This window comes from Chionomys nivalis, chromosome 7 (assembly GCF_950005125.1).
Source record: "Chionomys nivalis chromosome 7, mChiNiv1.1, whole genome shotgun sequence".
NCBI classification, from domain to species: Eukaryota; Metazoa; Chordata; class Mammalia; order Rodentia; family Cricetidae; genus Chionomys; species Chionomys nivalis.
In genome coordinates, this window is record NC_080092.1 from 36,806,588 (window position 1) to 36,868,839 (window position 62,252).

The following is a 62,252-nucleotide window of genomic DNA, read 5'->3' on the forward strand; positions in this document are numbered from 1 at the left end:
CAACCACATGGTGGCTCATAACCATCTGTAATGGAGTCTGGTACCCTCTTCTGGCCTTCAGGCATACACACAGACAGAATATTGTATACATAATAAATAAATATTAAAAAAAAATTCACACCATCTTGTTGGGCACTGGTGGTGCATATCTTTAATCCCAGCACTGTGAAGGCAGAGGCAGGCGGATCCCTACAGAGCAAGTTCCAGGACAGCCAGGGTTACACAGAGAAACCACATCTGGAAAAACCAAAAACCAAACAAACAACAAAAATCCTCGACATTTTCCCTCTGGAGTGCTGAGTGAGCCCTACCTGACAGGTTATTTCCAGGAGAATAGTTAGTGTCACTGGTCTGAGAGGCGAGGCTGAGTGCCACTTTCTAATAGGGTTTTCTCTAGCTTCTCTAATTCGTTGTCAAAAAGTTTAATCTACTTATTTCTTGCAACAGGGTTTCACATAATCCCAGCCTAGCTTTGAACCCTTGAACCTCTGGTCTCCTGGCTTATGCAGTGGATAGAACTCGGGGCTTCAAGCATGCTGGGTGAACATCTGTCAAGTGAGCTGCATCCCAAACCCGCTCTCCTCACTTTTTTACAGAGCTAGCTGCAGTGAGTTTCTACTAAAGTGATTCCTACTAGGGCCAGTGCTATGGCTCAGTGGGTAGAAGTGTTTGCTGCCAAGTCTGACAGCCTGAGTTTGGTGCTTGGGGCCCACGTGACGAGAGCTGTCCTCCGGCCTTTACACGTGCAGTGCAATGTGATCACTGCCCACAAATGATAATTACTTTTAAACATTTAAAATGATTCTTACTAGCACAGCATCTGGTCCAGATTTCTTAAGTGCTGGCTTGGGATTCAAACCCCCATGCATGCTAGGCAACACAACCAGAAGGCACATCCAGGGTTTCCTCAGACACATACTTTTCAGTGACATAACCATGACCAGAGTCCAGTGTCCTGTTCACCCTTTGGTGAACATTTTTCCACGTAATTCAAAATAGAAAAATACCGGAAGAATGAATGACTGCATGGACCTCGGCTTGTCCACAGCTTCTCGTCTAATGTGCATGGAGTCGCCTCTTGCAATCTGAGGCAATGACAGGGGCAGTTTGTGTCGCTTGTGCACTACCTAGATGCCTGCAGGAGCCTCCTCTCCTTCTGCCTCTCTCCTGCTAAGCCAGGCCTCGGTGCCAGGACAGAGTCCAGTCCTCTTGCCTTAGTGACCAGATTCTGAAGGCCATTTCAGGCCCAGGCCCCCGCTACATCTTATCTTCGTCACTTCCCAAGAGCTCTCTAATTTAAACCTCCCACAAGCAACTCCTCCTCTTCCCTGGGAACTGAGCCTTTTCGCTTTTCTGTTGCAAAAATAAAAGATGAAAGTAGGGAAAATCTCTATAAGGCTGTGTGTGGCTGGAAGCTTACAATCCTCCAGAGTGTGCTTCCATCACCAGCAGGAGCTGGTTTTCTCTTAGAGCAGGCACAGGGGTGCACGCCACTAACCTCGACACCCAGGTTGGGAAGGTGAAGACAGGAGGATCAGAAGGTTTAGGGCAGCCTTGGCATATAGTGAGCTTGAGGCTAACCTGAGATATATGAGACCCTGTCTCAAATTATTTCAAAATTTCAACTTATATGCTTCAAAATAGCATTGGCTCTAGAGTTATTTTATGCTTACTTTTATCTTTAACTCTGTTCATGTGTGTGCTCACACATGTGACTACAGGTGCCCAGAGGGTGGAGAAAAGGGTGTCATGTCCCCTGGAGCCAGTCATTGGGATCTGGGTTTGGGGAACTGAACTTGAATTCTGCAACATGCAAAAGGAGCACATGATTTTAACCACTGAGTCACCTCTCCAGCCCCACTTAATATTTTGTTTGAGATACGGTTTTTCTACATAGCCCTGGCTGTCCTGGAACTCAATTATCTAGACCAGGCTGGCCTTGAACTCATAGAGATCCTCCTGCCTCTGACTCCCAAGTGCTGGGATTAAAGGCATGCGTCACCACTGCCCAGCCCCCACTTATATCTCTGTAAGATAGTAAAGCTGGAGGCTGGAGAGATGGCTCAGCAGTTGAGAACACTGTTGCATCTTCCAGAGTACCTGACTCAGCTCCCAGCACCCAATTCAGTCTGGTTATGATCATATGTAACTCAGCTCCAGGAGATCTTATACCTCTGGCCTTCACAGTCACCTACACTCACACACAGATATCCATATACAAGCATACGCATACCTACACATAAAAATGAATCTAAAAAAGACAGTAAAACCACATCATATTGTGTATTTATTGTATCTTACAGACCATGCTCTAATAAAGTATTTCATTATTGTTGAGACAGGGTCCCACACATCACGGGCTAGCCTCGAACCTGCTGTGAAGCTGAGGATGACCTTAACCTTCTCATCTTCATGTCTCCATCCCACCAAGTGCTGAGAACCATATACTTGGGTTATCCAGTGCTGGGGACAGAACTCGGGGCTTCAGAAAGCACACTAAGCAAGCATTTAGATATAACTGAATCATATCCCTAGTTCTAGAATTAACTCTGAAATTCCTAGAGCAGTATGGGACTCTCCAGGTGTCCTCGGGTTGCCTGACAAAGGCAGGCACAAAATCTTTCTATGAACATGTTAGCCCATACCTCCACAGAGAATCACCAATCCCCACCCTATTTCATCTGTTATTTTTCTTGCAGTACCGGAGGTTGAATCCCAGACCTTGGGCATACTGTACAAGTGCCGTACCACTGACCTATAGCCCCAGCCCTTCACAATTCCAGCTCAAGATATGCATGTGTGGGTCAGTGAGATAGCTCAGTAGAAAAAAAGGTGCTTGCTGCCAAACCTAATGACCTGAGTTCAATTCCAAGAGAACCAACTCCCGACATTATTCTCTGACTTCCACGTGTGTCATGGCATGTGCACATACGCAATCACAGGTGCACAGACAAGAGCACACACACATTACAATTTGGCTCTGAAATGTCCCCTGAAGGTTCGTGTTTTAAGTGTTTTATCCCTGGTTTACAGGGCTCTTTTGAAGTGTGTAGAACCTTTAGGAGGTGGCATCTGATTGGCACAGTAAGGAGTTATTTTAACGTTAGGCTCACCCACCCACTCCCTGCCAGGCTTAGCCAAGTGCTGCCTGTCTGATGCCACGTTCTGCTGAGGCACCACCCCTAAGGTGGACTGACGTCATGAAGTAACACAAACCCTTCCATGAGTAGCTCTTCAGCTATTCTACCACAGCCGAGCAAGAGCAGCCATCACAAAAAATCTCAATCTTCCTGAGCCAAGAGGAGATGGACAATCTAGGGATTTGATAAAATAAGGCAAAAAGCAAATGTGTTCCAGACTAGCCAGGGCTACATAGACAGACCTTGTCTCAGAAAAGAAAACAAAACAACAAAAAGCCCTGTCCCTGTCAACACTTGATATTGTCAGTTATCCTAATATCTTGGCCATCCTAATAGACACGTAACAGTATGTCACTGATATTTTAACTTTCAGCTGAACAATCTTTCATGCTGTATCTGTCATCTGCCTGTCATAAAAAGGATGACTGTGTGTGCACTGTGCAATTATGTAGCATGAGTATTTACGTCAGGGAACAACTTGCAGAATTTGGATCTCTTGTTCCATCATGTGGGTTCCAGGAGGAAACAGGTCGCCAGGCTTGCAAGGCAAGTTACCACCACCCGCTGCACAATCTTGACAGCTTCTATGCATCTTTTTAGATGAAGCACCTGCTTAAATGTTTACTTTTAAAATTGGGTTGAGGGGTTGGAAAGATGGCTCACTGGCTAAGAGCATGGGCTAAGAGCATGGGCTGCTGTGCCAGAGGACTTGTGGTTCAGTTCCCAGCACCCACATGACAACTCACAACCATCTGTAACTCCAGTTCTAAGGGATCTGACAATCTTTTCTTGTCTCTGTGGGCGCCAGACATGCAAGTGGTGAACGGACATACAAGTAAGTAAAAAACCCATATACACAAAATAATTTTTTAATTGAGATGCTTGCTTCATGATTCCTTTATTTTTATTGTGTGCGTGTATTGTTTGTTGGTTTGAGTTTGTGCATGTGAATGCAGTACCTTGGAGGCCAGTAGAGGGCACTGGATCCCCTGGAGGTGGAGTGACCACTGTGTGCTACCTGACATGGGTGCTGGGATCTGAACTCAGGTCCTGGGGAAGAGGAGCAAGAGTCCTTGACCTCTGAGCCATCTCAGCCCCTGCTTGCTTTCTTACACTCAGTTCTTCCAGTCTGATGAACTTTTTACATACGTGACAACATATATTCTTTCACTCATTAATTATTTAGAGACAGGGTTTATTTGTGTAGCTTTGGCTGTCCTGGAACTAGCTCTTTACATGAAGCTGGCCTCAAACTCAGAGAAATTCTCTTTTTGCCTCCTGAGGGCTGGGATTAAAGATGTGTGCCACCACCGCTCTGCTAACATTTATTCTTTATATAATGAGAATTATCAGATATATAACACATATTATCTCAACTACAATTTTTCACTCAATTTTCTTTTCTTTTTTTTTTTTTTTTTTGAGACAGGGTTTCTCTGTGTAACAGCCCTGACTGTCCTGGGACTTGCTTTGTAGACCAGGCTGGCCTTGAACTCACAAAGATTCACCTGCCTCTGCCTCCAGAATGCTGAGATTAAAGGCGTGCTCCACCATTGCCCAGTGGGGAAAAAACATTTTTTTTTCCAAGACAGGGTTTCTCTGGGGAACGATCTTAGCTGTCCTGGAACTCACTTTGTAGACCAAGTTGGCCTTGAACCCAGTAAAAACTTTATGATAAAGTCCAATTATTATTACTATTACTTATTTGGCAACACTCAGAATCAAATTATGTAAAGCACTGGGGAGGCAGAGGCAGGTGGGTCATTGAGTTCAAGGCTAGGACTACACAGTGAGATCCTATCTCAAAAGAGAAAAAGAGAGAGAGAGAGAGAGAGAGAGAGAGAGAGAGAGAGAGAGAGAGAATACCCATCTATAGCATTTCACAATAACGTCCAACTGTGATCCAAATACAGTTAACTCTACAAGGACCAAGTAGTCTGAGAGAGTGCCATCACTTCCTCAAAATGTTGGATGTCTTTATTCTATAGTGACCCAAAGTGATTTTAATATTTCATCCATCTATCTTCAGAAGACTATTTAAAATGTCTTTATAGGGGTTGGAAAGATGGCTTAGTGGTTAAGAGCACTTGCTGCTCTTCTAGAGGACTCAAGTTCAATTCCCAGGACCCACATAAAAGCGCATGACTATCTACAACTCCAGTCCCAGGGGATCCAATACCCTCTCCTAACCTCTGCAGATACTGCATGCTTAAGGTGTTTAGACATTTACACAGGCAAGGAAAAAACTGTCTTTATAAGAACACAGAGAAGCAAGCCACATTATTTTATCTGCGGAAATAACCGCAAGACTTTGGAAAACAATGGTTACTTTCAGTAGAGAGCTGGCAGAAAGTGTTCTTTTTTTTTTATCAACTTAATATTTTAGAAATTAAACATCAATTTAATGTAGTGTTTTATATTTTGCAGTACTGTTTCCCAGGGGATGAAAAGTCACCAACTTGGTAAAGTGCCTCATTGGCAAATAGCTTTGGTAAGACCAAAACACCTACCAAAGGGGAAAGAAAGAGTCCCACCTCCCCAGACATCCGGTCGCCAGGTCAGGCTGCCTGATGGTGAGGAGGGAGGCACATCTATGTCCTCAGAACACTGCAGTGCTCTGCAGCCCTCAGCTTGTTGCTCATTCGCAACATGCTACTTCAGAGAGAAACATCGCATGTCCAGGACTTTGGCTAGGTATATATTTAAAGTCAGAGGGAGCAGAGACAGGTTTTGTCCTGGAAGCTTTACTGCTTCTGAATTGGCGCATCACAGTACGGAACGTTTTCTGTTAGAAGATCTTTCCTGGGGACCAGCTCTACAAGGAACACAGAGAGACGAGTGGTTAAGATGATTACAACGGCAGTTATTATCTATCCTCAAAACAGACCTAAGTGCCCACATGCCCACTTCCCCCACAGTTCCAACTGTAAACTGTCTGATTTAGGAACCATGAAAAGAACTCTTCTAGAGACATTTTATTTCAGTTGATGTCTGAGGTGAAATCTTTGACTCTAAATGAAGGCATTTAATAAGATCCTTATTCATGTTACATAAAACACACAGCCGAGTCCATCATTTTACTAAACATGACTAATTAAACAACTGAACAGAATTAAACTAAAAATACATTCTTGACCATCTGTCAATTGCTTATTAAAAATGTCACCTAGGAATGGTTTTTTTTTTTTTTTGTTTTGTTTTTCGAGACAGGGTTTCTCTGTGGTTTTGGAGCCTATCCTGGAACTAGCTCTTGTAGACCAGGCTGGTCTCGAACTCACAGAGATCCGCCTGCCTCTGCCTCCCGAGTGCTGGGATTAAAGGCGTGCGCCACCACCGCCCGGCTAGGAATGGTTTTTGAGGGAGGGTCTCATATAGCTCAGGCTAGCCTTGAATTCCCCGACGTGACTGAGGCTAACCTTGAACTACTGATCCTCCAGCCTCCACCTCCCAATGAAGGGATTAGAGGTTATCAGGCCTTGCTTGGCTACTTAGAAATTTTTATAGAAAGCAAGATATCACTCTCACAATTTAGACAGTCCTCATCTACAAAACAGTGGTTCCCCTCCCCTTTCATAATTTCCCCTCTCTTTTCCTCCGTTCCTTTTTGTTTTGGTGTTGGGAACCAAACCCAGGCCCTCATGCATTGCTAAACTTGTATCCTACCACTGAGCTACATCCTGACCCTCAGCAATGGCTCCTAACTGAGGCAGTCTTCAGACAGGTCGCTTAGGGGATGCCACTAGAAACTTACTGGGCAGGAGCCAAGGATGCTAACTGCAATGCGAGAGGCAGAATGACACAGTGCCCCACTGAGACACACTGCTAAACAACCAACAACTGCTGGCTCCTACGGAAGACAACTTGATAAAATAAAACTGTTAAGATAGAAAATTCATGGGCCTGGAGATTACTCAGTGGTTAATGTCCCTGCTATGATAATGTGAGGACCAGAGTTCAGATTGCCTGGAAAACTAGCCACATCAAGGAATTGTGTGTTTAACTCAGAAATCCTGCTTCAATGAACAGAAAGACTGATTGAAGACAATTCCCAACATCGGGTATCAGAAGGGGTCCATAGGCAGATATACCCACATGCATGTAAAAACATTTGTGTGGGGCTGGAAAGATGGCTCACAGGTTAAGAACACTGGCTGCTCTTCCAAAGGATCCAAAGGTCCTGAGTTCAATTCCCAGCAACCACATGGTGGCTCACAACCATCTGTAGTGAGATCTGATTTTCTCTTCTGACTTACAGGCATACATGCAGGCAGAACACTGTATATATAATAAATCATTTAAAAAAAACATTTGTGTGTATGTTCAACACACACAATACACATGAAAAATGGAAAAAGGAAAAAAAGCAACTGCCAAGAGATACTGGTGCATGCCGAGGCAAAGGCAATGAGAACTGCATTCAAGGCCAGCTTCAGGACAAAACATGACCACATTGGTCTGAGCTACAGTGAGACCCTGTCTTAAAGGACCTGGGTTTAATACTCAGCACTGAAAGCCAAAAATAAATAAATAAATAAATTTAATTAGATTTCCCTTTGGAGAAGAACAGAACCCAGGTACATCATCCTTGTACTGCCCAGTGTGGTGGATCACACCTGTAACCTGAACTGTTGGGAGGCTAAGACAGGAGGATCACCATGAATTTGAGGACAGTTTGAGCTACAGAATGAGTTCCGGACCCATATAACTGAAGACTAAAATCTGTCTCAACAAAAGCAGAACCAGAGCCGGGCGGTGGTGGCGCACGCCTTTAATTCCAGCACTCGGGAGGCAGAGGCAGGCAGATCTCTGTGAGTTCGAGGCCAGCCTAGTCTACAAAGGGAGTTCCAGGGCAGGCTCTAAAGATACAGAGAAACCCTGTCTCGAAAAAAACCAAAAAAAAAAACAAAAGCAGAACCAGGGATGTGGCTCAGTAGAATGCCTATCTACATGCATGAGGCCCTTGCGTTGTACCCTGTAGTTTTTTTTTTTTTTTTTTTTTTTTTTTGGTTTTTCGAGACAGGGTTTCTCTGTGGTTTTGGAGCCTGTCCTGGAACTAGCTCTGTAGACCAGGCTGGTCTCGAACTCACAGAGATCCGCCTGCCTCTGCCTCCCAAGTGCTGGGATTAAAGCCGTGCGCCACCACCACCCGGCTGTACCCTGTAGTGTTACACACTTATAATCTTGACTCTCAGGAGGTAGAGAAGGAGAATCAGAAGTCACGACGACCTTCGGCTATGCAGGAAATTTGAGGTCAGTCTGGGACACAGGAGATTCTGTGTCAAAAAAGAGGGAACAAATGTTCCCCAACAGCCACTCTCAAAACTGCCCACATTAGATGCAGTGTGAAACCTCAGTGGCATCCCAGACCACAGGGATGCTAGAAAGGACCTTGTTAGGACAAAAGAAAAAAATGTAAACCAGAGTATTGCATTAATGCTAATACCCTAGTTCTGATAATTAAACTGTGGTTAAGAAATGTTCTTTAAGGGGACTGGGCTCACACCTTCATTCCCAACACTCAGAGACAGACGAAGGTGGATCTCTAAGTTCAAGGCCAGCCTGGTCTACACAGCAAGTTCCTAATAGCCAGAGCTAAATAGTGAGATCCTATCTTAAAAAACAAACAAACAAAAATAATAAAAAGAAATGCATATTAAAGTTGTTTTTTTTTTTTTTTTTTTTGGTTTTTCGAGACAAGGTTTCTCTGTGGTTTTGGAGCCTGTCCTGGAACTAGCTCTTGTAGACCAGGCTGGTCTCGAACTCAATATTAAAGTATTTTTGAAGATTGATTTTTACTCACGTGCACGAATGGGTATCTGTGTGTATGCGCATGTGTATATGTGCCCCAGGAGGCCAGAAGAGTAGGTCAGATTCCCTGGGCGCTAAAGTGACGAGTGACCGTGAACCACCAATGTGGATGATAGGAAAGGAACATCAGTTCCCTGGAAAACCAGTATGGGTTCTGAACGGCTGAGTCATCTCTCCAACCCCACACTGAATTACTTTAAAGAAATTGTTGAGGGCTGGAGAGATGGCTCAGTGGTTCAGAGCACTGGCTGGTCTTCCAGAGGACCTGAGTTCAATTCCCAGCAACCACATGGCGGCTCACAGCCATCTATAAAACTGATGACCTCTTCTGGCCTGCAAACATACATGAAGACAGAGCACTCATACCAGAGAGAGAGAGAAATTATTGGTATGTTATAACCCTGTAATCTTAGCACTTGAGAAGCGGGTGCAGGAGGAGCATGAGTTAAGTTCAGCCTGTACTACTTGAGACCCTGATTAAATTTAAAAAAAAAAAAAAAAAAAAAGAGCAACAAATAAACTCTAACTGCACCTAGAAAACTCCATCTAAAAGTCAACCAAAATTTGCACTTGAGAGAGTTGACACGATGCCCCAGAGAACAAGAGCACTTGCCACCAAGCCTGACAGTCTGAACTGGATCCCTGGGCCCACACTGTGGAGGGAAAGCTATCATCTGATCTCCATTGCACACCATGACACAGGCGACAAACACCCTGCCACACCGTAAGTTAAATAATAAAACAATGGGTCATATGATAAATCCAGCTTATAAAACGAGAAAGCCTCTGCTTATTTCTGACCTGTAATTATTCTTAACCAGTTCTTTGGTGCTCTATCCAAGAAAGTAATAGTGTTGGTTTTAAGCTAAATAACAGTGGCAATAATTTATTTCACTTATCAAACATATGTGCCTATTTTACGCTAGGTATCACATCAAAAAATGAGATGAAGGTAAACATGAAAATTTCTTTGGCAAGCCAGGCAGTGGTGGCACACACTTGGAAGGTAGAGGCAGCAGACCTCTGTGAGTTGGAGACCAGCCTGGTTTACAGGCAAAATCTAGGACAGCCAGAGCTACAGAATAAGAGATCCTATCTCCAAAAAAAAAAAAAAAGGAAAATAAAAAGGTTGTTTTTTTTTTTTTTTTACTTCAAAGTGGTTCATAATCTATTGGAAAAGATAAATAGTCACATAATAACATAAGGCTTCACAAATGTCTTTTATAGAGAAAATGCAAGAATTCGAGACTATTACATTGAAGAATAAATTACTAAACCCATCAACACTACTTTGGATTATGTTCAGCTTTGAATAAGCAGAAATCTACCAGTGGTTTAGTAAGATTCAGTTTTCTTCCACTATGAACACAGCAGGCCTGAGCTAGTGCAAGTCCTTGGTGCTGCTAAGAACCCAGGACTGCCTTCCCTCCCTGTCAGAACAGCAGTCTGCCTTCCCTCCACTACCACCACGCCTGCACTGCAGGCAGGAAGAACAAAGGGCAGGAGGGGAACCCCACCCAGCCCATTCCTTTTCAACAAAACAATAGCTTCAGTGGAAACAACACTCAGTAGATAGATGCATATAAAAGATGCCAGACAGTCTGGGAAAGAACGCTACAACCTTCCTCATGGCCCCTCTCTGGATGGGCAACACGGACATACACATTCACGGAACACTCCGGTTACGACCGGTCCCCAAAGACCCAGTGCTGGCCTGCTGTGCCCACTGGGTCCATCTGTGGCTCACATGGTAGGCGCCTACCCCACTTTAGTTGGAAACAAATGGAAATAAATGAAGGGATGAAAAATAAATTAAAAAAAAAAAAAAAACACCATTTAAAGCCAGGCAGTAGTGGCACATGCCTTTAATCCCAGCACTCGGGAGGCAGAGGCAGGAGGATCTCTGTGAGTTCGAGGCCAGCCTGGTCTACAAGAGCTAGTTCCAGGACAGGAACCAAAGCTACAGAGAAATCCTGTCTTGAAAAATAAACAGACAAAAACAAACAAACAAAGAAAGAAAAATAAATACACGAGACTGGGAATCCACGGCAGTGCTTGGGCCACAGAAAACCTAAATCCTAGGGACAGGAAAAGGCAAACTTCCTAATTTGGCAATGAGCTAATCCTCGGTCTGACAATCTGGCAGTACCAAATTCTATTTTCAAGAGACTCAAAGCCCTGCTCCGATGCACTCTACAACACAGATGCCAGATGTAGCCTCCGAGCCACTTCCTGTTTGGGGAGATGGAGATCTTGGGGAAGATAGCCTCTCTTGGGAGCTTCAAAAGCTTTCACAGTCCACTTCCTGTTAATCTGAGTTCAGGAGAGCAGGAATGGCTTTCAGAGCTGAAGTAAACTCCACAAGCCTGGGTTTCTTAGCAATATAATCCTCAAAAACTATAAACTTCAAGTCTGTTTCCAGTTGTTTCCACAAACAAGAAGCCACAGGCAAGTTATCTTACCCAACTTTAAGCAATAAAGACAGTCATTCTTCTTTGGTAATCTGCCTCACTCACTAGCCTTAAAGTGAGTACTTCTTATAGCAAGGAAAAGCAACACGACGAGCTCCCATGAGTAAGGAGGAAAGAGGCCTGGGAGCAAACTCAGGTTACATTTCAGAAGCCCCTTTACATCTGTCTTACATGGGACAGTGGGACCAGTGACCTTGCAGCTCCTCAAGGCTCTCCTCAGAACACAGGCTTAAATAAAGAATACCCCTTAGCAAAGTGAGACTCATCCATCCCTGTTTGTGAATGGACCAATTTCATCTGCAAGCATTCTTTCTCAGCATTTTGCTGAAAGCAAAAGAACCTACCCAGCATGTACTGACATTTGGGCTGTTTCTTTTATTGCTGAAGTCCAGATCTGTTTGTGCCCCATTAGTCACTGACCTTATGATTTACCACTATAAAGGTCACCAGATAAGCCAGGCGGTAGTGGCACATGCCTTTAATCCCAGACAGAGGCAGGCAGACCTCTGTGAGTTTGACGTCAACCTGGTCTACAGAGTGAGTTCACTAAAGAGACTGAGGTAGGAGGGTCACAGCGAGTTTGAGGCCAGCCTGGGCTACAGAGTGAGATCTTGTCTCCAAAAAAAATTTTTATTTTAAATTTAAATATATATATATATATATATATACACGCACATACATACACAAATACATATACAAATATGCATAATGGATAGCCTAGTTCACAATAGTGTGGCAGGAACATTTGGACATTAATAATGTATAGGATATTAAGATAGTTTAAAGTTATAAAAATGTTACTAAATATATCAGGCACATAAACAGCAATATGCTGAGATGGAAGTTTACACTTTGGTCATGTTCTTTTTTCTTTCTTTTTTTTTGAGACAGGGTTTCCCTGTGTACAGTCCTAGGTGTCCTGGAACTAGCTCTTGTAGACCAGGCTGGCCTCGAACTCTCAGGCATTCACCAGCCTCTGCCTCCTGAGTGCTGGGATTAAAGGCGTGTGCCACCACCACCCAGCAGTCACTGTCTTTCTAAGAACCTGTCCCTTCCAGTGTTTGGCCTTGGGGATCCTCTAACATACAGAAAGTGCTTTGGGGGAACACTAAACTACCAATCTTTTACAAAGAGTGCACAGTTTCGTAAGGACAAGAACCAGATTTGTCCTACCCATTGTTCCACATAAATCCCAATGCCTATCACAATAAGGGCTGAGTCACATTAAACTGTCTTAGAAAAACAATCAATGTTTGACAAATGTACAGGATCAAAGGGCAGAAGTTTAGGGCTGGGGAGATGAGTGAGTTGATAAAATGTGTTCTGTGTAAGCACCGGACCTGAGTTTGGATCCCGAGCACCCGTGCAGAAACACACACCCATGATCTCAGAGCTAGAGAGGTGGACACAGGAAGATCTCTGGGTATGATAAGCGAGCCAATGTAGCCAAAGCAGTGAGTTTTAGGTTCAGTGAGAGACCTTGTCTTTAACAATTAGGTGAACAGCAATCCAGGACACCTGACATCAACTTCTGGCTTCCATATACACATGTGCACACACACAAATATGCACACATTGACACATACACATATACAAAAAGGCAGAAATTAAAAAAAAAAAAAAGACATCTGAGCTGGGCATAGTGGAACACACCTTTAATCCCAGCATGCAGGAGACAGAGGCAGGCAGATCTATATGAGTTCGAGGCCAGCCTGGTTTACAAGAGCGAGTTCCAGGACAGACTCCAAAGCTACAGAGGAACCCTGTTCTCAAAAGAACATGATGGTCCATGCTGAACCTCTTCTCACCCAATGAGCTGAAAGACAGCCAACAGCTCACTTTCCGTGTGACGACACTTAGCACTTTCACATACTTTACCACCAAAGGGCCGTGGATGCAACTGCTCCAACCAGGAAGTAGCTCAAACCCAGACAAAGGAACTAACAAAGCAAACACTGATGCGGGGAACGTGAAGCTCTCGGAGCATGAACTATCACTGCTATGGAACAGACCCACAGCTCAGCAAACTGACATGATAACGGAAGTGCCACTCAGGCCCTGGGACCCAGCACACAGACAGCAACATCAACCAAAATGAGAACAAAGACCTAATCCATCAAAGTCCATAGTTTTGGAAAAGTCCCTAAATGACGTGTGTCAATCCAGGATGTGATTTTTGTGCTTAAAACCCCTGGGAAAGGCTAGGGACTGCACTTGGGACCTGAACACCTAGTGTTGTCACCAGTCAGCTAATAAAGACTTTTTATTGCCTTGACTCTGTGTCTGAGTGGTCTTCTCTGGTGGAAACCTCACTACAGTGCCTCACCCAGTGACCCTCTGAATGAGCACATAACTTGGGAGTCGCAGCAGGCGTAGATGACACCATTAAGGAGCTGAACGATATCTCCTCTTCCAGAAAGCACTGGTTTGAAAAGTCCAGACCTCTGCAGCCTCCAAAATACATTCCTGTCTCCAAGCCTCCAGGCTGTGGTTAAAGGTTTATCACCATGGCTACGTGAAAGAAGCAAGAAGCGTCTGACTGTGATATCAACCTTTCGTCTTCAACACTGGTGAGAGGTACGAAGAATCTCCAAAACCGGCTGCTACTGTTTCTACCTTGCCACAAAGCCAGAACTCCCATCATCGTATAAAGACTCCTTTCTACAAAGTTATTCAAGTTCTGACCACGAAGCTACAGCCATGAGGACAGCTCCGTTTATGAATCTCTGGGATTGAATTTAGATACTGATCACAGCTAAGTCATAGTGATGGCCCCTGACTAGGCCGGTGGGAAGAAGAATGCCTGTGAGATTTCACTTCAAGCAGCCTGCTCCAAAACAAAGTCACAATCTTGAATCTCATCTTAAACAATGAAGATGTGGTTAGTCATGCAGACATGCTAGAAGAAGTTGCCCTGGAAACTGACGGTTTTTCAGGAAGTGACCTAAAAAGAGAGAGAGAGAGAGAGAGAGAGAGAGAGAGAGAGAGAGAGAGAGAGATGCTAGGCCTGGCACCTTTAATCCCAACACTCAGAATACAGAGGTAGACAGATTCTCTGAATTCAAGGCCAGCCTAGTCTACAAAGCAAGTTCCAGAACAGCTAGGGCTACATAGAGAAACCTCGTCTCAAAAATAAATAAAAACAAAATAAAAAAAAAAAAAAAAAAAGGAACGTGGGCTGCTGCCCTCCTGTGTGCGTGTTTGCACGTGTGTGTGTGTGTGTGTGTGTGTGGCGGGGAGAGGAAATATACTAATTCTATACCAGGAGAAATTCAAGAATAAGAATAAGGTGCAACAGTAGTCCCGCACCCCAAAGGAATCAGAACGTTTTAAGTCGTGTTTGTTCAGAGTAAGAGTAAAGATCCTAGTGACCTAGTTTGCTGTGGAAGCTTATCTGTGAGAGGACCACGTGCTCTTAAAATACACAAAGCCAGCAAGGTGGTGGTGATGCATGCCTTTAATCCCAGCACTCAGGAGGCAGGTGGGATCTCTGTGAGTTCCAGCCTGGTAGACAAGAGCTAGTTCCAGGATAGGCAACAAAGCTACACAGAAACCCTGTCTTGGAAAAAAATAAGAAACAAAACAAAACAAAAAAACACAAAGCCATTCAATGTCATCCTGGTCTACAGAGAGTTCCAGAACAGCCAGGGCTACAAAAACAACAAACAAACAAAAAACAAAAACAAAGTCAACTTTAGTAGAAAACCAAAAACTACTGTAGTGGTTTGAAAGAAAATGGCCCCCAAAGGGAGTGGCACTATTAGGAAGTGTGGTTTTATTGGGGTAGATAATGCCCCTGTTGTGTGTCACTGTGGAGGTGGGCTCTGAAGTCTCATATATACTCAAGCTTCACTCAGTGTAATACTTAGACCATTTCCTATTGCTTGTTCTCCAGCACCATGTCTGCCTGCATGCTGCCATGCCCCACAGCAATAATGGACTAAACCTCTGAACTGTAAGCAAGTCACCCCAATTAAATGTTTTCATTTATAAGAGTTGCCATGATCAACTGGGCAGTGGTGCACACCTTTTATCCCAGCACTCGGGAGGCAAGGCAGGTGGATCTCTGTGAGCTCGAGGCCAGAATGGTCTACACAGCAAATTTCTCCATAGCCACTGAGAAACCCTGTCTCAAAAATAAAATAAAAAATAATAAAATAAAATGACTTGCTTGGTCATGGTATCTCTTCACAGCAATAGAAACCCTAACTAAGACACGACTTTTGGAACAAAGCACTGGAGAATCCCTCCATGACCTTGTCTGACACAAAATCTTCTTCAACAGGATCCAGAATTTAAAATATCTACCATAAAGTGTTGCAGAATACTTGTTTAATTTTGTAAAGATGTATTGCATTTGTTAATGTTGTGGAATATTTGTTTAACTTTGTAAAGATATGTTGCTGTTTTAGCTTGCCTGCCTAAGGCACCTGATTGGTCTAATAAAAAGCTGAATGGCCAATAGCAAGGGAGGAGGTGTAGTAGAATTTCCAGGCAGGAAGAGTAAACAGGAGGAGGAATTTAGGCTCAAGGAAAAAAGAAAAAGGAGACAACAGGGAGAGACCAGCGGTCACACAGACAGACACGGAAGAAACAGGAAAGTAGGTCCTACAGAATCAAAGAAAGGTAAAAACTCCAAGTCAAAAAGGTAAAAAGGCAGCACTTGGGAGGCAGAGGCAGGCAGATCTCTGTGAGTTCGAGACCAGCCTGGTCTACAAGAGCTAGTTCCAGGACAGGCTCCCAAACCACAGAGAATCCCTGTCTCGAAAAACCAAAAAAAAAAAAAAAAAAAAAAAAAAAAGGTAAAAAGGTAAAAAGTCATGCAGATGAATGGAAACAGATTAAATTAAGTTAAAAGAGCTAGTGGGCAAGCCTAAGCTAAGATCGAGCATTCATAATTAATAATAAGTCTCTGTGCCTTTATTTGGGAGCTGGTTGGCAGCCCAAACAAAATTCCAACTACAAGAAAGAAAATGGATCAGCTAGACTATATTAAATAAGAAAATCCTCAAAGGGAAAGACCACAAGTAGAAGATTCTTAGAATAGAAATATCCAATAAAAGATTTATATTTAGCCCTGCGCTGGTGGCGCACGCCTTTAATCCTAGCACTCGGGAGGCAGAGGCAGGCGGATCTCTGTGAGTTCGAGGCCAGCCTGGTCTACAAGAGCTAGTACCAGGACAGGAACCAAAAAAGCTACGGAGAAACCCTGTCTCGAAATATCAAAAAAAAAAAAAAAAAAAAAAAGATTTATATTTAGAACATACAAGAATTCCTTCAAGTCAAGAAAAAAGGCAAATAATCCTGTAGGAAACTAGACAGAGGCTTTAGTGGGCACTTTGTAAAGAGAATATTCAGATCTCCGCTAACCCACTGAAAGGCATTCACACTTCCTTAGTTAGCAGACACATACAAACTAAGGGGCCTATAAGATAGCTCAGTGGGTAAAAGTGCCTGTCATCAAGCCTGGCACCCCACACTCAATGCCTCGAACCCATTTGATGGGAGCTAGCCGATGACTTCCACTAGTATATATGTGTGTGCATTTGAGTGTGCAAGCACACACACACACACACAAATGTTAAAAAACAGCAACAATGGGCTAGAAAGTTAGTTCAGCAGTTAAGAGCATTGCCTACTCTTCCAAAGGTCCTGAGTTCAATTCCCAGCAACCACATGGTGGCTCACAACCATCTGTAATGAGATCTGATGCCCTCTTCTGGTCTGCAGGCATACACACAGACAGAATATTGTAAACATAGTAAATAAAAAAATTTTTAAAAAAAAAGGGGGCCTGGCGTATATTTCCATTTCCTATAATCTCAATTCTTCTAAACTAAAATAACTAATTATAGAATAAAAGGCAAAAAAATAAACAGTCTAAGTCGATAATAAATGATGTCAGAAAAAATAATAAATATAGTTACATAAAAATGGTTGTAGCCGGTATAGGTGCATCTCTTTAATCTCAGCACTCAGGAGGCAGAAGCAAGCAGATCTCTGTGAGTTCAAGGCGAGCCTGGTCTACATAATGAGTTCTAGGATAGCCAAGGCTACATAGTGAGACCCTATTTCAAAAAACAAGAACAATAAATAAAATAAAACAAAACAAAAAACAACACAAAAAGGATGTGAATACAACTACAGTTTTGCAATATATCCAGGAATTAGATCTGGCGGAGGGACTCTAGAGAGATGGCTCAGCAGTTTAGAGCACAGTTGCTTTTGTAGAGGACCTGGTTTCAGTTCTCATCAGTCATCTGATGGCTAACAACCATTTATAATTTAACTCCAGGGACTCCCAACATCCTCTTGTGACTTCCACTGATATCAGGCAAACATGGGTGCACATATATACATGCAAGCAAAACATGCACACACATAAAGTGAAATAAAAGAATCTTGGGGCTGGAGAGATGGCTCAGAGGTTAAGAGCATTGCCTGCTCTTCCAAAGGTCCTGAGTTCAATTCCCAGCAACCACATGGTGGCTCACAACCATCTGTAACGGGATCTGGTGCCCTCTTCTGGCTATCAGGCATACACACAGACAGAATATTGTATACATAATAAATAAATATTTAAAAAAAAAAAAAAGAATCTACAAACAAACTTGAAAGTAAAAAGAAAAGAGGGAGAGAGGAGATGGCTCAGCCGAGGACTTGAGTTCATTTCTGGTGTTGGTGTTAAAGAGTAATGTCCGCGTGGTGGCTGTGATCATGCCTTTAATCCCAGGGGGAGCCAGCCTAATTTACACAGCAAGTTCAAGACAGCCAGGGCTACATAGTGAAACCCTGTCTCAGAGTAAAAAAACAAAACAAAACAATAATAAACAAAATAAAGACAAACAAAGGAGCAGTAACGTTACTATTTTGAAACATCAGTCAGCAATCATATCCCTCCAATCCACTTTACTTACTCAGGGTGTTGTGGTCAGTGTGAATACCTTGAATAACAGATGTTCTTAGTAATAGTTCAACATCAGAACCCACTTTCAACATCTGTTAAGAAAATCAGACAGAGTCACCCCTGAGTGCTTCGTAGGGCTGCACTGGTTTTCAAGACAACGGTTTTACAGGTCACTTTCTGACAATGTGGCTTTTAGCTTTGTGCAACTATATCAGGTAGTACAGGAAGTGCAAACATTTCAGATGCCCTTCATTTTTATCTATCTAGCCCAAAGTTTGTTCAAACGGACTTAGAACTTTGTTATAATAGGCATTTTAAAATGTGTTGGGGACTGGGCATCGCAGAGCATGCCTTTGATCCTAGCGCTTAGGAGGCAGAGGTCAGCCTGGTCTACATAGTGAGCTCTAGGACAGCGGAACTATAGTGAGACCCCGTCTCAAAATAAAAATAAAACAAATGAAAAAGCAATTTTATCTAATTTGTTATTCACTTGTACAAATATTATTAATTATTGGAGATATTCTTTTTTTTTTTTTTTTTTTTTGGTTTTTTTTCGAGACAGGGTTTCTCTGTGGTTTTGGAGCCTGTCCTGGAACTAGCTCTTGTAGACCAGGCTGGTCTCGAACTCATAGAGATCTGCCTGCCTCTGCCTCCCGAGTGCTGGGATTAAAGGTGTGTGCCACCACCGCCCGGCTGGAGATATTCTCTTATTTGTATTTTCTCTTTTACCAATCAATTCTCCATGCCATAAGAATCCCCACAAACTTTCTTTTCTCAGTATGTAGCCCAGGCTGGCATTGGATTCGTGATTCTTCCACTTCGGCCTCTAGAGTACTACAAAGACAGGCAAACCCCACCACGCCCAGCTCTACTCTGGACTGCTTTTAATAAGGGTGCTTCCCGACCTAAAATTCCCTGTAAAGTGCTGCATCATGAGACCGCTATAGCGGCTTCTGCCATAGCTCAGCTGCCCTGGTCTTGACCAGAGCTGCTTCTATGTTCTCTTCCCAGGGGCCTTGTTATCTTTGGGGGCAGGAGACAAGCCCGAGGGGAGCCCCAGCAAACAAGTGCAGGCGTCTGTGGCTGTGGGGGCTCTCACTACCAAGGATGGCTTTCCTTCACATGACCCTCCATTCCCCCTCCTCTCTTTACCAAGGACATTTACACCAGCTCTGTTACAACTGAAACCTGTTACTGCACCTCTTCTATTTTCTCCGGACAGGTCTCACTTTTATGTTTTTTGAATTCTTCATTTATCTTTACTCTGGCCGCTAGAGAGAGAGAAATACATGTAACTTAATACCCATGATTCTTACATGTTACTACTCATTATGAATTTCTACTTCTCATATAAAGCAAAGCATAAGCAATGTGTTCCGTGCCAAGCGTGATATCACAACACCATGACAGCAACACTTAAGAGGATGAGGCAGGAGAATTTTGAGTTTGAGGCCACCTTGGGCTATAGATGGTAAGGCTTTTTTCTTTTTCCTTCTTCCTTTTTTTTTTTTTTTTTTTTTTTGACATAGCTCTGGCCATCCTGGAACTCATTATATAGACCAGGCTGGCCTGGAACTCAGAGATTCTCCAGCCTTTAAGGCCACCAAGCCTGGCTTCTTTTCAACTTTATTTGTGTACCTTCAGAACTACTAGATTCTAAGAAGTCTGAACCCAAGTATGTCTTTTGTGTAAATCTAAACATTTGTTTTGTTTTGAGCTAGGGTCTCACTGTAAAGCCCAGGCTGTTTTGAACACGTGAGCCCTCTGCCTCAGCCTCCAGAGTGCTAGAGTTACATGGATGTGCTACCACACCCAACTAAAACGCTTTATGAAGACGGGAAGAACCAGTGCAAACCGTATATGCCCGCACACACAGATGCATCAGTATGGAAGATCTGATCCCGAACACCTTGGCTAAAGAAAAAGTGAATGATGAAAGCAGAGTTGCTAGGTGTGGTAGGTAGGTGTGGTAACGCATGCCTTTAACTAAGTAGGGGGGGCGGGGAGGGCGGGGGCAAAGGCAGGAGGTGCTCTGTGAGTCTGAGGTCAGCACAGTCGACATGGCAAGTTCTAGGATGGGTAAGACTATAAAGTGGCCTGTGTGTCTCAAACAACCAAAAAAAAAAAAAAAAAAAAACAACTTTTAGGCTCACACATACCACCTACATTGCAGCAACTTAATTATTTGAAGTCCTTAGTAAATATTCAACAAATGTTGGCTAAAACAATAAAATAACCCATGTTGACAGAAAAATGGCCATGGATGTCTCCTTTGGTGCTGATCTTTCTCAGTATGTAAAGGAGTTAAGAGTCTGGTCCTATCCTAGCTGCGTGGTAGTGGCGCAGACTTTTAATCCCAGCACTCAGAAGGTACAGGCAGAGGCAGGTGGGTCTCTGTGAGTTTAAGGCCAGCCTGGTCTACAGAGCTAGTTCCAGGACAGGCTCCAAAGCCACTCAGAGAAACCCTGTCTCGAAAAACAAAAAAGAACCTTGATTCTTACCTGCCCCTTCTATAAATGATTCTATAAGGAAATTGAATTTTTATAAGTATTAAGTATTCTTCCATAGAAATAATGTGAGCCGGTCTTCACAGAAGATTAGGGAGCCACTCGGTCAGAAGAGAAGAGCAGCCAGCTAAAGAATGGGTGTGCACCAGGGGTGGTGGCACACACCTCAGGCAGGAGGATCAGGAGCTCAAGGTCACCCTCTACAAGAGCACCTTCAAAGCCAGCCTGGGATATCTAAGATTCCCAGATCACGGTGGCACCCTAGCTCAATGATGGAGTGATTTGCTTTAATGGGTGAGGTTCTAAGATCAATTCCTAGCACTGCAACACAAATAAAACAAACAACAAAAGCATGGATTTGCTCTAAAGGAATGAAAAATATATTTACCTTCTAATGCTCTCTTATCATTTTTAAAAACTTGTTGTCTGGTCCTGTGTAGTGTTCTAAAGAGTTGTAAAACCTATTAAGAAAAAGAAGAATTCAGGGCCGAGGAGATGGCTCAGGGGATAAAGCACATGCTCCGCAGTTCTGAGTTGTGAGTTCAAATCCCTGGAATCCACATAAAAACAGATATGAGAGTGCACATCTGTAACCCCTGTATGCCTGTGGCAAGATGACAGCAGAGAGACAGGATAATTCTAGGCGCTCAAGGGATTCTGGAGCTAGCCTGCCATGCAGAATCCCTGTCTCAAACAAGGTGGAAGCAAGGACCAACACCTGAGGTTTTCCTCTGACCACACACACACACACAGAGTTATACATATATCACACACATACACACACACACAAATAAATAAAAAATATAAGATTTTATGGTTAAGAAAAAAATCAAAATCAAAGTCAGGTGACAGTGGTGCATGCCTTTAATCCCAACACTCAGAGGTAGAGGCATGTGGATCTCTGAGTTGGAGGCCAGCCTGGCCTACAGAGTGAGTTCCTGGACAGCCAGGACTACTCAGAGAAACCCAGTATCAGGAAAAAAAAATCACATTTTACATAACATTTAAAATTGCTGTATTAGAAGGATTAAATAGGATTCACTTCCTATTTGTTTTCAGCATAGCTGGTAAAGCAAGAACTTGCAAAATATCTTCAGAGTTGCTATGTCTCTGTCAGTTCAAGAACAAAACAAGGTTGGGCTGTGAACAGAGAAACCCTGCTCAAAAATCCACACCCATCCACTCCCCACACAAAAAGCCAAAACCAATGGGGAACTGGAGAGATGGTGCAGTGGTCAGGAGGATGTATTGTATGTAAACTATTCTTCAGAGGACCTCAGTTTGGTTCCCAGCACCCACATTAAGTGGCTCACAACCACCTGTAACTCCTCTGGCCTCTGCAGGCATCTGCACTTGTGCATACATACCCACACACATGCACACAAACACATAATTAGAAAAAAAAAAGTAGCAGTTGGGGTTACAACTCAGTGGTATAGTGTGCAATTTAGCAAAGGTAAGGCCCTGGGCTCCCAGGCTCCATCTAGCACCAAAACATTAAAGAAAAAACTGTTATTTACAAAACTGTTAAGGTCTGTGAAACAAACAATAGTCAATGAAAGGAGGAAGGGAGGGAGGGAGGAAGAGAGAGAGGGAGAGGGGGGAAAGAAAGAAGTAAGGAAGGAAAGAAATAAAGAAAAAAAACCCACAAAACACTAATCTTCTAAGCCAAGTATGGTGGCTCATTATCTGTAAATCCAGCACTCAGGAGCGGGAGGCAGGAGAATTAACTCTTCCAAAAGACCTGGGTTCAATCCCCAGCATCCACATGACACCACACAATTCCAGGTGATCTGACACCCTCACACAGACATACGTGCAGGCAAAACATCAATGCACATTAAGATAAAAAAAATTAAAAACAAAATAAAATAGAGACCTGAATTTGGATCCCTAGAACCCCCCCAAAATACAGGGTAGATGCACACTTCCAGCCTTGAAAGGCAGAGACAGAGGATACCCAAAGCAACTGGCTCTCAAGGCTACATACTCATACTGGAGAACTCTGGGTTCTGTTGAGAGACCCTGCCTCAATAAAGAAGGTAGAAGAGCAATAGAAGTATCCATACATGCACACATGCACTCACATGTACACACATGAAATGGGAAAATATTTAAGATTTACTTATGAGCATTTTAGATTTAGGATTTTTTATTTTTTTATGCTTGGTCTGTACTTTAAGACAATCACAGGAAAGGAACAGACTTGCTATAGAACAGGGAGGAAACAACATCATGGGGATGGCTTTGAAATTGAGAAATGTGCACAGAAAGGATTTTTCTTTCCTTTCTTCCCTTCCTTCCTTCCTTTCTTTCTTTCTCCCTTTTTGTGTGTTTTTTTCTAGTCAGGGCTTTTCTTTTTTTCTTTTTTTTTTTTTAAATATTTATTTATTATGTATACAATATTCTGTCTGTGTGTATGTCTGCAGGCCAGAAGAGGGCACCAGACCTCAATCCAGATGGTTGTGAGCCACCATGTGGTTGCCGGGAATTGAACTCAGGACCTTTGGAAGAGCAGGCAATGCTCTTAACCGCTGAGCCATCTCTCCAGCCCCTAGTCAGGGCTTTTCTATGTAACAGCCTTGGCTGTCCTGGAATTCACTCTGTAGACCAGGCTGGTCTTGAACTCACAGAGATCCACCTGTCTCTGCCTCCTGAGTGCTGGGATTAAAGGTGTGCACTACCAACCAGCCAGAAAGAATTTTTCTAAAGTGCTTGACAGTAAGAGCTGATTGCCTTGCAGAGATTGTTGACAGGAATATGGATTTTTTTTTGTTGTTGTTGTTGTTGTTTTTCGAGACAGGGTTTTTCTGTAGCTTTGGAGCTTGTCCTGAACTAGCTCTTGTAGCCTCAACCTCACAGAGATCTGCCTGCCTCTGCCTCTGTCTCCCAAGAGCTGGGATTAAAGGCACCACCCACCACCCGGCCACGAATATGGCTCTTAAAGGTGCCACAGTAGACTGTGTTTAGCATGTAACGGGTTTTGGGTTCATTTCTCAGCACTACAAAATAAAAGAATAAATTAAGTGAAAAGAGACAGGCAGGCAGGCACGCACGCAAGCACGTGCACGCACATACACACACATGCACACACACACACATGACACACACACGACTAGGTGTCTAGGTACACACCTGTAGTCCCAGCATCTTAGGAAGTGGAGCATGGAAATCACTTGATCCCAAAGATCATATGAAGACCATAGTCTCAAACCAAACAGTAATCTCAGTAATTATATGTAGTACCTAAGGGACTGGGGCCACTAGTTTAAGACCATTATCCTCATAAAAAGAAAATGGGAGCTGGAGAGATGGCTCTGAGGTTAAAATCAGGGGCTGCACTTGCAGAGGACCCAGGTTCTCCCCATCACCCACATGGCAGCTGACAACCACCTTCAGCTTCAGTTCCAGGGACTCTCACGCCCTCTTCTGGCCTCTGTGAGTACCAGGCATACACATGATATACAAACATTCAGGAACACCACCCATTCAAAGAAAATACTTTTAAAAAGAAAATGCTATCTTTATTATCACAAAGCTATTGGGAGCAATATTATATTGGAGCTAATAAAATAATTACATTTTTTATTTATTATTTATGCAGTATTGGGCATGGAACCCAGGACCTTGACCACGCTAAGGGTTCTACTACTGAACTAAATACAGCCACATTCCTACAAAACAACTTTTCAAATGCAAAAAGTAGCTGAGTGTAGTGGCTCACACCTGTAATCCCAGCACTTGGCATGCAGACTGCTGAGTTGGAAGCCAGTCGGGGCTACACAGAAAGTCTGAGGCCAGACCCTCCTAATTCCCAATTAAACTTCAGGTATCTGCCTATGGTTTCTTGTGATTTCATTTTTTTCCTTTTTAAATTTTGAGACAAGACCTACATTGTCTGGGATAGCCATGAACATGAGGTTCAGCAATGCAGCCACTCCCTCTCTAGAGATTTCTGAATTCCTCTAGGTAAGTTAAATCCTAGTTTCAGCCTCACAAAACAAGCTGTGTTTTTAGTCTGAAGAACTTCCTTCGATTTTATTGTCTATAATCTTCTTACTCCTGGTTTCTTTATGAAGACAAGGGCGGTCTGTTTAGGATCAACACCCTCCTCCACTCACCATCTCTCATGGTTGTCACCCCCTCACTCACTGTCCCTCATGGCTGTCACTCTCTTCCACTCAGAGCCCCTCGGGGTCGCCCTCCTCCGCTCACCGCCGATCAGGGTTATCACCCCCTCACTCACTGTCCCTCATGGCTGTCATTCTCCACTCAGCGCCCCTCGGGGTCGCCCTCCTCCGCTCACCGCCGATCAGGGTGGTCACCCTCCTCATTCACTCTCCCTCGGGGCCGTCTCCCCTCCCTCCCACTGCTCTCATGGTCGTCACCCTCTTCCACTGACTCCTCCACTCTGCGTCCCTTCGGGTCGCCTCCCTCCCCTGCCGAGGGTCCTGATCTTCAGCCTCCCTGCACCCTCCTCCCCAGCCCTGTCACCTTGGCGGGCTGACCCATGGCTCCCCACGCCGCTGCCACCGCCTCTCAAGCCGCCCCCTCCCGGTAGCCAATCAAGGCCGGGGCGTGGCCAGAAACGCTCCGGCATAGCAACCAATCAAAGCATAGTTCCTCCTCCCTAGCTCGCCTTCTCCACAGGAAGAAGGCCAGGCGTTTGCTAAGTAGAGCCAACTATAAAATCGCGAGAAGTCGCAGAGCCAAATGACGAAAAGGAGAACGGAAGTAACCGGAAGCCATGTTTGTTAGGGTCAGAGTTCCTTCCGCTTTGCTGCACGCCTGGTTATTAGTTAATGGGTGACCTTGGCACCTGCTCGTTTTTACCTTCCGTTTTAGGGCGTGGGTCGTTTCTTGAAGTTCCTATATTTTAACGTTTCCCAGCTGTGACTGTCTCCTTGGAAACGTGTGCAAACAAAAGCCAAGCCCTAACAAACACAGCCACCACAAAGCAGAACGCTGCCTCCTGAAAGTTCTGTTTATATATTTGCTTAATTCCTCCCCCAGAAGGTGCCGCTGAGTTGCCTGCTCAAGTTCACACGCTTGATCCCAGAGACTCCTCACCCTCTGCATTACCATTAGCCTCCTTATCTTACCCTGCTCTTTGGTTTTGCTGAGGTAGAAAATCATCTATTAAAAGCTTCACAGTCGTAACCATAACATTTATATACATTTTAACTTAGAACTTAAGGCATGCTTCCTTGTTTCTATTTCACAATCGTTTGCCTTCAACACTCCTGTAGCATTTGAGGTTACTTTTAGGTAAAATTGACCGGTTATTAAAAGATTTGGGAGCTGGGTGTGGTGGTACATCTTGTAAGCCCAGCGTTTGGGAGATAATGTCAGGAGTATCAGCCTATATAAGAAACTCTGTCTCAATCAAAAAGCTAAAGAGGGCCAGGCGGTGGTGGTGCATGTCTTTAATCCCAGCATTTGGGAGGCCAGCCTGATCTACAGATTGAGTTCCAGGACAGCCAGGACTAAACAGAGAAAAATCTGTCTTGAAAAACAAAACAAACTAAAAAAGTGTGGGTGAGTTTGGTTTGGCTTTGAGACAGGGTCTCACTATAGAGCCCTGCCTGGTTTGAAGTTTGCTCTATAAATCAGGCTGGTCTCGAACTCACAGAGATCTGCCTGCCTCTGTCTCAGAGTGCTGGGATTAAAGCCATACACCACCACATTTGTAATTTTCCTCAGAAATGCCTTCTACTTTGTTTGAGACCTAGAAGTCACCAGTTAAGCTAGACTGATTGGCCTAGTCTCAAGGATCTTCTGTCTGTCAAGTTGGGAGTGTAGGCCCCAGCCCCTTACATCTATCACAGCCCCCAGGCCTGGTCTGGACTCCAAATCCCAGCAGGCCAGGTCCTGACCCTTCCCTGGGGATCGGGCTTCCCGCTGATTCCCGGTCAGTGTCCCCTGTCCCCCTCCCCCCCTTCCAGGTTCCCCCTCGGGGACACCGGAGAGCGCAGATCTCCTGTTAAACCTGGATATTTTTTAATTTGGTTTGTTTTTTTTTTTTTTTTTTTTTTTCGAGACAGGGTTTCTCTGTGGTTTTGGAGCCTGTCCTGGAACTAGCTCTTGTAGACCAGGCTGGCCTCGAACTCACAGAGATCCGCCTGCCTCTGCCTCCCAAGTGCTGGGATTAAAGGCGTGAGCCACCACCACCCGGCCAATTTGGTTTGTTTTGATTTGGCTTGATTGGGAATTTTGTGTCGACAGGGAGCTCACATTAAGAAATGTTCCTAACACTGTCTCTGCCTGCCTGGTGCTAGGATCACAAATGTGTAACAGCTTGCCTAGCAAGTCATCATGAGAACAGCAAGATCATTGTCAACTTTTAAAAACTGTTACTGATGGCTAGAGAGCTGACATAGAAGAATGCAGGCTGCGAGGGCCAGAGAGATGGCTAAGCAGTTAAGAGCACTTAGTTCTCTTCCAGAGGACCCAGGGTTCAATTTCCAGCACCCGCATGACAGCTCACAACTGTTCCAGAGGATCCAACATGACACCCTTGCACAGACATATATGCAGGTCGGGCACCAATGTACATAAAATAAGTTAAAATTTTTTTTTTAAAGTGTTGGCTGCTCTTCCAGAGAACCTGAGATCAATTCCCAACATCCATATGGCAGCTAACAATGATCTGTAAGTCCAGTACCAGGGGATCCAACACCCTCTTCTGGCCTCCAAGGACACCACATGCAAATGATATAGATATACACATTCAGGCAAACACTAATACACATAAAAATAAATAAAAATCTCAAAAAACTGTTATGGAAGTTCTAGAATTGCAGAAGAACATTTGATATAACCAATTATTAAATCAAGTGTAGTAGCTCTTGTCTTTTATCCAAGAAATAGTAAATTAGGTCATCTGTGACATTCAATTGTAGTGCCTTCTGGAGTAATCTTTTTTTTTTTTTAATTACACTTCAGTACTGTCTTTGTTAGGATTTCTATTGCTGAGATGAAATACCATGACCAAAAAGTAAGTTGGGGAGGAAAGGGTGTATTTGGTTTACACTTCCTCATCAATGTTCATCACTGAGGGAAGTCAGGACAGGAACTCTTAACAAGGCAGGATCCTGGAGGCGGGAGCTGATACAGAGACAATGGAGGGGTGCTGCTTACTGGCTTGCTTCCCATGGCTTGTCCAGCCTACCTTCTTATAGAACCCAGGCCCAGCAGCCCAGGGATGGCACCACCCACCATAGGCTGGAGCCTCCCCCACTGATCACTAAATGAGAAAATGCCTGCACTGGATCTCAAGGAGGCATCTACCTCCTCAGCTGAGGTTCCTTCCTCTAGCTTGTGTCAAGCTGGCACACACAACCACCCAGTACAAGTACTGTAGCACAGTTTCCTTTAAAAATATAGTTTTTGGCCGGGCGGTGGTGGCGCACGCCTTTAATCCCAGCACTCGGGAGGCAGAGGCAGGCGGATCTCTGTGAGTTCGAGACCAGCCTGGTCTACAAGAGCTAGTTCCAGGACAGGCTCCAAAGCCACAGAGAAACCCTGTCTCGAAAAACAAAAAACAAAAAAATATATATATAGTTTTTGTAATAATAATTTCTAGCTAGAAAGTTAACTAAAACCCCTCCTATGTTATTTGAAAATAGCATAGCTCCTGTGGCTGGAGGGAAGGCTCAGTGCTTAATAGCACTTACTGATCATGCAGAGGACTGGGGCTGAGTGCCCAGCATTTATACAGTGGCTCACAACCATCTGTAACTTCAGTTCTGGGAGATCTAGTGCCTCTTACATACACGTGGTGCCCATAAAGTCACGTAAGCATACACACATAAATATATAAATGGATAAAATTTTTTTTTTTTTTTTTTTTTTTTGGTTTTTCGAGACAGGGTTTCCCTGTGGCTTTGGAGCCTGTCCTGGAACTAGCTCTGTAGACCAGGCTGGTCTCGAACTCACAGAGATCCGCCTACCTCTGCCTCCCGAGTGCTGGGATTAAAGGCGTGCGCCACCATCGCCCGGCTGGATAAAATTTTTAAAGAAAATATAGCTCTACAGTGCCCAACCAGACTGAGCTTTCTCCTAAACAAACATATTACAGTTCCTTCAGCTATTCCACCAAAGTGAAACGAGATGGCTCAGCACTCTTTACTGCTCTGGTTATTGGGGAACATGTTCACATCTAAACAGGAAAACTGAATTGAAGAAACACCAGAATGTGAGTTCACGGAACCCTGTTGCTGGCAGGATAATGTCACCCCCCCACCCCCACGCTCCCCACAAAAGGATGCATGCACTCAGATGCCCAAAATTTCACATTGTCTTTGTTATGCCCAAATCCACAAAGTCCCCCAAAAGCCAAAAAGGAGATCGAGTCCCATATGTAAAACCAAAGAGCCTTTATTTTATGCAAGTTTGCAAACTCAGTCTCTCTGCATGTCCAACTTATTGGAATAAAAGGAGAGCCCCAAGCTCAGTTAGAGTTGGGTTTTTATAGTAGGAAAGGTGAGGGTGGGTGAGGGGTTTCTGAGGTTCAGGACCCTTGACAGGCTGACATTTGTCTAAGGGTGTCCTGGTGAGTGTGCTGGCAGGTGATCCTATCTACAGCGGTTGGAATGCTAGGCATTTCTTTTGGATGGTCTGTTCTTGGGTAGTGGTCCGGTAATCTCAGCTTGTGATTCTTCCTGCAACCAGGTATTGCTTCAGGGTAAACTACTGAGACTCCGGCTGGTGATAATGGTTGGAAGTAAAGAACTTCCTTTGGGTGGATCTGTTCATATTTAGCTTATTATGGCTGGCTCCTACAGTCTTACCTTGGAGAAATAAGGGTTTTTGGTAGAAGAATTAAATTAATATTCTGATATGGGGATCTTTTGGATATGTCTGGTGTGTCTAAAGGGTCATATTAAAAGTGGAAGAAGGGAACAGGGAGAGTTTGAAGATCCTCATCTGCTGTTTTGGAGAGGAATAAAGAGGCCACAAACGGAGGGAAGCGAATGGTCTCTGGAAGCTGGAAAAGACAAGGGAGTGGACTGCCCTCTAGAGCCTCCAGGAAGAATGCAGCCCAGCTGACAAGGAGCTCTGCTCAGTGGAAACAAATTTGACTTAGGACACCCAGAGTACCATCCATCCATCATCTAAGCCAGTATCTCTTACCTTGGCTTAGCCACCACATCTCCTCTCTCCTCACTTTCAAGGCCCTGGGTTCACCTAGCTAAATCCAAGAGCTTACCCATTTCCGGGTCCTTAATTTAATCGCGGCTGCAAAATACCCTTTACCTACTGCCATAACACGTTCATGGGATCCCTCTGGATCCCTGCTGGGACGTGGGCATATATATTCTGCTTACGTCATCTAGTTTGTGTGAAGCCAGTCAATAAGTTCAAAATGGAAGTAAACGGAGGAGAAAGAGCCAGGACGTGCTCATACCGGTGCCTATTAGTCAAGATAAATAATTTCTTTTTTTGTTTTTTGTTTTATGAAAGAATGTGATTATCTTTCTTTTTATTTAATTTTTTTATATTTTAAGATTTATTTATTATGTATACAATATTCCTTCCATTTATGTTTGTATTCCAGAAGAGGGCACCAGATCTCATTATAGATGGCTGTGAGCCATCATGTGGTTGCTGGGAATTGAACTCAGGACCTCTGGAAGAGCAGTCAGTGCTCTTAACCTCTGAGCCATCTCTCCAGCCCAAGATAAATAATTTGGATCGCATTCTGGGATAGAATGTTCTGAAATAACATCAGCTGGAGAGTGACATCACTGTTTACATTTTACAAACCTCATTGTGGCTGGGTGTGGAGGCGGGAAGGTCAAGAGTTCAAGGTCATCCTCAGTTAAATGGCAACTTCAAGTTCCCCCTGGGCTACATGAGACCCTGTCTCAACAAAACTACAGCAAAACTCAGCAGATGGCTCAGCTGGTAAAGTGCCTGCTACATAACATGAGGATTGAGTTCCAGCGCCCCAGAAGCAAACTCACTTACCTACACACTGGTCTTTCCTGGCTCTAACTGTCCATCTCTGTCAGTGACGGTTGGTGGCAGGTCGTCTTGCACTCATCCAGGCTCAACAGCTGGCATCTGTGAGTGTAAATTAAGTCGTGGTTACTTTATTTGCAAAGGGCTGGTTAGATATTTTCAGCTGTGAATCCTGTGGTCTCTGTCATCATTGGTTTGGTTTGGTTTGGTTTTTCGTGGCCGAGTTTCTCTGTGTATCTGCCCTAGTTGTCCTGGAACTCACTCTGTAGACCAGTCTGGCCTCAAACTCCCAGAGATCCGCCTGCCTCTGCCTCCCGAGTGCTGGGATTAAAGGCCCGGTCTCTGTCGCTGTTGAACTGCACTGCCATAGTTAGGTAGCAGCCACAGAAGATGGATGATGAACACGCGTGTCCTAATAATGCTGGTATGGGCAGTGGCACTGAGTTTAAGCAACATTTACAAACTATCACATATGTATAGTCTAATGGTTAAGTTCTAGAGTTCTATAGCAAAAATTGGTGAATGTAGCTTACAAGAACCTATTTTCTGTCTAATGAAAGATGACAAGAAAAGAGTTCATAACCACCAAGGCAATCAATGTAAAGATAACAGAATGTGGACTAATCTCTTTATAATTTGTATATACTATGTACACAATGTGAAAGATCAATTACTTTATAAATATGTACAACTTGTATATGTTAATTAAATTTTTAAAAAGGTTTATTTTGTGTGTATGGCTGTTTTACCTGCATGTATGCCTGTGTACCATATGTAGGAGGAGGCCAGACAAAGGCATCAGATCCTCTGGAACTAGAGTTACAGATGGTTGTCAGCCACCTTGTGGGTGCTGAAACTGAACTGGGTCCCCTTGAAGAGCAGTGTTTTGTTTTGTTTATTTTCTTTGCTTTTTTCTTTTTCTTTTCTTTTCTTTTTGTTTTTGTTTTTGTTTTTCGAGACAGGGTTTCTATCTAGCTATGGAGCCTGTCCTGGAACTAGCTCTTGTAGACCAGGCTGGCCTCAAACTCACAGAGATCCGCCTGCCTCTGCCTCCCAAGTGCTGGAATAAAGGCGTGCGCCACCACCGCCCAGTGCAGTGTTCTTCACCCCTGAGCTATCTCTCCCATCCTAATGAATTTTATATTTAGGAAGTCAGCTTAAGGCATTACACATATTTTGTCACTGTTCACTGTAGATGAATCAACACTGTATTTAATAAATATGTAACATTAATGATTCAGGGGCTGGAGAGATGGCTGAGTGATTCTGAGCTGCACTTCTAAAGGACCTGAGTTCTGTTCCCAGCACCCACACTGAATGGCATCAAGTGTACAGGCATCTGAGCCTTTGGCCTGTGATATGGGATTCCCCTCTGTATGCTGTGAATACCATTGGTTAATAAAGGATTGTCTTGGGCCTGCGTAGGGAACAGAAGGGAGAGGGGAGGAAGCTAGGCTGAATGCTGGGAGAAAGGAGGCGGAGTCAGAGAGAAGCCATGTAGCCCCAGACAGAACTTTAGTCAATAACCCACAGACACATGGAGGTACACAGATTAATAGAAATGGGTTAAATTAGTATGTAAGAGTTAGCCAATAAGAAGATAGAGCTAATGGGCCAAGTAGTGATTTAATTAATACAGTTTCTGTGTGATTATTCTGGGGCTAAGCAGCCAGGAACCAACAAGCAGCCCCCTCCTTACAACAGGCCTGTACAGGCACCTGCATTCAATTACACACTCTCCCTTTCTCTCTCATATACCTTTCTCTCTCATAATTAAAAATAATAATAATAATAATGATAATAATAATAATAATAATAAAAGATAGGCCTAGGGGTGCATGCTTTTAATCCCAGCACTTGGAAGGCAGAGTCAGGCTGATCTCTGAGTTTGAGGCCAGCCTGGCATACATGGAGGCAGAATGTTGTATACATAATAATAAATCTTTTTAAAAAACTAATGTTTATGCATAGATATGATTTACCAGTGATTGTAAAGTACAAATAATGCCTTTGATAGCAAAGAATGGGATACTCTGAGATTATCAGGAACCACTATCAATAATTTTGTCAAGCCAGGCATGCATTGCAGGCCTGCAATCCCAGCACTCTGAGGTGGATGCAGAAGGATCAGGAGTTTAAGAACATCCTTAGTTATATAGCAAGTTGGAGGCCAGTCTAGGCTATATTAGACACTGTCTCAATAATGGTGATAATAATTTTGAGAAGACAGAGTAGTCAAATGTCATACATATGTTTTCCTTTTAAAATATATTTTTATGTTTAATTATGTATATATATATATATGTATATCTGTATGTGCATATATGCACTTGTGATTGAAGATACCCTGCTAGGCAAGAGACTTCATATTCCCCTGGAATTATAGGCAGTTATGCTTGTGCTAGCCTCTGAGAGAACAATATATGTTCTTAACTACTGAGCCACCTCTTTAAGCCCCTAAAGATTCTTTTTTTTCTTATTTTTTTCTTTTAATTTATAATTTTATTAATGTTTTCTAATTTTTTTGTATCAATTGACCTTTAATGTCCAAAAGAGGCATGGATGCAGAGCATAGGGTGGCAGGGTCTCAGTCCCTGCACCAAAAATGTGAGATGAACAAAAACTAGACACTTCCAACTGGCCAATCTCAGAGGGTAGGGAGAAACACAGATCTGGACATTCGTAAGAAAATAAAACCTAAAATCAAACATTCAATCTTGTACCCAATAAAAGGTTTGAACAGGGAACTTGGTCACTACCAGTTCCCACCCTGTCCTGCCAGAATTGAAGAAAAAAACAGCTCAATACACACTAAGGGATCAGGAGGGAAGGGGCATTCTCCTGCCTTCCCTCATCCCCAAGAATGGGCTGGGGGGAGCTAGATTTTCCCCACCCTTACAGTGTCACCCCACTCAATGTTCTAAATGTTACTAATTAGAACCAGCACTTCAATTGGCAATGACGACCCCCACCCACCCCAATCATGTCAACAGCAAGGTTTCCCTTGCACCCTCTCTCAAAGGTCCTCCCACTCAGTCCTTCACCTCCTGACTCCCAGAGCTTCTTTACTGTACTTCAGACCTGTTCCAAGGAAGCCCCTAAAGATTCTTAATATGGTCACTTGGAGATGGTCACATAAGAGAACCAAGAACATGCCAGGCAGTGGTGGCGCAGGCCTTTAATCCCAGCGCTCGGGAGGCAGAGGCAGGCAGATCTCTGTGAGTTCGAGGCCAGCCTGGTCTACAAGAGCTAGTTCCAGGGCAAGCTCCAAAACTACAGAGGAACCCTGCCTCAAAAAACCGAAAGAGCCAAGAACCAAGAAGAGAATCTAGTGAGGTGTGGAAATTGAGAGTAATTGTGCAGAAGAAAACACCATCCAGAGGGGCAGTGGAGAGAAGATGTTGAAACAAGATAATGGTAGCAACGGTGGCAACTCGCGCCAACAGATCTATATGACAATTGGTAGTGTCTACAAAATTTTGGGAATGGAGGTCCTGACAGGAAGGAGATGGACTCAAAGAACCAAAGATGACAGAGTAAACACAATATGTAGAAAACACTTTTAAAGAGGAGCAAAGGGATAGAGGGGAGGAGGGTTGGAGGTGGGACCAAGGGCGGTTGGAGCATCTTTCCTGAAGCTAATTACTACTAGGAAGACAGCCCCAGAGGCTCACAAACAACTGCCACCCAGGTAGGTCTCATCGCTGCAGATTTGGACTTAATTGATCTGGAGTGTGGCCAGAGATGTTGAAAGGGCCCCCAAGTGATTTTTAGTATGTAGTTAAGATTGAGAACCAGAGCCATATACAGCAACAAAACAAAACACCTGATGCAAGACTTTATACCTCTAACCAAGACCTCAGCTAACGGAGAATTTAAATGATCAGGGGTAAGAGCATTTGCTGCTCTTGGAGAGAACCAGGTTTCAGTTCCTTTCACCCACATGGCTCCCAACCACCTTAACTCCAGTTCCAGAGAATCCCAGACACTGGATGTGGAGCACTCTCATACATACTGGCAAAATACTCATATACATAAAATAAAAATAAATCTTAAAAAAAAAAATTAAACGCTAAGGTATCTCAGCCAGCAACCGTGACGAGCACCATTTTAGTAAGAAACAAGCTGTTCTGAGACAGGGTCTCAGGTAACCCAGGCTGGCCTCAAACCCACCATGTTGCGGAGAATGAACTGAACTAACATCCTGCGGCTTCCATCTCTCTCTCGAACTCTGGGATTACGGCTGTGCAGCAGCAGGCCCGGTTTTTAGGCACTGGGTATCAAACCTAGAACTCTGAGCGCGCTTGGCAAGCACTTCACCGTTCCGAGCCTCCTCCCGAAGCTGACACATCAGACTCTCCTGCAGAGGCGCAAGGAAGGGCGTTCGCCCATTTCACGCCCCTGCTCGTCGCAGTCGGGCGCGGGCGCCAGTGCGCATGCGCAAAACGACCGGGCGCGAGCCGGCGGTCCCCGCGCGCTCCCGCGGTTCCTCTCCCCACCGTGGCCGCGGCGCGGGAAGGACAGCGAGCGGCTGCGATGGCTGACGAGATTGCCAAGGCTCAAGTGGCCCAGCCCGGTGGCGACACGATCTTCGGCAAGATCATCCGCAAAGAAATCCCCGCCAAGATCATCTTCGAGGACGACCGGGTAGGCTTGCGGCCGGGAGACACGCCGGCGTTCCCTGAGGAGCCGCGGGCCGGAGGCGACGCGCGGCCCGGCTGGCCTGGCCCTGCGCCCGCGTGGCCCTGCGGCGCGTGCCTGCGCTCGGGTTACGCGTTATCGGCCGCTTGGCTCGCCGCGTGTCGCGGCCCGGGGGAGGTGCGGCCGGTGGCCCCGGGAGGTGACGACCCGTAGGGTGACGTCCACCGGGGCCCGCGGCCGCCACTCACCTCGCCGGTGTCAATCTGGCCCGCGAGAAACCCGATCGTGCCCCCGGCGCAATCTCCGCGGTCTCCCGCGCGCCGCAGTCCCCGCACTGCCAGGTGACCGGGGATTCGCGGGCCTTCCGCTCCTCGTCTCCGCCGCAGACTTTGCTCCTGGAGAGCGGAATCAGCCCCTCAACCTTTTAAAAATACTGCTTTAGTTTTGTTGTTGTGCCTTTTTGTTTTGTTTTTAATAAATAGGCTTCAAGTACCCCAGGCTGACTCCGAACTCGCGAGTAACCAACTGGGGCTAACCTCTAACCGTCGAACCTTCCCCCTTCCCCTCCACGTCCCAGTGCTGGGATTGTAGGCGGCCCACCACGCCCTCCTGAACGAGAAAACATTTATGGTGGGGCTCAAAGGGTTGTTTCTTTTTCCCCTCTAAGAAATAAAAAATACGAGGACGCATTAACGCTACTGGTAATGTTCACATAAACTCGAAACATTTACCCCAAATTTAATTCGGTTCCTTGAGGTGAGTTTTATGTAAATTACATTTGTTGTAGACTCTAGTGTAATCCCAGCATCCAGAAGGCTGAGCCAGGACTTCCAGGGTAACTCCTTGCCTCAAAAACAAAGCAAAACACTTGAAAGAAAGAAAAAGCTGTAAACTGTGATTCCTGCAGTTGGGGAGGTAGAGGCAAGAGAATCAGTTCAAACCCAGCGTCGACTACATGGGGACGCCATCTTTTAAAAACAAACCCAAACCAAACAAGCATAGTTTGCAGTTGTTTTGATACACTGATCTTTGAAATAATGACTGAACTTCAGTCTAACTGGCTGAAGCATTCTAAATGATACAGCGTTTTTTAGCATAGATCAAGTAAAACTACTCCCTAGCCAGATAAGTATGGCTGGGTTCTGTTAGGAAGGGAGCAAGAGATTAAAAAAAAAACAAAAACCAATACCTGCCGAGTGAAAAAACAAAACAGGAAATTAGACAATCTGGAAAAGGTGGGAGGAGGAGGGGAATCAGGTTTGTTTCCCAAATACGAAAGATGGAGGCGGAGGAGATAGTTCACTGGATAAGAGTGCTTGCTCTGAAGAAATGAGAACCTGAGTTCAAATCCCCAGCCGCCGTGTAAAAAGCTGGGCATAGCTGCATGTACCTGTGACTTCACAGTTCGGAGGCAGAGACTGGCAAAGTTCTGGAGCTGCCTGGCATCTGGCCAGCCAGCCTAGTCACAAACATTAAGTTCAATAAGGGACCCTGTCTCTACTCAATAAGGTGGAAAGCAGTACAGGAGGGATGTGTATAGGTTACACACCCACATACACAAAAAAATGAAAGACATTACTAACATGCTAGGGAGGGAGGAATTTGTAGGTTTTCAGGTTGAGGAATGTGTAGCATTTTGTTGTTGTTGGTTTGTTTTTGTTTTTTGAGACAGGGTTTCTCTGTATAACAGTCCTGGCCGTCCTGGAACTCACTTTGTGGACCAGGCTGGCCTCGAACTCACTGAGATCCAGCTGCCTCTGCCTCCCAAGTGCTGGGATTAAAGGCCTGCGCCACCACTGCCTGGCAATGTGTAGCATTTTAAATTCAACGGTTAAGATTGGTTTGATTCCCAATACCCACATCAAGTGGCTCAGAACTGTCCTACTCCGGTTCCAGGGGATCCAGCATCCTCTTCTGGCCTCCATGAGCAAAGCATGAACGTGGTGCACATCCACACAGGCAGACAGGCAGAATCCTCATCTACATGAAAATAAATACATTTTTTCCTTGTTTTTTGGTTGTTGTTGTTGTTGGTTTTTGTTGTTTTGAGATAGGATTTCTCTGTGTAATGGCCCTAGCTGGCCTCGGAATCTTTTTTAAAAAGAGAGAGTACAGAGAGGATCATTGCAGGGGAATAGCAGGCCCTGAAGATGAAGGTAAAGAACTATGGGCAGTGTGACTTGAACCAGAGGACTTGACTGAGATCGGCCTGGCAAGGTTGAGAGATTAAATTTTGCTCATCCATTGTCTTAATACTGTTCTATTACTGTGAAGAGACACCATGACCAAGGCAACTCTTACAAGAGAAAACATTTAATTGGGAGCTTGCTTACAGTTTCAGTGGTTTAGTCCATTATCACCCTGGTGGGAAGCATGGGATCACTCCCAGATGTCTAAGCATTAGCATATATGAGCCTGTGGGGGCTGCTAACTCAGTGCCACTGCCCCAGCGTCACTGGCTGTCCTTGATCACTCAGTCTGAATCCTGTTTTCTTGTGGTCATCATCCCGCTCACCCTTTACTTTCATAACTTGTCTGACCTTTAATAGTTACATCTCTGCTTAGAGTCCGACTTCTTTTAGAATTCTAAAATGTCATGAATAGGATATGAGCCCCCGTGCATTACATTTACTTCTGTTTTCTTAGCATCTAATTCAGTGCCTCCCATTCATTTGCTTAGTCCTTCATGCTTGTCAGAGAGTATGTTTTAGTCTAGTGGAGGATATACTACAGCTTCTGTTTCTTTCCCGTAGTGTCTTGCATTTCATGACATTTCCCCTCAAGCGCCAACACATTTCCTGGTGATACCCAAGAAGCATATAGCCCAGATTTCTGTAGCCGAAGATGATGACGAAAGTGTAAGTAATTTCTAACACATTTTACATCACTGATTGTTGTTATTGTTGTTGTTTGGGGGGTTGGTTTTTTGGTTTGGGTATGTGTGTGTGTGTTTTGTTGGGTTTTGTGTGTGTGTGGTTTTGTTTGTTTTGAGACAGGGTTTCTCTGTAGTTTTGGTTGGTGCCTGTCCTGTAACTCACTCTGTAGACCAGGCTGGCCTCAAACTCACAAAGATCCACCTGCCTCTGTCTTCTGAGTGTTGGGATCAAAGGTGTGCGTCATCATGCCCAGCTTGACTGTTATTTAATGGAGAGAAGTGTACATTTCCTGTATTTAAGAAACTTTTTGTTCTTTTCTAGCTTCTAGGACATTTAATGATTGTTGGCAAGAAATGTGCTGCGGACCTGGGCCTGAACCGGGGCTATCGAATGGTGGTGAATGAAGGTGCAGACGGGGGACAGTCTGTTTACCATATTCATCTCCATGTTCTCGGGGGTCGGCAGATGAATTGGCCTCCTGGCTAAGCAGGTTGGGGCTAATTTTCCCTTCTCTAGATAGTGAGTCAGTTGGCAAGCTCCAGTATGTTAAATGGCACACATAGTTTTGCCTGTGTATGGAGAAATTGAAGAGATCATTTAAAATCCTGTGCCTAATAAAAGACAATTGTTGCATGTCTCTGAGTGGATTTGTTATTCTGGAACTGCGTGTGGTGGAATGAGGAGGGTGGGTTTCTTTTTTTTTTTTTTTTTTTTCGAGACAGGGTTTCTCTGTAGCTTTGGTGCCTGTCCCGGAACTAGCTCTTGTAGACCAGGCTGGCCTCGAACTCCCAGAGATCTGCCTGCCTCTTCCTCCCGAGTGCTGGGATTAAAGGCATGCGCCACCATCGCTCGGCCGAGGGTGGGTTTTGATAGAGGATTTTCATGTGTGTGTTTCTGGAGATCAAACTTGGGGCCTCAACAAGCAGAGCAAGGTACCTGCCAGATAGGCCTACAGCTTTAATCCTAGCACTCAGGAGACAGAGGCAGGTAGATCTCTGGAAGTTCTAGGCCAGCCTGGCCTACATAGTGAAGCCCTGTCTTCACTATAAAAAGAAATAGGCCCATAACCCGAGTTTCTTGGTGTTTTCTTCCCAAAGAGGTCCTGGCATTTGAACACTGGTCGAGTACTATAACTCCTCCTCTGCCCTCAGTTGTCCTGGGACAGACACCCACACTTCATGTAGCAGCCAGTCTGTGGGATAGCCCATGAGAATCATCTTCTGGTTTGGCCTATGAGACTAGCAATTTGGCGGAAGGAAGGTCTGAGAACTGAGGTTAGGTCTTAAAGGGTGATCTGGCTTACACTGTAGTCTCTGGAATGGCTTTCTGCCCTAGCTACACTTATGTCCAACAAACTCCTTACCTCTGCTATGATGCTGTAGGGAGGACGGGCCTTCGTTAGGTGATTGAGATATGACTGGATTCCACCCTCAGTACAGGCTTTTCATAGTTCTTTGCCATGTGAGGACTAATAAGAAAACAGCATCTGTGAGCTAAGGAGTGGGCCCTATTGCTATTAGAAGCCACCCAGTTAGTGGCATTTTACAGTATCTGGAACAGGCTGTGGCATTGTTTGTGTGGAGAAGCCAGTATCTATGGCTGAGGGACTTCAAGCAGCCTGCTAGAGAGGCCTGTGCTGAGAACAGACCTGCCAACAGCTAGTGGTAATGTCCCAGTGAGCAAACCACACTGGCATTGTATCCCTCTAGCGCTGGAGTTACATGTGGGTGCTGGGAACCCAACTCTTACCCTCTGCAAGAGCAGCGAGCGCTCTTTTCCACTGAGCCATCTCTAGTCTTTGGCAGAATGTTTTACTGCAGTAATAGGGAAGAATCTATAACAGTCTCTCACAAAAGCAAGCTTGTACCTGAGTGTTCCTCAGGGAGCATCTGCCTAGAGCAGCATAAATGTAAGGCCCTTGCAGGCCCTGAACACTCACTCCTATTTGAGAGGCCTTGCCCCGCAAACCTGAACTGAAGAGACCAGCGAGAACTGCTGCTCTCCGAGCTGAGATACAAGCCCTTGATTTAGGCTCTGCCAATCAGATGCACTTATCTGGGATTTTGAATCTGAAACTAATGACAGAGGAACAAGGACAGTGGACACTTCATTCTGGTGTCCGTGGCAGCGGCTTCAAGTTGGCAGGCACAATGATGTCTGTGTTGCCAACCCTTGGATCCAGTGTTGAATGCCAGGGAAGACAACAGTGCAGGCTGGTTCCTGTGTCCAGTGGCAGCAGGGTGTCCTGCACACTGGCTCCCTGACTCTGCTGGTGGTTTTTCTGTATAACTTGTCTTTATTCCTGCTTATTCCCTGAGTCAATCTGTGGGCCATCCATTAAGCATTGTTTCAGGGAGGTCCTGTTCTGATCCTCATCAAATGGTGAGATGGACTGGTAAAGAGTTGAGACTGGCTAACTGGACTGGTTTGGGGTGAGGCCAGGAGAGGCCAGTGAACAGTGAGGGAGTGGAGTTTTCAGAGCCTGAAAAATAGCAAAGAACTGGACTAACTCATTAATCGTGTACGGATGTGCCAATTAAAAGCATGGTGTAGGGCTTCCAAATGCAGTCACCATAGGAACATATGAAGGGTACACCAAGATAAAGAACTGGGCAAGTCTTCTGACTGCTATTTCGTTTAATACAGAGTCTCAGGCTGGAGAGATGACTCAGTGGTTAAGAGTACTGACTGCTTTGAAGGAGGACCCGGGTTCAATTCCCAGCACCCACCTGGTAGCTCACAACTGACTAACTCCAGTTATAGGGGATCTGACACCCTCACACAGAATATATATAGGCAAATCGTGTAATTAAATCAATCTTTAAAAACAGCATCTCACTATGTAGCCTCTGTAGCAGCAAGCTTTGTTGCTGGTCACCCGTTCACAAATAACAATGCAAGACTATTAATTATGAAAGCTCAGCCTTGGGTATGGGAAGGATGGCTCAGAGGTTAAGAGCACTGGCTGCACTTCTAGAGGTCCTGAGTTCAATCCCCAGCAACCACATGGTGGCTCACAACCATCTGTAATGAGATCTGGTGCCCTCTTCTGGCCTGCAGGGATACATGCAGGCAGAACACTGCATAAATAAATCTTAAAAAAAAAAAAAAGAAAAAGCTCAGCTTTAGATTAAGCTTGTCCTACTAGCTCTTCTAACAACACATTTTTATTAATCTGTGTTTTGCCTCATGGCTTTTACCTTTCATTATATATGTCTGACTCCCTCCATATCTTGTTGGCATCTCCTGAAAACCTGGATTTATCTCCTGTTTCTTTTCACTACCCGGAAGTCCCAACTAAACTTCCTGCCTAGCTATTAGCCATTCAGCTCTTTATTAAACCAACCACAGTAATACATTTTCACACAGTGCACAAATAGCCCATAACAAGCCTAGGCTGCCCTGTGTAGACCAGGCTGGCCTCAAACTTGGTGATAATGACTGTCGCTGCCTGTTGAGTGCTGGGATTAAAGGCATACACAAGCGTGCCTGGCCTGACTGCTTTTTTGTTATTCAGGTTTTGTGTGTGCATATGTAGTTTATGCGTATGGGTGGGGGGCAGGTACAAGCACCTGTGCACATGCATGGAGGCCTGAGGAGGACATCAGGTCTTTTTTTTTTTTTTCGAGACAGGATTTCTCTGTGGTTTTGGAGCCTGTCCTGGAACTAGCTCTTGTAGACCAGGCTGGTCTCGAACTCACAGAGATCCACCTGCCTCTGCCTCCCAAGTGCTGGGATTAAAGGCGTGCGCCACCACCACCCGGCTGGACATCAGGTCTTAATCCCTCGGGACAGGGTCTCTCTCTTTCTACTTAGAGCTATCTTAAGGCGAGAAAGCTCCAGAGATCCTCGTGTCTCCCCATTCACTGCTCTGGTTGCAGACAAGCAGGAGAGGCCACAGCTGGTCTCCCGTGAGTCCCGGGGATTTAAACCCAGTCGTCACATTATGTAACACGTGCTTTAACACACTGCACCGTCTTTCCAGCCTCCTCGTGTTGTTTTCCCACGTTGTAACCCAGGCTAGCCTTGAACTCTAGATCCTGCCTGACTTCAGAGAGTTGGGATTACAGGCATGCACCACCGTTCTCAACCTTTATTATTGCTCCTAATGTTGCTGAAAGTGTGTTTTGTGACAGGATCTCATGCAGTCCAGGCTGGTCACAAACTTGCTATGTGCAAGGATGACCTTGAACTTCCAATCCTTCTGCCTCCACTTTCTAAGTGCAGGGATTAGAAGCATGCACCATCACACCTAGCTTTTTTTTGAGAGAAGATCTTGTGGGATTGGCCTTCAACTCACTACACAACTGAGGATGACCTTAAACCTCTGGTCCTCGTGCCTTCACTGGGCTGGGATTACAGGTGTGTGCCACCAAATCAATTTCATATTACTGAAATCTTCACAGTGACAAGATCAGAATTCTAAATAATTAGCTTAATTTATCAATGTAAAACCCAGGGACTCTGCTGTGACTCTGTTGTAAAACTCTGTAAGAAATTCTGCAAAACACACACTAGCAGTGGGAGAATTGAAATGGAGGTAAAAGTCAAACAATGCTTGACTCTCAGCACCGGCAAGTAGTGTTTGCTTAACTGACAAACTTACACAGTCTACTGGGGAAGCTAGAACAGTGATCAGGAAAGAGTGGCAGCTAGCTATCTGGAATGAACTGGGCTGGAGAGTGGCTGACAGACCACCTCCAAATTCCCAAGCTACTGAGTTTCCCTTATCACCTGGAGGAAGAGGAGAGCAGAGAGTGTATCATCTCCGTGTGTTTGTGGTAAGCATGTGTGTGTTAATATGAGTGTATGAGGTTGGGGTCATGAATTTTCTCTGTGGGAGCCTGCTTCGCCCAACCCCTGACATTGACATTTATGTGGATTCAAGGAGTCCAAAGGAACCCTCTTGTATGATAATCTGGTAAATGCTGTAACCTTTAGCTGCTGAGCCATCTCCCCACCTGGGAGCATATATCGGGTTGTTTACAGACCCCTTCTGAAAACTGCACTTTTCCACCGTACCTGTTCCCTAAACAGAGAAGAGCCTGGCTGGCGCCTGATCCACTTCCTACCTGTGTCTCTTGCATCTCTCTTCTCCCCACTCACCATTAAGTAACAAGGGACCCCAGCCAGCCATTGTGTCCCAGGCCTGTACATTGTACATCTCTCAGCACTTTAGAGGCTGAGGCAGGAAGATTAAGAGTTCAAGGTCAGCCTGGACTCCACATGGAGATGCCTTCTCAGAGAAGAAGGGGAGAGGAGGGAAAGAATAAAAAGCATAGGGTGTGAAGGCGCAGTTTAGCTGTTAAGAGCCCTGGCTGCTCTTGCAAAGACCCAGGTTCAGTTTCTAGCACCCACACGGCAGCCCACAACTGTCAGTAACTCCAGCTCCAGGGGACGGTGCCTTCTGGCCTCCATAGCACCAGGCATTCACAAGGTACACAGACACACATGCAGACAAAACATACATATACATATAGTAGAATAACAATTCAGAAATGTTTAAGAGACAACACAATTTTTAAAATGGTCAAATGGGGGTGCTGGAGAGATGACTCAGAGGTTAAGGGCACTCACTGGCTGCTCTTCCAGAAGTCCTGAGTTCAATTCCCAGCATCCACATAGTGGCTGACAACCATCTATAATGAGATCTGGTGCCTTCTTCTGGTGTGCAGGCATACATGAAGGCAGAGCACTGTATACATAATTAATAAAAAAAATTAAAAATAGACAAATGGCCAAAGTCTTTTAGAACATTGAAAATACTCTGAGAATATCATGATGGATTCATTTAAGTACACATATATCACAATCCATGAAATGTACATGGTCTACTTTGAGACCCTGTCTCAAAACAATAGTAAGATTAAACATACAGTAACCATATGGCCAACTGACTAAACACATAAGCACATCCCTTTGTAAGCATACAATTGAGAGAAATGAAACAGGAGGGAACCCTGACTGTGAAAATTGGGGGTGGAATGTTGTGTAGGGTGTTCACCAGGGAAGACTGCTCAGACATGGGTTTAAGTCAAGGGAAAGTCTTCATTAGCCAGCTGGCAACTACACTGGGTGTTCGGGATCCCAGTGCAGCACCGAGCCTTTCTCAGGGAGCTTTTAAGCACAAAAACATGTTCCGGATTGACACACTTCAGTTAACATTGACAGTTAGCCAGAAGCGGAACAACAGAAGCTAACAAGCAAGGTTAGTGCACTTAGAGACTTGCCCAGGACTATGGACTTTAATGAGTTAGGTTTTGGTTTTCATTTTGGCAGGTCATGCTGTCTATGTGCTGAGTTTTACAGCCTGAATGGACTTCCATCATGGAGTAGTTGTGTCTGGGACCCTGTTGCATTCCCCGCTGGTCTTAATGAATGAGTCAAATCATGGACTCATCCGTCTTAGTTTAAGATGCAGGGCCTCTTCCAATGCCACAGAGAAACCCTATCTCGAAAAACAAAACAAAAAAGATGCAGGGCATCACTGTTAATCCAATCAGAATGAGAATTAAAGGCCCAGCCATTCCTGATAGCAAAGTAGTTAGCCAGGGGAACCAAGAGAACAGAGATTGGTACCAATTAATTTCCCACCCATGGCAAGATTTTCCCTAATTGCTCCTGGTCAATTATCACAGAAACAATACATTTCTCCCAAAGCCATACATAGTTTCCTTTATCTGATTAGAAGTTTAAAACTCTCAAATCTTGTAGGACTATTTCTGCAAGGGAATCTGTTGTTTTAATTCAGAATTGGAAACTTTCAATACCTCTAGGTTCTGATCAACCTAACTACTTAGTTTAAAGCATCAGAAGAAGTATGTTTAGTCAAACCATTAATGCATGCCCACCAAGTAGTCTCAGAGGCCTAGGCTAAAAGGTTAAGTGTTAGCCCCTTATAAATCCTCTCTCTCTCTCTCTCTCTCTCTCTCTCTTTTTTTTTTTTTTTTTTTTTTTTTAGTTTTTCAAGACAGGGTTTCTCTGTAGCTTTGGGGCCTGTCCTGGAACTAGCTCTGTAGACCAGGCTGGCCTTGAACTCATAGAGATCCGCCTGCCTCTGTCCCCTGAGTGCTGTGGTTAAAGGTGTATGCTACTACCACCCGGCCTTATAAGTCCTCTTAACATTAATTTGGGTGGCTCCCAGTCACAGTGAGTTTTTTTTTTTTTTTTTTGGTTTTTCGAGACAGGGTTTCTCTGTGGCTTTGGAGCCTGTCCTGGAACTAGCTCTGTAGACCAGGCTGGTCTCAAACTCACAGAGATCCGCCTGCCTCTGCCTCCCGAGTGCTGGGATTAAAGGCATGCGCCACCACCGCCCGGCTCACAGTGAGTTTTGTCAGTCAATGAACTGACAGTCTGGTTAGTTTCTGTCCTTATGTATACAGACACTGGGTGTCTAAGCAAAACCAGCAATCCTGGTGGATTTTTGGCTGGGAATGGTTAACTCTATCCCCAGCGACCTTTCCTGTGGCATTGAGATTGATTCCCCAGGGTTTTTTCTGTTTTCCAAAGGCAGAATCTTTCAAAGAAGTTTTTTTTAGAAAGCCTCAGTTTTACAACCCTAATATTTATATTGAATTATAAACTTGTATACCTATCTCAAAAGATTAAATTTCTGTATCTTTTCTTTTCTCTCTCTCTCTCTCTCTCTCTCTCTCTCTCTCTCTCTCTCTCTCTCTCTCTCTCTCTCTCTTTTCTCCATACAACCAGACATTTAAAGTAGGCATCAGCAGTTACAGGCGAAGGTGGACTATGAGTTGCTGGTCTGTAGTCACACTAGTTAATATCTTCCCTGGGCTGTCTTCCTCGGTTTCCAGACCAGTCCTGAGGGTAGTGGCGATTGGACCATAACCCTGTTATTTATACCAAACACAAGTCTCAGGAGGGGGTAGAGGGGCAGAGAGTGGAAGGGTCTGGAGAGCCAATGAAACCTTAATTTCAATGGCTTCACATCCAGCAACAGTCTATTTGGCACAACTGTGGTTTCCACTTTCTTGACCTGGGTGTGGTGGATCCAGGGTGTGATGTCAGCCACCTTCACACCCATGGGAGTGGAGAGACTCACCATGCAGAGTCCTTTCCAAGTTGACTTTGGTTCCCCTGCCCTTTGGTTACCTGCCTGACCCGACAGTGTTACTAGATTGGAACAAAGTGAAACTGGCAGTGGACCTGGAAGTTGGCTAGGTCTCTCGGATAGTCCGATGAGCAGAACTGGAGCACCTGTAGTGATGAGTAAGAAACAGTTGTGTCAACTGCTGGACTCTGAGCCTAGGAAGCAGTGGGGGAGCTCTTCCAAATATAATTTCATAGGGAGATAAATTCCTCCCTATATGGGGTGCAGTGGCCCAAAACAAAGCAAAGGAAGGGGGCCTATCCATCCTTTGGTAGATTCTAATGAGAGTTTTGTTAAATATTTTTTTTAATATCCTGTTTATTCTTTTTACCTAGCCAGAACTCTGAGGTCTGTATGCACAATGAAAATTTTAATATATGTCTAAAACTTTAATTATTAATTGAGAGGTTTTGGCTATGGAAGCCAGACAATTGTTGGTTCCCCCATTGCTACGGGGAAGCTAAATTAGGGGATCAGTTCCTGGAGGAGCTTTTTAGCTACTATTTGAGCAGTCTCAATCCAGCTGGGGAACACTTCTAGCCACCTGGAAAAGGTATCTATAAAAACTAGCAAGTACTTTTATCTCCCCAAACAGGCCTGATCTTGGTGAAGTCAGTTTTCCCAGAGTTTGTGGGGTGTTGTTCTCTCATGTGGGCTCCTTACTGGATAAGAGCTCTCTGTTTTGGATTCACTTGAGCAGAAACCTGGCATCTGGCAAGACATCCCATGTATCTTAAAACACAAAAGCCCAGAATCACACAACCGATTAAATAACCATAGGAACAGGTCCACCCTGAACCATATACTTAAGAGAAGTGGGGACGTTATTTTTTTTTTTTTTTTTCGAGACAGGGTTTCTCTGTGGTTTTGGAGCCTGTCCTGGAACTAGCTCTTGTAGACCAGGCTGGTCTCGAACTCACAGAGATCCGCCTGCCTCTGCCTCCCGAGTGCTGGGATTAAAGGCGTGCGCCACCACTGCCCGGCCGGGACGTTATTATAATAATATGATATTACAATTATTATAATATGATTGTGAGAGGATCTCACGGACTCATGACCTGGGGACTCGGTTGCCGGCTGATGGGCCTTTGGAAAGTGATGGGACGTCAGTGGCCCTAACTTAGTAGATGGACTCACAATGGCACCATCGGGAAGCGCTGGAAAACAGGAGACCTAGCTGGAGGAAGTGTCGATGGGGGCTCTTTCCTTGGTCTCCACTACCTGGCTGCCATCAGGTGTCCATGGCCACACTCTCCTGATGCCCTGATTCTCTGCCTCACCTTAAGACCAAAGCAACAGACCAAGCTGACCTTGCATCAAAGCCCTGAAATGGCAAGCGAAAACAATATTTCTTCCTTGCTCTTGATTTTATGAAGTATTTGCCACATGGCAAAAATCTAACTACACACACACACATGTCCCACGAAAACATCCTGTCCTGGAGTGTCCAGAGCAACACTGGCCAGAAAAGCCAAGTGCACAAACAACTCACAAGTGCATTTAAACATTTTAAAAGATTCATTCTATTAGTGTGTGTGTGTGTGTGTGTGTGTGTGTGTACTCACATGGGTAGAGGAGTCTGCAGAGGCCAGAATAGGGTACTGGATATTCTGGAGCTGGAGTTACAAATGGTTGTGAGTTACCAGATGTGGGTAATAAGAACTGAACTCAGGTCCCCTGGAAAAGCAGCAAGTGCTCTTAACCACTTAGCCATCTCTCCAGCCCCTCACAATCTCACAAGTGCATTTAAGTGGTCAGTAAACCAAAGCTGGCACACCCCAACAATGGAATACTATTCAGCAATAAAAAGAACAAAGTTTCTGACATTTGGATGCTAAACGGAGGAAGTCAGTGATAAAAGGTTGGATACATACTGTTTTATCACCTTAAAGGTAAACACGCTTTACACGAACTGTCCAGAACATAAAGACATCCATAGATGTGTAGTTTCCGAGGGTTGAGTTTGGGGGAAGAGGGAATGACACTAATAGATCCCATCTCACCTGACCCTAAGTACTTTAGCATGTGCCCCGAAGGAAAGGGCATTCTCCTGTTAGCCCACAGCAGTTCCTCCTCTTTAAAGAGTTCTTTTTTTTTTTGTTTTGTTTTGTTTTGTTTTTTGTTTTTCGAGACAGGGTTTCTCTGTGGTTTTGGAGCCTGTCCTGGAACTAGCTCTTGTAGACCAAGCTGGTCTCGAACTCACAGAGATCCGCCTGCCTCTGCCTCCTGAGTGCTGGGATTAAAGACGTGCGCCACCACCGCCCGGCTTAAAGAGTTCTTTATATTGTTGCATAGTTTTAAATCTTTAAAACAGCTTTTAGACTTATTTAGTTTATGTGGATGATGTTTGCCTATGTGCATGTAAATGAACCACATGTATGCCCGGTGCCCACGGGGGCCAGAAGAGGCTTCAGATCCCTCCGGGAACTAGAGTGCAGATGATTGTGAGCTGCTATGTAAGTGCTGAAAACCAAACTTAGGTCCTCTACAGTAGTAAACATTCTTTAGAACCAAGCTGTCCCTCCAGTCCCTACATTTTTACACATTTTAAAAAGATATTCTAGAGTCGGGCAGTGGTGCCACATGCCTTTAATCCTAGCACTTGGGAGGCAGAGGTGGACAGATTTCATAGTTATGAAATGTGATGCCATCCGTAAGTGGTTTCTTCTTGGCATTATGCTGTAGACATCTATTTCACTGTAGTCGAATCTATTTGGCCAAATTCTCATTTGAGGCCTGGTTTGTTTTCAGTGCTGAGCAATATGACTGCTGGGTCATCACACAGATTTCATAAAGGTTTTTATCTTTATCCACAAGGAGGCAGCAAGCAGCCATGCTAAGATTTTTTTAAAAATTAATGGAAGTCCATGCATGTACCCAGCTTTACCCTAACCTTGCAGACGGGTATTAATAGGGCCATTGTTATTGGACATGGTGGCACATGCTTTTAATCTCAGCAACTGAGAGGCAAGGGCAGGCCAATTCTGTGAGTTTTGAGGTCAGCCTGGTCTGCACAGCGAGTTCCTGCCAGCCAGAGCTACACAGTGAGATGATGATGACTCTCTCTCTCTCTCTCTCTCTCTCTCTCTCTCTCTCTCTCTCTCTCTCTTAAATTAACATTAGCTTCTTTACATCAGTAAGAAAACTGGCGGTGGCTAGAGTAAGCACTGTGTGTGGATTCCAGGACAGGATGTAATGCTGTCTTCTGACCCCTTCTCAGTGGCAAGTGCACAGCATTCTACCTACATTTAATGCAGTCCTAGGCACAGGACCAGGGGCTTTACGGAGCATACAGAAATAAATAAGAGGATTCCTGTTCCCCAGCAGTGGTTATCAGGTGTGAGGACAGATTTATCCATAAATAGACAAGTGGTTACACACCAGAATAAACAGAAGGGCCCAAGAAGGCAGGAAATTCATACTGATAGTGATGCGGGGTGTGGCTTTATCGAGAGGTCAGATAACAGAGTGAAGGGCTGGTGAGAGACTGCTGAGTCCCTCCTGCCTCTCCTGAAAACTCCGGTGGACAACAAATATTATACTGTTTTATAGGGAAGAAAGCTGGTAGTCAGTATGGTTAAGAAACTGTCCCAAGGCTAGGGAGTGCGTGGCTAAAATGCTTCCTACTCTTCCAGAGGTCCTGAATTCAATTCCCAGCACCCACATCCCGTGGCTCAGCCTCCTACAACCCCAGCTCTTGGGGATTCAACACCCTTTTTTTGAAGGCACCCACAGATATCACACACACACACACACAAATGCATGAATAAAAATTAAAATATCAAGGGTCTGGAGAGATGGCTCAGAGGTTAGAGCACTGGCTACCCTTCCTGAGGTCCTGAGTTCAACTCCTAGCACCCACATTGTGGCTCACAACCATCTATAACGAGATCTTGATGTGGGATTCCCCTCTGTATGCTGTGAATATGGTTATATTACCATTTGTTATTAATAAACAAGCTACTTTGGCCTATGGAAGGGCAGAATAGAGCTAGGGGATGGGAGAGAAGGCAGAGTCAGGGAGATGCCATGTAGCTGTCAAAGGAGAAAGACGCTGGAAACTTACTGGTAGGCCACAGCCTTGTGGTGATACACAATTAATAGAAATGGGTTAATTTAAGATGTAAGAGCTAGCTAGGAATATGCCTAAGCTATTAGCCAAGCAGTTGTTGTAATTAATATAGTTTCTATGTGATTATTTGGATTTGAGTAGCTGGAAATGAACGAGCAGTCTCCAATTACAAGATCTGGTACCTTCTTTTGTCATATGCAGACATACATGCAGAGAAAGCACTCACTGTATACATTAGAAATAAAACTTAAACCGAGCGACGGTGGCACACACCTTTAATCCTAGCACTCAGGAGGCAGAGGCAGGAGGATCTCAGTGAGTTTGAGCCCAGCCTGGTCTACAAGAGCTAGTTCCAGGACAGGTTCCAAAGCTACAGAGATACCTGGTCTTAAAAAAAAGAAAAGAAAAGAAAAGAAAGAAAAAGAAAGAAAGAAAGAAAGAAGAAAGAAAGAAAGAAAGAAAGAAAGAAGAAAGAAAGAAAGAAAGGGAAATAAAACTTAAAAAAAGAACAAATGAAAAATTAAAATATTAAAAGAAAAAAACTTGCATTGCGAGGCCTATAACCCCAGCTAAGAGGGAAGCTAGAGCAAGAGAATTGAGGCAAAAGGAAGAAAATGATGATATTGTTGGGTGGTGAAGGGCTTGCCTAGCATTCATAAGGCCTGAAGGAACAAAAGGAAGGGAGAGGGAGGAATGGAGGGAGGGAGAGAAGTAGGGGAAGAGGGGGGGAAGCAGGGAGGGAGGGATAGAGGAAGGAAAAAAAGAGACAAAAAAAGAGAGGACTGACTAGGTGCTTGTGACAGAACACTAGAACAATTTTTTTTTCTTGAGATAGAAATTTTTCATGTAAGCCGGGCGGTGGTGGCGCACGCCTTTAATCCCAGCACTCGGGAGGCAGAGGCAGGCGGATCTCTGGGAGTTCGAGGCCAGCCTGGTCTACAAGAGCTAGTTCCGGGACGGGCACCAAAGCTACAGAGAAACCCTGTCTTGAAAAACAAAAAAACAAAAAAAACAAAAAAAAAAAAGAAATTTTTCATGTAGCCCAGGCTGGCTTTGAACTCATTATATAACCAAGGATGACCTTAAACTTCCAATCTTCCTGCCTCCACTTCCCAAGGAGGATTGCAGATGTGTGCTACCTCACTTGGATCATGTGTTGGGCTCCAACTTTGTGCATGCTGAGCAAGCATGGAACTGACTGTCCAGAACTCATATTTTATTATGGATTTCCCAGGCCCATAAAGAGCATGACTGTGGACAGACAGAGCAAGGAGAGACTTCTAAGATGGGAAACGTGGGTAGAAAGCCTGGCAGGCAGGTGTAATGGGCCTGGGAAGGGGGTCTGTGTGCCGAGACAGGAGAGGAATCTGAAGGGACTGAGCACTGCTAGGCCTGGCCCAGGCAGAGCCTGGCAGGAGAAGAGCCAGGTGAAAAGAGGATTCTGCTGTATTTTGTTTGCAGCTAAAGCAAAGGACCTCACGGGTGCTGTAAAAGATTAATCTGGTGCATTGCGTAATGGAACAAGGACACTAGTTAGGGGATGTTAAAATAATCCTAGCCAAAGATGACTTCAAAAGGAATGAAAGCCAAAAGACGTTTCTGAGATAAAATTCCCCAGGGTCGTAATCTCATTAGATGGCGGGGAACACAGAAGAGATGGCCGTGACTAGGGTCTCTTTGCTAGGCAGCCAGAAGGATGCGAGTGAGATCCAGGGGCAGTGAAGGGTCTGTGTGGGGAGAGCTACACAGAGGCAAGAGGGACACAAGCAGCTGGTAGTATAGGCATGGTACCTGAACCACAGAAGAAATGACCCAGGGAGCTGGCCACGTAAAATCTTAAGATTCAGCAGGGGAGCCAGGCAATGGTGCACCCCTTTAATCCCTGCAGAGGAAGGCAGATCTCTGTGAGTTCAAGGCCAGCCTGGTCTACAAAGGGAGTTCCAGGACAGCCAGTATTGTTACACAGAGAAAACCTGTCTCAAAAAACCAAAATAAATGATTAAGATTCAGCAAGGGGGCTGGAGAGTTGGCTCAGTGGTTAAGAGCATTGCCTGCTCTTCCAAAGGTCCTGAGTTCAATTCCCAGCAACCACATGGTGGTTCACAACCATCTGTAAAGAGGTCTGGCGCCCTCTTCTGGCCTTCAGGCATACACACAGACAGAATATTGTATACATAATAAATAAATAAATATAAAAAAAAAGAATAAAAGATTCAGCAAGGATCCAGGCACATACCTGTAATCCTAGCTCTTCAGACACAGACATGCAGATCAAGAATTTAAGATCGCCTCTTCCTGTCCCCTCTCTGGGAGAGGCAGTTTCTGCCCCCTCTCTCTCCTCTTCTCCTCTCTCTTTCTTTCCCCCGCTCCATAACCCATCTAATAAATATTTAACTTAAAAAAAGAAAAAAAGAATTTAAGATCATCCTTGTTGGCTGGTGGTGGCGTACATCTTTAATCCCAGCATTCCGGAGGCAGAGGCAGGTGGATCTCTGTGAGTTCGAGGCCAGCCTGGTCTACAAGAGCTAGTTCCAGGACAGCTAGGACTATTACACAGAGAAACCCTGTCTTGATCTTGTAAAACAACAAAACAAAACAAAAATCATCCTCTCCAACACTATGAGTCCAAGGCTAGCCTGGGCTATAAGAGATGCTGTTTCATTTTGGTGGCATACATCTTTGGTCCCAGCACTCAGTAGGTAGAAGCAGGTAGACTTCCTTGAGTTCAAGGCCAGTCTGGTCTGCTGACTTCCAAGTTAGCCAAGAGCTATATGGTAAGATCCTGCCTCAAAAACAAAACAAAATAAAAGCAAAGCAAAACCACAGTAAAACAAACAAGTAGGTTCAGCAAAGAAAACCAGGCATGGTGGTACAGGCTTGTAATCCCAGCACTTGGGAGGCAGAGGCAGGAGGATGGCAAATTCACAGCCACCCTGTGCTTTATAGATCTCCTTTCAAACAAAAAACAAAACAAAACAAATAAACAAAAACAAAAGAAACCGAAACAAGAAAAATAAAATTATGTGCAGACCCTTGTGCTATTTTGCCAGTGGGTTTCTAGCTTCAAGATACAAAATTGGTGGGCAGGCAAGATGGACAGGTCACCAGGTAAGGAGCCTCCAGCTAAGCCTGAGGACCTGAGTTCAGTATGTGGTACCCACTTGGTAGAAGGTAAGAACTGACATCTGCAAGTGGTTCTCTGCCCTCTACACAGATGTGGCAAATGTGCACACACACGCACTAAAAGGTAGGAGGAAGAAAGAATGTAAGAGACAGAGAGACAGAGGCATATTCCAAGGCTCAAGATGGGCCAGTGTACAGGCATCACCAGAAAGTGTGGGGAGGGGCTGGGAACCACAGCGCTTAGCATTGCTGCAGATACTGGCCCGCAGGACGGGACCTGGGAGAGGCTGGCTTTCAGCACCTTTTAATCATGGCCCAAAGTCCTCTTTCCTTGGGAGGTCACGTCTCACCACTCGTCCTGGAACTGGAGATGCTGTTTGTTCTGCTCTTTTCTGCAGTGGTAAATATCCTGATTTTCCATCCAGTTCTTGTGTTTGGACATGCCCTCCCTTTCCCAGAAACTCACTCCGCTGTGGTTTCCCGCTTCCTCCCATCCCTCCATTCCAGCTCCAGTGAATCTGGCTGCCACTCATCCCTGTATTCGGATCCTAGGTCCCCTTCTTTTCTTTTCCTTTTCTTCTTTGAAATAGGGTTTTACTATGCAGCTCAAGTGATGCTTGCATTTACCTTCACCCTGCCTCTGCCTCCCGAATCTCAGATTACAGGCCTGTGCCACCATGCCCAGCTCCAATCACTTTTTAAATTAAAGTCAATTGATTTTAAAAAGACTTTTTTTTTCCTGTTTCCTGCTTTTTTGGTTTTGTTTTGTTAGCCTGTCTTTCATGATAGTGGTGTCAACCCTGTGCCTTTAAGTTGGTGGGTACCTTGGGAGCACTTTGAGATTTCTCAAAGGATACCTAGGGTAGATCTGGCTAATTCTGACTGCTCAAGCAGAGGTACCAGGTCTGATGTCAGTCACAGTACTCAGGGAACCCTCCAAAGACAGGAGCATGGCAGTACTTGCATAGCAGTCTTCAAGATGCTGGGACAGTGGTTGAATGACCTAAGGTCACACAAAGGGTAAGGATATGCTGGGTGGCAATGCACTTTGTCCCCTAAGTGAGTTTGTTCTGAGTGATTAGCTATGGGGAGGAGTAAGTGATGGGCTGGACCAGGCAGGACTCAGGTGTGTAGGGCAGATGTTCAGCAAATGCTGTGTGTGTATGTTTGTGTGTGCACGCATGCATCTGTATGCCTGTGTGCATGAACACACATTTGTGACAGGAGTTTGAAGTCAGAGACAACCTCAGTGCTATTCTTTAGGTGTTGCTTACCTTTTTCTTTTAAACATTTATGTATTTGGGTTTTTTTTTTTTTTCCGGTGGGGGGTTGCCATGATACTGTGCAGAGATTAGAAGGCCACTTTCAGGAATAAGTTCTCTTCTTTAACTGTGCAAGTCTCAGGGCTCACACTCAGGTCAGCAGATGAGGTCAGCAGGTGCCTTTATCAGCCCATTTTGCTTTTGAGGCACAGTCTGTCACGGGCTGGATGGAACTCTCCAAGTAGATTAGGCATGGTCACTGAGCCCTAGGGATCTGTCTGTCTCTGCCTCCCCAGTGCTGGCATGTGGGCTACACAACCATCTTTTTAAAGATGTATTTATTTTTGTTATTTTGTGTGTATACATGTGCACTATGTAAGGAACCACCAACCACAGAAGAGGGTATTGGAACTTCTGGAACTGGAATTAGAGACAGCTATGAGTTGCCCTGTGTGCACTGGGAACTGAACCTGGGTCCTCTGCAAGAACAGCAAGTATCCTTAACTGCTGAGAACATCTCAAGCCCCCACACAGCCAGCTTTTTAAAACAAACAAACAGCTACCAGCTCTGGGGATTGAACTCAGGTCTTCAGGCTTGCAAGGCAAGCACTTCGCAGACACCTATCTCCCTGCCTGTCCCCACGTGCCTTGTATTATCATCATTTCAGCTGATGTCATCACCGGGCTCTAATGATGGGACCGTTAGACTAAATGAGGAGGTGAGTCAATGGAATAACCCTCAAGCGGCCACCCCTGGCTCTTGAAGCCCTCCAGTCTTCTGAGAGGCCCTGAACCTGCTCCAAAGCCCCTATGGCCCAGGTCTTTGAGCGCCACAAGCTCCTAGCTGCCGGCCTTCCTAATATGGAAATTCTTGAGTGGGAACCTCCTGTTCTCTCAAATTGCTCATACTGGGAGATAAGTAAGTGGTGGAGGGGCCAATTTCCTGCGCTTTAACAAACAGGCTGTTAGGAGCCAGGAACAGTCACGGGGCAGGAACCAGCAGGGGCAGGCCAGGAGGTCATGCTGCTTCTGGAGGTGGAGGCTCCTCATAAACACCCTCCCGCTTCTAGTGAGCCTCCTGGGATGGGACAGCTCTGGACACCGGGCCCTTGCTAGGGCAGAGAACCAAGAACCACACTTTCCCCTTCTTTTCTCGGTGCTTACCTCTCCCGCTCCTCTCTGCTCTCCTGTCCCACTCCCCTAAGCCCAACCCCATCCTCTCTAATGGACAGGGATACTTTTTCACACAGCTGCACCTGGTAACTTTTAGTGGGTGATGGATTTTTCTGAGCTTTTCTTCTTAGGAAAATGGGGGTAGTGATGGAGCTCCCCCGTGTAGGCGAAATGCCTCACCTTGTACTAGCGTGCAGGGGATCATTGGGACATGCTTGTTCTCCTCTTAGCCTCTACCCCAACCCTCTCTCTAAGCAGATATCCTTTCCCGTTCTCTCTGCCTGCTTCAACCCCGCAACCCTGTCCCCATTGCCACTGTCCATGTCAGCTGCTCTTGCTGCCTTGGAAGGGATCAAGGAGCTAGGCTCCAGGACTTGATCATGATGGAGTCAGGCTGGCCCTGGCACTTTCCCACAAGGCATACCCTAGGCCTATTTGTTTTGTTTTTCAAGACACGCTTTCTCTGTGTAGCTTTGGAGCCTGTCCTGGAACTTGCTCCTTAGACCAGGCTGGCCTTGAACTCACAGAGATCCACCTGCCTCTGCCTCCTGAGTGCTGGGATTAAAGGTGTATGCCACCACTGCATGCCTAACTTTTATTTTTGTGTGCCTCTCTGCTTTTAATAAACTGCCTCATAACATTTGGAGGGTAGGGTGGGGTGGAGGAAGGGTGTTGAACTGAAGATCTCTGAGTACCGTACCTGTTGACATCTTCTGGTCTTTGCTCTTCCACTGCCTTAATGCCACGCAAATGGCAGGCAAGTCCCCTCCATTGTCCAAACTAGCCGATAGGAAAAGCAGGCTAGAGGGGCAGGAGCCAGCTCTCCAGGATAGGACCCCATTCTTCTTTCTCTTCTGTGGCTATGATGTCGCAGCTGAGGACTCCATCTTAGAAGTCTGAGACCAATCCTGTAAGCAACCTGTGGCTGTTAAGATAAACCAGAAAAAAAAATTGACCTGGGATGTTCTCTGAGACCTGGCAAAGTGCACATCCACAGGAACAGACTGTGGCCTTTGCCTTTAAAAGTCCCAAGTGCAACCACGGAGACTATGGTCAGTTGCAGCGTAATAAAATTCGACTAGTTAAAACTCGATAGAGTTCAGGTGATCTTTCTCGGTGGTCTCAAACTCTGCAACAAAGACAAAGCACTCTAATCAAAAGCAAATTAAGGGAAGGAGCGGTTTATTTGCCTTATACTTCAGTTTATAATCCGAAACAGAGTGAAATCAGAGCAGGAACTCAGGCAGCAGCAATCAAGGAAGAATGCTGTTTGACCCCGAGGCTCATGCTTGACTAGCCTTCTTATACAGTCCAGGCCCAGCAGCCTAAGGACGGTGCTGCCCACTGTGGGCTGGGCTCTCCTGTATCAATTAAAGATTAAGATGGTCCTCCACAGATGTGGCCACAGGCCAATCTGGCCTGAAAAGCCCTTCAGTTGGGACTCTCTTCTCAGATCAATTGTCTCAGGCTGTGTCAACTTGACAGCAAAAGCTAACACTTCATCTTCATTACCTAGCAGCCTCTCTGTGCCTCAGTTTCCTTAATTGTAAACCAGCACCCAGTGTTTAGGAAGCAGAGGCAGACAGGGCTCTGTGAGTTCCAGACCAGTACAGTCTACACAGTAAGATCTAGGCTAGGTCACAAACAAACCCTGTCCCAAACAAACAAATGCTTCCAAACTCCCCCAAAACCTAGGGCTAGGGAGATGGCTCAGAGGTTAAGAGTACTGGCTACTGGGGCTGGAGAGATGGCTCAGTGGTTAAGAGCATTGCCTGCTCTTCCAAAGGTCCTGAGTTCAATTCCCAGCAACCACATGGTGGCTCACAACCATCTCTAATGAGGTCTGGTGCCCTCTTCTGGCCTGTAGGCATACACACAGAATATTGTATACATAATAAATAAATAAATATTTAAAAAAAAAAAAAAGAGTACTGGCTACTTTCTCAAAGGACCAGCACCCACATGGTATGGCTCACAACTGTCTATTATTCCAGTTCCAGGGGGTCAGATACCCACTGTTGGCCACTCTGCCCAGACATACACGAAGGTAAAACACTCACACACGTTGAAAACAAAAACCTAACAACAACCTTGGGGGGAAAATCTTAAATGTATATTCTTAGCAGATCACTGGTTTCCATTAATCCAAGTTAAGAATGATATCAAACAGCACCTGCAGACTCTAGCAGAGATTCCCTTCCTCTTGGTAGCCTGCCTCCCTGCGGTCCTCTCTAGGGTGTTGGATAAAGCCTTGACTTATGACTTTCTTTGTTCTGTGACTAATGAACTCTAAGCCACTACTAAGGAAGGACATGCTACTTAGGGCAACTTGAATCCTAGCCATAGCTGTTTATACTGGCACAAGAATAAATTCTTGTTCTTTTTTGAGGTGTGAGTTGTTTTGTATCTCTACACGAAAACCGTCATTGGCTTTATTTAGAGACAGGGTCAAACGTAGCTCTGGCTAATGCCTCCAACTTGCTATGTAGCTGAGGATGATCTCGAACTTGTGATCCTCCTGTTTTTGCTAGGATAACAGGCATGCACCACCACACTCTGTTTTTGTCTGCTAGGAATCAAACATGGACTTTGTGCATGTCAGGCAAGCATCCCACCAACTGAGCTACATCCCCAGCCCCACCAACGCACCATGACCAGTCATAACCACGGAATAAGGAGGGACTGGACTCCATGTCCAGAGTCAAATCCGTCCTTATATTCGTTCTCTCTCACCCAACACTTGGACAAAATACCTGACAAACAGCTGTCTTTGTCTCTGTTCTACTGCTGTAAAGAGACACCATGACCAAGGCATCTCTTATGAAAGGAAGCATTTAATTGCAGGCTTGCTTTCTGTTTCAGAGAGCGAGTTCATTATCATCATTGCAGGAAGCATGGTAGCAGGCACGGTGCTGGAAAAGTAGCTGAGAGCTACATCCTGATCCGCAGGCAGAGAGAGAGAGAGAGACAGACAGACAGACAGACAGACGGACAGACAGACAGACTGGGCCTGTCATGGATTTTTGAAACTTCAAAGCCCACTCCCAGTGGCAGACCTCCTTCAACAAGGCTACCCCTCATAATCCTTCCCAACAGTCCATCAACTGGGGATCAAACATTCCAAAACATGAGCCATGGGGCCATTCACCTTCAAACCACCGCAACAGCTCAAGGGAAGGAAGAAGGCACAGCGGGTCAGTCCATGGTCACTGTGCTCTCGTGTACTTGGGCAGAGCATCATGGAGGTGGGACTGGGTTGCAGAGGGCAAGTGCTCACTTTGTGGCTGACCAGGAAGCAGAGAGTGAGACAGGAAGGAGCTGGGGAGAATAGACTCCAAGGCCACATCCAGTTCACCCACTTTCCAGCACCGCGAGCTAGGGACCAAGTGCTCTTTGGGGATACTCCAGATTTGAACCATGGCAGTCCTCATGTATCATCTTGACCACAACACCCCCCCCTTTTTTTTTATGGATTTTCAAGACAGGGTTTCTCTGTAGCTTTTGGTTCCTGTCATGGAACTAGCTCTTATAGACCAGGCTGGCCTCGAACTCACAGAGATCCGCCTGCCTCTGCCTCCCGAGTGCTGGGATTAAAGGCGTGCGCCACCACCGCCCCCCCCCTTTTATAGACAAGGGATGATGTTATGCCCTTGGGTAAACCACTAGACAGGAGAGCCATGATTCTCAGAAGCCGGGGCCAGAGTTCCCATGCCCCACCTTGAGGCTTGAGTCATGCATGTCCGGCATAGGTTTTGTATTTATATAATATATACAAGGGAACTGATCCAGCAGGGAATAGCAATGGGCCATCCTGAACTCCCAGGTGTCTTCCCAACCTTGATTCACAAGCTACCATGAGAAAGACATGACCCTATGGAAAGGAGGTCCCAGGGTCTGGGGATCCTGTCTCTGGGCCATTTGCCCCCACTGTCTAGGCAGGAAGTAGCAACTTATCCAGGAAGCAGACAAGGAGGGCCAAAATCTCAGTGGTGAAGCTGTTGGCCCATGATTCTGACATGCCCAGACAGGCCTTGATTTGTTTGTTTTGTTTTGATACAAGGGCTATCCTGGAACTAAGTACTTGGCCTAGACTGGCCTTGAGACTGGTGATCTTCTTACCTCAGCCTCTAGAGTGCTGGGATTATAGGTACGTGCAATGCACCGTGCACAGCAGAGGACCTTGATTTGGACAGAGGAACATGGAAAAACAGAAAGATGGTGGGAGGCACAGGGAAGGAGGCACCAAAAATAAATGATAGAAGGTCATTGTTTTAGATGAGGTTCCTGCCCTGAACCACAACAGAATGACATCTCAAGCTGAAAAGAACTAAGAAGCCAAAATACAGGGGCTGGAGAGGAGGTTAAGAGCACTGGCTGCTCTCACACAAGACCAGGGTTCAGTTCCCAGCACCCACCTGGCAGCTCACATCCATCTGTCACTTCAGTTCCATGGGATCCGATACCCTCTTCCGGCCTCCATGTTCACACACAGTCCACCGACACATGCATGTAGGTCAAACACTCATACACATAAAATAGTGTAAATTTTAAAAATATTTCTTAGCTGGGTGATGGTGGCATGTGCCTTTAATCCCAGTACTTGGGAGCCAGAGGCAGGTGGACCTCTGTGTGAGACCAGCTTGGTCTCCAGAGTGAGTTCTAGGCAGCCAGGGCTACACAGAGAAACCCTGTCTTGAAAACCAAGACAAAACAATTGCTTTAGCCACATGGTGAGACCCTGTCTCAAGAGAGAGGAGAGAGAAAGAGAGAGAGAGAGAGAGAGAGAGAGAGAGAGAGAGGGAGGGAGGGAGGGAGGGAGGGAGGGAGGGAGGGAGAGAAAGAGAGAGAGAGAGAGATGAAAGATAGATAGATTGATAGACAGAACGAAATCTAGACAACTAGGTGCAGTGGCTCATGCCTGTGAGCCTAGCACTGGGTGAAGGAGCTGAGGCAGGAAGTTTGCTGGGGGTTTACCGCTGAACTGGGCTACACAGAGATTTCCTGGGTTCAGTTCAGCCTGGGCTATAGAGTGAGGCCCTATCTTCAAAAACTCAGAACTTTCCAATCAGGGGAGTTTCCGTCTGTGTGATAATGAAGATCCTTGCCTAATCCTCACAAACAGAACCAGCGCTAACCCGTCAACCCCTTACCAGCTCTGTCTCCACACAAGGAGAATCTCTTAACTTAAATCAGCCCACTCCTGGCCTCTGTTCCTGCTTTCTCAGCCTTTTCCTGGTTTGTAAAAACCAGTCCCTGCTGAGCTCATTGGAACACTTTATTTCATGGAATGAAATGTTGACTGATTCTAGAGTAGAAAATAAAACCAATTAAGATTGTGAGGCTAAATCATTATAATTTTGTCCTTTGACAAAATTCTCATTTGGATGAGTAAACTACTTTTATGGTTGCTATGCATTTTTCCCCTTTGGTTTTTCAAGACAGGGTTTCTCTGTGTAGACCTGTCTGTTCTGGAACTCACTTGGTAGACCAGGCTGGCCTCGAACTCACTGAGATCTGCCTGCCAGGTGCTGGAATTAAAGGCATACACCATCACCATCTGGCTACATTTATCTTTTTAAAAAATCATGAGCAGCAAAGACTGGGGAAGTAGAGGCAGAAGGGTGAGTAGTCCGAGACCAGCTTTGGCTGCACAGTCTGAGATACATGAACTCCCGTAGCCAGCAAATGTACTAGAAGCACAGCAGGAGACTGGCACATACCTGTAACCAGGGTGCCTTTAGCAAGAGAGTTAGGAGTTTGAGGTCAAGCCTGGGCTAGATAGTCAGACCCTGTCTAAAATAGTTTTTAAAGGGCTAGGAGCCAGGCATGGTGGCACATACTTTTTTAATCCCAGTACTCGGGATGCAGAGGCAGATGCAAGCAGATCTCTGTGAGCTGGAGCCAGTCTGGCCTACAGAGTTAGTTCTGAGTTCCAAGGGCATCCAGGGATATATAGAGAGACCCTGCCTCAAAACAAACAAGCAAACAACAACAAAACAAATAAATAAAAATGGCTGGGAGCCAAGTGCAGTGGTGCAGACTTGAAACCCTAGCATTTGAGAAGTGTAGACAAGAGTTTAGGGTCATTCTTGACTATATAATGAGTTGGAAGCCAGCCTGGGCCTGTTTCAAACACAAACACACACACACACACACACACACACATGCATTGTGGGGGAGGGGTGCAGCATGACCC

At 45.1% G+C, this 62,252-nt stretch overlaps 2 protein-coding genes across 3 annotated transcripts; one reads left to right on the top strand and one right to left on the bottom strand.

The window, feature by feature from the left end:
* Positions 1 to 5,376: 5,376 nt before the first annotated feature.
* Positions 5,377 to 25,415, bottom strand: Lyrm7 (LYR motif containing 7). 2 transcript variants are annotated; one of them, XM_057773284.1, is made up of 5 exons: positions 25,328 to 25,415; positions 21,222 to 21,294; positions 19,527 to 19,597; positions 18,337 to 18,418; positions 5,377 to 5,955 (listed from the first exon to the last, which is right to left on the bottom strand). In XM_057773284.1, the coding sequence occupies exons 1-5, from the start codon at positions 25,343 to 25,345 to the stop codon at positions 5,885 to 5,887; spliced, it is 315 nt and encodes a 104-aa protein (XP_057629267.1). In that variant the 5' UTR covers positions 25,346 to 25,415; the 3' UTR covers positions 5,377 to 5,884. The 2 variants fall into 2 exon arrangements, with proteins under 2 accessions (XP_057629267.1, XP_057629268.1); XM_057773285.1 differs by lacking the exon at positions 25,328 to 25,415 and adding an exon at positions 24,955 to 25,204.
* Positions 25,416 to 35,233: 9,818 nt separating this feature from the next.
* Hint1 (histidine triad nucleotide binding protein 1) lies at positions 35,234 to 38,945 on the top strand. Its single transcript, XM_057773286.1, has 3 exons — positions 35,234 to 35,446; positions 38,194 to 38,298; positions 38,638 to 38,945. The coding sequence occupies exons 1-3, from the start codon at positions 35,336 to 35,338 to the stop codon at positions 38,800 to 38,802; spliced, it is 381 nt and encodes a 126-aa protein (XP_057629269.1). The 5' UTR covers positions 35,234 to 35,335; the 3' UTR covers positions 38,803 to 38,945.
* Positions 38,946 to 62,252: the final 23,307 nt, after the last annotated feature.

What these genes read in the sequence shown, in the direction of transcription:
- Lyrm7 (XM_057773284.1), bottom strand. An exon ending in TGATAAGAGAGCATTAGAAG is followed by an intron (nt 19,598 to 21,221) that starts GTAAATATATTT and finishes CTCTCTCTCTAG; the next exon opens with CGGCCAGAGTAAAGATAAAT. An exon ending in GTCCGGAGAAAATAGAAGAG is followed by an intron (nt 18,419 to 19,526) that starts GTGCAGTAACAG and finishes TTTTCTTAACAG; the next exon opens with ATGTTGAAAGTGGGTTCTGA.
- Hint1 (XM_057773286.1), top strand. Translation starts at nt 35,336, where the DNA reads ATGGCTGACGAGATTGCCAAGGCTCAAGTGGCCCAGCCCGGTGGCGAC. An exon ending in TCATCTTCGAGGACGACCGG is followed by an intron (nt 35,447 to 38,193) that starts GTAGGCTTGCGG and finishes TCTTTCCCGTAG; the next exon opens with TGTCTTGCATTTCATGACAT. An exon ending in CCGAAGATGATGACGAAAGT is followed by an intron (nt 38,299 to 38,637) that starts GTAAGTAATTTC and finishes GTTCTTTTCTAG; the next exon opens with CTTCTAGGACATTTAATGAT.